The following is a 72,089-nucleotide window of genomic DNA, read 5'->3' as shown; positions in this document are numbered from 1 at the left end:
ATTCATTTTGCTTTATGCAGTATTTGGCCTCAAGCATCTCAGTAAGTGAGAGACTAAGCTGTCATGCCCTGCCAGTCACCCCAGGCTGGTCACATTCTCCTGTGCCCCTGCAAGAGCAATGCATTGACTGGCAAGGGAAAGGCAGGCAATACCAGCACCCTTTGTGCTACAAATGGTGGGAGAAAGCAGCCAAACCACAGCACAAACACTGCTGATTCCCAGCATGGGCACCCACTGATGTGCAGGCAGGCTCTGTGCCACACTATGGGTCAGAGGCAATGCTTCTGAGTGCAGCCAGGGGCCCAAAAATGGCCATCGAGCAGATCCTGAGCATATAGAAAGCATACACAAAACAACCACTGAGAATGATTTTAATTTCCAAGAGTAAATAATTGCCACCCCCACCCAGCCCCAGACAAAATATTTCCAGGCAAATTTCTACTGAAAGAGAATAAAGTCTGACTACTGCAGGCAACTGTCAGAAACTCTAAATAATGAGATTTGGTTATAGGCATTTCTTAATGCAGAACAGCAGTAGCAATGAATATGCTGGGACAATGCACGGGTTTTTGTTCGCTTTCTGTGGAAGAAAATAAATGGAGAATTTCATATAGTCACTGGTTCCAAAGCCAAGAAAAAATAATCACAACCACCCAGCATAACCCATTGCACAAGCAAGTTGTATAACTTCTCCCAAGTGCTTGATTAAATAGCCTCCTAAAAGATGTGCTTTACTTTTGCCATAAACACATAAAGAGATGCTGAATTTACCACATTCCTTGATAAATTATTCCTTTTCTCCCTGCTAAGAAACTGCATCTTTTTTTCAGGATTCATTTTATCTAACTTCAATTTGCAGCCATCTTGTTATGCTTTTCTCAGCAAGACTGAAAAATCCTCAGTAAAGAGCCTCGCTGAAGAACCGTGCTGCATTTTGCTATGCAATACGCATCCTTCCTTCAAGCCATCTCTCAACTTTCCCTTTGATAAGGAGTTCAATCTGTTTGCAGCTTCTCACATCATGACACTTCACGTCCAGCCACTGGATCTTGTTTGCAGCCCCTCTGTGCTTCATAGCCCTTCTAGTCCTGACCTTTAAATAATATTCCTGTCTGCCTTGCATATGCTCTCTCATTTGTGTTGCAAACTTCACAAACCCAGAGCCTCCCAAACACCCTATCAGTATACTGTAACCAGCAAAACTCTCACTGAAACTCACCTGCTAACCACTGAAATGGGATCTCTTGCTGTATTTCTACAATAACAAGAAACTTTTACAGCAATTAAACCACATCAATTTGTTTTAAACTCCGACCTGTGAACATACCATGCCCTGGATCTCCCCTTGAAGTACCATGAGAAATATAGCCCATGACCATAATTACTTATATTCCCTTTCTGTTACTCTTCCCAACCATGACAGCTTCCCACCAGCATGGTGCAAGGGACAGTTTGTCTGCAGAGCTGGACACGTGCTGCCCTCCCTTCCTTACCCATCTCCTCCTACCTTCCACAGCTTCACCTGGCCACGAATATCTAATACCATGCCTCACACTGTAATTTTTCTTCATCCGCTGGTTTTTTTTCACAGTGGAAAGAGAATACAGTTTATGAGTTGGATTCTGTGGGTTTTTCTAAATATCACTAAAGGAAGCCAGTATTTTACCGACTGAAGGAAATTTATAAACAGCCAATTTCTAAATGAAACAGATGGCTTATTAAAAATGAGCAGTCACTTCTCTGGCACACACAAAACCAGTTTTAATTCTTTTTGCATTATAATATTACTGGCTTTGTGTATGTTACAAGAAGAGTAACAGTTCTCATAGACCCATCACGTTAAGCAACAAATTTTAAAAAATCAGATGTATTTGTTACAAATTGCAAAGATCCTATTACCTTCACTTAAATGTGTGCAACAGAACTAAGGAAAACATCGAGCTAGTGCTGCCTTCATGAACAACTGCATTCATTTATTGCCAAACATTTGCAAAATTGTCCCAGACTTGCTAGACAGAAAAATCACCACAATGGACTTCAGAAATGACTGCTGATGCCATGATGCCCCTTTTTCACCTAACTCAGGGTTAGACCGCTCACCCAGGATGTGGGTAATCCAAGTTAGCCAGAGATGTAGAGACTTCTTTTCTTCTTAGAAAGTGAACAAAACCTCATAGCACACGAACAAAAACCTCAGTAATTCAGACTGCCCACAGATGTAGCCTAAACAAATAATCATGTATGAGACAGTCTTAACTGCATAATTACAAAAATGAATAAAGACGTTTTCCTGCTGAGCTGGACAAAAATCTAAAGGACTTTCACTTTTCATCAAAACTTTCCATATAAAGCTTCACACAAGCTTCATATATATATATATGGACATATGTATTACATACATGCTGTAGATGTGTCATTCGAATACAGCTTTAATTTCTAAGAAGTTAGGGAACTGGAACTTGGTTTCCCTCCATTTATCACATCTAATCAGAACACTGCAAACGGCACACCAGTCTGAGTCAAAACCTCACATGCCCAAGATTTTCTAAGACATGAAAACTAATTAAAAGAAGACAAACTTGCGTGTTCCTTATCCCAAGACCGTGGCTGTTCATCTGAATGAAACTGAGTTAAATCCTGAAACTTGTAAGATTTCCTTTTCTTCATCAGTGTACAGTATGGGACAAGCAGCTTTAAATATATTTGTTTGAAACTGAAGAATACTGCTCCCTAAGAATATCAATAAATCTAAAGAATATTAATACATCTATACCTAGGTGAAAGGTATCATAATTCATCATCTGAAATCGCTGTTTGCGTTTTCTTCACAGACACAGAGCAAGCAAACATTGACCTCTAGAACTATTTTCAGCAGAAAAAGGGGGTCATTGCAAAACCTGTATACACACCAGCAAGCTTTTTTGTGGCCAAGGATTTGCACGTTTGTTGATTATCTAGTGTGTAGAGCTTCCAGAAGCTTTAATCAAGCACCCCCCATGACTGAGGAAAAAGTTGTCACCTTAGTCACAAATGTATTTCCGTAATGGATAGCTTCCCCAATCTTCCCAAACGAGCCTACACTCTACTTTTCTAGAACCACGTTGCTAACACTATCGTAAGATATTGGTATATTTAAACTAAGTTTGAGGATTTCAAAAGGCATTCAAAGAAAGTAACCTCATGACTTTCTAGAACTGGGTCTCTGTCTTGATGCTTATGAATAATGAATTTGCAGTAATTTCATTTAGAGAGAAGCATAGAAAGGTCACTTCAAACATGGGAAATTAGGCAATGTGATTCTATCAGAAATCATGTTGAAAGGATTCATTTCTTCAAAAATAAAATAAAAGAGCAACTAGAAATATTAATCTTGTTCCAAAGAAGATTGATAGAAAAGAACACATAAAAGACTCCCCCAGCCTGTAACAGATACACTGCCACATTCAGTCTGAGACTCAATTAGACAAAGACAACACATATATATAGGCTGCATTTTATTTCAGTTGTTGCTTCCCTTCCATAGGATATTACGTGTTGAAAACTGCAGCTGTTCAGTGCCATACTTAAGGAAACAGCACGAGCTCCCACTGCTGCAGGATGTTGTCCAGAATACCTCAAGACACCGTGGCATTATCTCACCATCTTTTCTGGGCATTAGGAGAAGAGTACAGAGAAACAAAGTACCAGCAGTCCTGACACATCATAGACACCGTGATTTGATTTTTGAAGTGCCTTTAGCCAGTGGGATAGCAACTGAGGGCACTTCTGACATCCATGTTTTATCAGATCATCCTCTTTAACCAATAGTAGTTTTAGATGCTGATGTGTGCTGCACATCCTTCAGTAGCTTCCCTTTCCTGTGATAAAAACATGATATTTTCTACCTCATAGCTACTCCCCACCCCAAAAGGTTCATTTGTGCATTGGCCATACCAGATAACATTTATATAACAGTGATTGATATTTTTCAGTCTTAAAATATTAGCAATGTGGCAAGCATCTAATTGCTCTGCTTAGTCTAAAACCAGAAATAATATCCAGTCTGAGCTCAATTAAAAGCCAGACAGTGACAAAACCAAGAGGATTTGTGTGTGTGACGGTGCACTTGATTTACTGCCTCAGATTGCAAGTAGTAAAAAGCAATGTCAGTACTTATTTTCAGGTGACAAAAGATGTAAAGAGGTTATTGTAAGGACTCCAACAAGTTTCTACAGGTCTGATTTGAGAGAAGATAGTAACATTAGGTGTTATAGGGGTGCAGCAGAAACACAAGAGACTAACTGTCCATGGAGAAGCTTCTCTGTAAGCAGCTGAGGGCTTCAACCCTCAAGAGCTGTATACACTCAAAACACAGGTTTTCAAAGCTTTTATCTAGTCCTGAGGCATTCAAGCTGCTAACAAACAGTGAAGTCCCCAAGGCATGTAGTATTTTGCTTCTAGACAAAAAACTATGATCAGCACTGAGCTCATGCTTAATTCCCAGCAGGACTGGCACAGTGAGGTCCCTTGTCTCTCCATGGTTTAGCCCCACAAGGTCATGCACACTTGCAATATGTACCCCAATCAGAGCAGACAGCATACCCTTTGGATCATTTAGGGGGGCTGTCAAGGGAAACATACTCAAATCCCTGATGCTTACACAACCCAATTCTCAGAGCAGAACCCCATCATCCAGCTCTGGGTACTCAGAGGTGAGCCACTGGTAATAAAAATCAATGGCAAAATCTCAGCAGAGTCACATATTTCACACTTGTCTCTTTTATGCTTTCACTAGGCCACTGAAAAACACAGTTAAGTCAGTTGGGGGGGGGTTTCACCTTGTCTAATTTCAGCTGCCTGAAAGTTAAGTTCCTGTTCAAGGGGATATTGTCAATGCAGAGAAACTCTAGCAGGGAGCAATTTATCCCATGGATCTCAGACACCGACCTTAGGATCAGACAGCTCGCTGTCTGGAGATGTCTCTTTCTGTTAGGGATTGAGGTATGTCTGTACTGCAGGACACTGCAATCCTGTAGTCCAGCTCACTCTGTAATGAGCCCAGAGAAGTACTGGGGCTCTTGGGGCTCCCCACCCAGCCCCCGGGCTCAGGTTTTCCTGCAGAAACAGGCAGGGCATGCAGAAGGACAGCAAAAACTCCAATTTTACCCAAAAATGCAGTTGGGTTACAGCTTCATCTGAGGAGGAAGACCATTGAGGGTATTCCAGTACTATACATTAATGACACTTTTAACGCTACTTATGAAACAAATGACACCAGAATAAACCTTCGAAACACACTCTCTCACTGTCTTTTAGATAGAATCCATGCTAATGGGTTTTAATGATGATAACAAATCTGGTGCTTGATTTGAAATAACCATGTTGCAAAGAAATATTCATTGAAATGTCACTTAAAGAGAACTTTACATAAATAAGAAGAAAGCTGGTCATATTTTGTCAATTTTTTTTTCTTCTTTTTTCAACTAGAATTGGCCAAATCAGAGATGAAAAGAAGCTTCTTTCCCATTCTGTTTTACTGTCTTCTGAAAATAAGGTCTTAACTGGTGTTACTTTTCAGAAATGTTATATGAAATTTTGTCAGAACTAGAAGTAAACACATTCTGCCTGCACATACGTACCATTAACATGGTAACATTTAATATTACAGTGTTGAGGTACCTCTACTAGTGCTTTGCTTGCCACAATTAACACTTTAACACTGTGCTACCCCAAATGTTTTGTGGATCCTACACAAAATGATTGGTATTTTGCATGTTACTTCCTTTAGTGAGCATCAAAAAAAGGTGGACTACATGAAGACTGCTCTATTAACTAAGTACACATTCCGAGTTGTTACAGGTTTCTTTTGAATTATCTCAAGTTTCTGCAGGATTTATGAGCTTAGGCATGGAGCTATCTGCATAACATAGGGTAGGTGAGAGAGGAGATGTGAACTATCAAAAAGCATTAATTTCACTTTCAAATGCTTGCTAAATAAAATGCTTCAAAAGGTACTAGAATGGCTACTCTATTAGAAAACAGGAATTTAGCTAATGTGTTTTGGTTTATAAGATAAAACTAATGAATGTCTGACATACAGCAAACAATGAAATATGGGCTGAATACCAGTTATTCTCAGCAAATAAAAAATACTCTCCTAGAACTGTCTTCTGTAATCCCAATTTATCTTAGTAAAGCAAGTCAGGACCTTCAAGTGATAAATGCTCCATCCCTGGCAGTGTTCAAGGCCAGGCTGGACAGAGCCTTGGGTGACATGGTTTAGTGTGAGGCGTCCCTGCCCATGGCAGGGGGATTGGAACTTGGTGATCTTAAGGTCCTTTCCAACCCAAAACATTCTATGATTCTATGGACTCCTAGAGAACAGAAATACTTTTGCAGCCCCCTCATCCAGCCCAGTTCATAGGTACAGTGCTGTCACCGAGCTCTTGATCTCATATCTTCCATGTCTGTACCACCAAAACAATGCCTAGCAATCTTAACAGCTATAGGAGTTTCATACCAGGTTAGCCAAAAGAATAAATGAGCTTGAAGATCTTGGGTTTTCAGTTACTACCAAAGTTTGCTTTTTGAGGGAAAATGGGCAACAGTGGGAAATTCTCTCCCTTATTCCTGCCCTTTTCCTGATTATTTGGGGTCTGATGACACATTTGGACTGCACAGAAAGCTCAACAGTTTATGGCTTTGCTCTTATATCCACTGTCTTTGCTGCACTGGACATCCAGCACACATACACGTACAGTGGTACTGTGCTTAACACATCAACAGATGTAAAACCTTGCTGATAAACCTTGCAATAAACATTGTGTGCATGGCCCATACACACATAGGTTTGGTCAGGAGAAAAAGAGAAGCCCAACTTCTGTGGAGCTGAGCCCCTTAGAAAATACTGACTAAGAAACAATCAGGTAGGAAGGCAATTGGTTTTAGAGCTTAAGGAAAGAAGCAAAATAGGTGCATATGCTTCCATTACAGCTTTAAGAGAACATTCTCTCTTCTGGGGATGCAAATAGAACAGAGCCCTGCAGGCCTGCACCTGGACTGGCCCTGCTATCAGTTCATCTCTTTGAACCTTTGTCTGGCAGATGCTGTATGGAAAAAAATAGGTTTGTACCACCTACCTACAACATGTGCCATCGAGGGTTCACTAGAGCAGTTCTGATTTACCGTGCCTGGTCAGTGAACGGTACACTGAGCCAGGCAAGTCTTTGCAGCCAGGCGCGAAGCAGGACAGACAGGAACCTGGTGAGGCAGATCATTCTCAACAATAGTCTCTAATTCAGAATGAAGTGGCAGAAACAGTACATAATGGATATTATCATCATTATCTCTTGCTACCTCTAATAGGTTTTTATATCATTTTGTTCATTTTTATAGCTTGCTGGCTCAGAACCGACATTCTTCGTAATTCAGTGGAAGAAATGCTTGATTTCAGATCCCCTTGTTCTAGCCATCCACAGAATGGATGAAATGGGGATGTGACTGCTGGGGTAGAACAACTCGTTCTTGCACGATTCAGACTCAGACATTTCTAAAGCATGGTATTTTTATACACAAAGGGATAAAGGAAATTTCCTTTCCCATTTCTTTTGGTCTGGATTTTGTTGTTGGGTTGGGGTGTTTTTCATTTCTTTGTGCTCATGAAAAAAAAATACAGAAAGGAGCAAACTGGGCAAAGTGCAGTGCTCTTGAAGCTGCAAGGAGGGATTCAGCAGTGAAAAAATCTCAGAGGACTACATAAAATGGTTACACAAACCCCTGAACCACGATCTGTAGGATTTTCCCAGATGACAGCTGATAGTCTGCCTCTTCCAAACTGTCTCAGGACACAGAGCAGAATGATACCTCATTATGGAAATATCACAAATTGTCCCTGTGTTTTTATCATCTGAAATTGAAACCTCTTCTGTAGGAAGGCTAACAGCAGGTTAGCAATCCATGTTTTGACAGAAACCCTGCTGTAAATACAAAATAGTTTTAAATCACCACTATCCTGGGGGTGTGTCAGGAGCCTGCACCAGGGCAGCTCTTGGGCAGCAGGTAATGTGTGCTGCTTTCTACTTCTTCTTTCAGCAGCTTATTTTCTTCTCATGTGTTTGCTGCTATAAGCAATGCCCTGCATTTCTGCAGGGATGCACACCCCAAGGAGAGAGCACAGGGAAAGCGAGGAAGTTCCAGTTTGGGGACATAGAAGAGAACAAGGGCCAACGGGCAGTGTAGAGCATGGGTGGGAAAAAGCAGAAGCTCAGGGGCAGAGTGGCAGCTGGACTGGGAGGAACATGACAGTAGAGAGACATGAACAGAGTCCTGGGGAAAGAAAGCCAAGTTTCGAAATATGGTGCAAACACAGGAGTTCAGTGGGAAAATGGGATTGTGCACAAAGCATCTGAGGGGTAGGAGGTGTGAGAAGAAAGAGAAGGAATCTACCACAGGTACAGGAGAAAAGCAGGGATACAGCCACCAGCAGTACACTGCAATGCTGACGGACACCTGCAGCATGGGGATTAGGAGCTTGCAAAATAAAGTAAAATATACATACCGAATGTCATTACTGACAGAGGCAGTTTCAAGTGTCACATCCCCTGCTGTTTCACACCGCTAAGTCTTTATTAACCTACCCACACATTTGCCTTGCATACCCCACTCATACTCTTACCTCTGAGTATTCTGCCCTGTTCTTATCTCATTCAGTATTTATCAAAATGGTGGGTGTTGTGGGAAAGGAACAAGAGCTCACTGGGGAATGCAGGTGAGTTTTCCACCTCAGTTTTTCTCTATTCTTTGCTAGACAATGCATTATTCTCTTAATGTCTTTTCTATTTTTTAAGGTAAGTACAGTTAATTCCTTGCAGTATCTTTTTTCTTATGCTGTTTATTACAGACAGTGTTCTTTGCTAACAGCCTCAGTACTGCTTCCAGCTGGGATGGGCCCATATTGCTTTGTATACCTCCTGTATTGCTCCAGCTCTTCTAGATGAGGTCCAACCAGAAGCAATGCTGGGTGACGTAACAGATGGTAGTCACACATGCCCTGAAAGACTGTACTCACATACACATGTTCAGTTTTGGTAGAAGTTTATATATTATCTCTAAATGTTATTATGCCACTTAGACAAATGCAAAGACTTGTGCTTGAGGAGGAAGATAGTAGGTTTGGGATTAGCCTCATTTACTGTGGGTGTTCTGTCTAATCTTAGACAGGCTGTCAAGAAATCTCTATCCCAACACAGTCAAATGTAACCTTTATCTGTAGGAAGTTCTGTTATGCCAGAGACATAGAAACCTTGAGCACAGTCTTTATCACAAAGCTTTAGCCAACACTATATGCAAACTGGCCCCCAGCTATCAGAGGTCTGAAGCATGAGGTCCAAAGCCTTGGATTTATCCTGGGGATCTGCAGGTTGGTTTGGGGAATAGAAAAGGTACAGGTTGTATGGGTATATGTTGTTTTCCACAACATGCTGGGATGGTCAGTGCCAAGCCTTTCCATGAAGGTTTAGGGGATTGCCACTGCCTGCAGGAAAATGGAGTCACAGGGAATGGGTTGATGTTTCTGAGATGGAGCTAGGGTCCTCAGGATAGCTGGAGATGGTAGAAAGAATTCCATACTGCTATACTGCTGTGCAAGAGTTTGTTTGAAATCTACATATGTGACTGGCAGTCAGGTGCCTATTGTGTAACCTCTTATGTAGTGTTTGAAAATATAAGTTACATAAGGCAGAGTAAAAAAGATTTTATCCTGCAAGGACTCTACAAATAAAAGAGTCTCATAGGGAACACTGACAGGTCCTAGATATAGTCCTCAGGGCTTACACTGTTAAATTCTGTATGTAATACATGCTCACACTCTGCTGTTTTCTAAGGAGAACTGAAACACATACAGGTTTTTATCCCCCTTTGGCAAGTGGTGTTACTCTAATTCTTCCTATATATTTCTCAGAGATAACATCCCACTACACTATGCTGCATTTTGTCTGGATTGCCTGTATGTAAATAAAACCATCAGCACCAAGGAAGAAACAGATATATCAGCCAAATACTGTTTTCAAGTTCTGGAAAAAGTTGTTTTATATAAATAAATATTAATCTGATTATTACTTTAAGATTATTTATTTCATCTCAGATCTGTAAGCTTATGTAAGAGTGTGTTTAAGATCCATTGCTGACGGCTTTTTTTCTGCATGCAACCATGTTTTGCAAAAAGAAATAATGAAAATCTCATCATTGTCCCTATTAAAGTGGATGTTGAAGGTTTGGTTTCATCTGTTGAAACTGTTATTGACATTACCTTAAGGCCACACACCACTGGTAGTTTGCTTATAGATCCCAAAAACACAGCACAAGCACATTTTTAAACTGGTGGCTTCTCACACCACTGGTTTTCTCTTCTAAATGTAGGACTAAATTCTGATGAAAGGGATGTACATGTGCAGTTGCTAGAAAAGAGCTCACACCTGTACAAAGCAATGGACCTGTGCCCATAGATTTCTTCCAGATGCCAGTAAATGCACCAGTCTATGTGTAATTTGCTTATAGAGTTACTACCATACTATTTTTTTCATAAATCAAAATACATATGAATCCTGTCCCTAAATCAATCAGCTATAATTTTCAGCCCCAATAGTGGCACAGTGTAATAGATACAATTTGTTGCCAATCCAATTTCTTGATCACAGTTGACTGTCTTGGACAATGCTGTGAGTAGTAAGAAAACAAAGCATTTCTATTTCATAGTAATGCCATGGTACTTTACTGACAGTGAAGACTGTTGCTGAGAATCCTGATTATAAAACTGACTTCATACAGTTCCATCCTACGGTATGTTTTTTGAGTTATAATTATCTAATCATGCATTCATTCAACAAGAACTTTGTCTTCACATGAAAGATACCATATTATACAGTTTAAAAAAAAATGTGGAACTGCAACCATGTATTTTATATTTTCTTGCAATGCTAGAATAAACACAGCCATGCTAGCTTTTGAGAGGAAGCACAGATTAAAAATGTGTGTTATGAAATGCATTTCATGTGAATAGATGTCAAAATGGCAGACAGTTTCACCCCTTGACTAAGCTAAAGAATTAATTTAACATACTAAAATTAAACTAGATAGATTACAATGGGTAAAATATTAGCAGAGTATCAAATTCAGATCATTATTACCTGCTATCCTACAGAGACTGTCTTGTTTTTCTACTTCAACCCACCATCCATCCTGCTCACTTTTAGAAATCATATAGTTTGAGAAAGCTATACTGGAGTAGCAGATATAGCCTGCACATGCCTTTGGGGGAGCTAGTAATGCAGAGCTGTTAAATCAAGAGAGCAAATCTTAGGAGCAACACTGCGCATTACAACCTCTGCATCACGCAGCCCAGTGCCGTGACTGCAGGGATACTGCAGGGTGAGAGCACACCAAAGGTACAGCCCTGTTTACAAGCTCTTCACAGTACTTGGATAATAAAAATTACTGTTAGATAGAAAGGAAAAAGAAAATATTGTTACCCTGTGCCATATTAGCGACATTTCCACAGCAGTGTTTTTTTTCAAGGATAAGCAGAATGTGATGTGCTTGTTAAAGAAAAGGAGAAAGAGCTAAGACATCTGCACACATACAGCAGGTAGCTTATTTGGGAGTTCTCTACCTGCGCATGGAAAAGACAAACGTAAGTGCTTACAGTAGAAGCCCCATTTTGGAAGCATTTTTCACCAGAAGTATGTCACAATACTATCTCATGGACACTAACCCCACATATGACATGTGAAGAAGCTAGAGAAAACCGTTTGATAAAAGGGAAGCATACTGAGTGTAGCTGTTCCCTTCATGACCCTGAATCCCACTCAATCTATTAGGTAAGGGCACAGATAGTTAAAAAGTAGCATTTACTGGAGCCTCAGGTGCTCAGCTTGCTCAAGGGTGATGCAGGAGAAACTCTCTAGCCAACAGCCATTTATGCCTTTCTCTCGATGTACTTACTGAAATGTTTTTCCCCACTGATTAAGGTAGTTAGGCATGGTTTTCCATGCACCTGCTTTGGGGACTTTCACAGCCCCGTAACCAGTTCAGCTGCACAGGGGAAGGCTACAGGAAACTTGGGTTTCATTGTATAAATTTTTTAAGCATTCATTGAGGTTAGTGGCATCAGACTACATTCTAAGAGAGAATGAGGGCAAACAATGGTTGCTAAAAGATATGAGTATTTAGGAAGAACAGACTTCTTTCTTCTTTACAAAGAGGAAATGACAGAGACAGAAACTGCTTTCTGCTGGGAAAAAATGTACCACATATGCAAAACTGGAAGATGCCTAGGGGAAAAGACAAAGTTGATATCAATGTGAGTGGCATCTTGGGGAAAACCCCAGCTGACAGAAGGAGGCTGCATAGAGGGAAGAGTGCTGGGAACTACTAGACGACTGACTGGCACATATGTGGTTTCTGGTGATTAAAATAAGCCATTTAAAAACAGACCTGCTTGAAAAGCAAAAAAGTAAATTACATTATACTGGATGGAGCAGCTACCAGATGGTCCAGTTACCAGAAGCTAGTAGATTTTGTCTGGGGGGGAGGGTGTTGTTGGTTTTGTGGGGTATTTTAATACACACATGCGCTCACACAAGCAAACGCTCATGGGCCAAACTGGACTGTAAAAGCCATCTGGCACTGCCTGTGTAAGTTTACTACATTGCTAAACCTCATTCTCTGTGACATTATTTATGGTTAGAGGACTAATTCCAGTTTCAGCCAGGCAGCTAGGCTGCAGTCTGGAGCTCGAAAATCAGAGGGCATGGAAAAAAAGCAGTGAGCCATAGGGTGGATTCTCAGCTGTGAAGAGACAATTTCCAAAAGGAAAATGAACTTCACTTTCTCTATTCCTAACATGAGTAATGGGATGGTAAAAAGAAAATTCCCCTCATTCTTTGCTATAAATCGAGACCTATAAAAACCTCCCCACACCCTTTACACACAGCCGAGCTCCACAATCCTTTTCCAACCAGGATTTATTTTTTTACAGTCACCCATTGCTTTTGTCCATCTTCTCCAATTCCTGTCCTTCAGGACTTCATAGCATTTAATAAGTTTCTGTTCTCCATTCACTCATCTTCTTCCAGCCCAATTCCACTTCCCTGCTCTGGCATATTAAGGGAGTTGTGATCATCTCCAGGTGAATCCAAAAAATCATAGAATCATAGAATGGTTGGGGTTGGAAGAGACCTTAATGACCTACCACCATGCACAAATGGCATCTCTCACCACAAAACATTTATAAAATACACTTATATCACTCACTATATGACACCTCCTGTACATCTTTTTCTTAATGTTTAAGGAAGAAGTTTAACAATGTTGGCTTGAAATTAAAGGCTTCAGTAACAACAATAATATCCTAAAGGATCTTATTCTGGTAGTAACTGGGCATTATTTTTATAGAACAATCAAGGCATTCAAAAGAAAGCTGAACTTTCACTGATGAAAGAATCTATCATTGTACTAGAGACAATGTCCTTGCCATGGGGTCTAATCTGGCAAGTGGCTCAATACAGTCAGAATTCAGTTTAGTTTCATTAAATACTCCCTTTGGCTGCAATGCAGAATTGGAGGGGAAAAGGGGGCTGTGTAAAGAAGGAAAAAGAAACAGATCTATGAGTGTGCAACAGCAATCTGTATAGAGCTAATTTTCTAGCATATTAAAAGCTACAGCTGCATCATGCATGTCAGGTAACTCTTCCCTCCCAGCTGAGACTGGGATATGAGGATGCGACAACAGTGCTTCAACACTGTTGCTAGACCAAAGTCCACAATCCAAAATAAGACTTAACACGCGGTACAAACATAGCCCAGAGTAAAAACTTGGCCAATATTTACCTTACAGTCCCTAAAATTCACTGGCAAAGCTTTGAGTTGCGTGAATGCGAACTAGCTCTGATCTACAGAGCATCTTGACAAAGCTTAAAGCACTGCACTTAACATCCAAGCTACTAACATACACCTGTAAGGGCAGAGAGGCCCAGGTTTACTGAATTTATCTATATAGACTTGTCTTTCTGTACTTCAAGAAAATTCAAGTCACTTAAATTGTGGCTGAGGGCATTTACACAGGGATTGAAGGTGGTTCAGTTTGTTTTCAATATTCTGAGATGAAAATTTAGAACTCTGAATTAGAAGGTAATGACATTTAAAATATAACAAGAAAAATACTTGAGAAGGCAATAGTGGAAGTTGCAAGCTCTCTTCTGTAAGGCTGCTAACACTTTGTAACCAATTCAACCCAAAATGTTCCTAGGAGAGTAGCAAGTCAGGGAAAACACGATAAAGAACCAATAACTCATTCTAAAATTAATTCAAGTCACAGATAAAACCCATAAATGCTCTGATCAGAAAAGATGACATCTGCCATGCTTCTTAACTATTTTCCCCACAGAAACACTCATGAAAAGTAAACCAAATAAACTAATGTGAAAGCTAGGATAGTTCACTATGATTTTCATAAACCCTTTTCCTCTCTCCCCCATCTTAAATGCAGATTTTATGCTTGAAAACACTGTTGAGGAGGCTGATCCAAAGGGATTCAGACCAATTCTCTGCAGAGGTCAGAAACAATGGCTCCACCCCACCTCTGCTTATTGGCCATATATTTCAGACTAACTTCTAAATGCAGAAGTATCAGTACTTTCATTATAGTCATTTGATTGATTTTAATCAGGCTGTCAGAGTTTCATTTTACAGTAATAGAAACACTAAGCTTCTGTTATAATTCTGTGGAATTTATAGAGAAAGATCTATCCCCCAAGGACATGTGTATCTCTCCACCAAATGTTAGGGCAGACCTCTGAACTCTACGGGACAACCTGAAAGCTGCAAAGGCTTTACACATACATACCATGCCTTTAGTGGAATTTCACTGATGAAAGATAGCTCTTCAAAACTTCTTGCTATAGGACTAGAGGATGACAAATATATTTCTTTACCTTAATTCCCAAGAAGCTGTGTACAAAAACAGTCATGAGTCAGACCAGAATTTTTCAGCCCTTTCCTAATTGCATTGCAAACAAAAGATAGGCTGAACATCTCACTTCTTCAACATGTAAAAGCCATGCTACTTTAAAACAGTGGCACTGGAAAAATACATCTTGTATCACATTTGGTGCATTTTAATGACTTATGGTTCATCTGAATTCAGATGGCAAATGCATCTTTGCTGATGGTATTGTTGCAGATAGATCACACAAACTAACAGGCATTCCTTCAGATTTAAGTGTTGGACAAAACTAACAACTGGGGTGCACAGCTAGACACGTATCATTGTCAAGCCATACCAAAAGATGAGATCTGTGAGGCTCTCCCCAGGGAGGACGTAATCAGATGTAGCACTGCATGCTCTGTTCCTCTGCTCCTGGAATCCCAGGTTACTCAGTATGTCACCTCCTATTTACAACTAAGCTCTCCCACTAAAAGAAAATACACACATGCAGTTACCCCCACTTTTCTGCAGGGTCCTGCCTTGCCCCCTCTACTTGCAGCGCATTTTCTGGAGAGGGATGAAAGGGTTAACAGAAAAACAGCCTAATCTCTACACACACATTTGTCACCTTCCCCAAAATAGCTGCAGAATTTGAACACAGTATGCCATTTTCTTCCCTGACAGGTTAATCCGTTTATTATTCATCCATTTAATGAAAATACTGTGTCTCTACACTAAGAACAAAACAAAACCTCCACCAACACTGGTTCTCTTTAAATCATATTCATAATCTTCCACAATTTGATCTGTCTTTGAATTCAGCCTTATTTTTTTAACTATAAATTCAAAGCAGGAAACCTGTTTCTTTAGATTTCACATTGTTGCCTCCAGCCATGTTTATGGAATGTTTTCTGGGTTTTGCAAAATTATCAGCATTTCATTACCTGCTTCTGCAACAGCCATGTATCTACTGCGAAAAGGTCACCCAAAAGTTAATGAACCTCATGCTTAGCCAAACTGCTCTGCTCCTGTGGGACAGAAATTTTCATGAAACTCTGCAAGGCTCATCTTGCAAAGTTTCCTGAACATGATCCAAAAAAAGAGTAGTTAGAAAGTCACGGTGCAAATCTATCCTCTTTTCACAGGCAACTGGCTCTATTGAGATCTCTGCAAAAACATGGGGCTCAAGTTCTCAATGGCACCATTTCCAAAGGAAAACTACTGCAGTGTTTTCAACCTCTCACAGAAGTACTGGGGCCATGTAGCTACACAGAGGAAGTTGGGGCTGTTCAGCCTGGAGAAGAGAAGGCTGCATGGAGACCTCATAACAGCCTTCCAGTATCTGAGGGGGGCCTATAGGGACGCTGGGGAGGGACTCTTCATTAGTGATAGGACAACAGGTAAAGGGTTCAAACTTAAACAGGTGAAGTTTAGATTGGATATAAGGATATAACTCCTTCCTGTGAGGGTGGTGAGGCACTGGAATGGGTTGCCCAGGGAGGTTGTGAATGCTCCATCCCTGGCAGTGTTCAAGACCAGGTTGGACGAGGCCTTGGGTGATATGGTTTAGCGTGAGGTGTCCCTGCCCATGGCAGGGGGGTTGGAACTAGATGATCTTCAGGTCCTTTCCAACCCTAACTGTTCTATGATTCTATGATTCTATATTCCCTTCCAGGTTTTAATTCTTCTAAAGAATTTCCTATCTCCACCAGAAGCACCTCTTTTGATGCACTACATACTTTTTTTCTCTCAGACTCATCACATTAGAAGACTGAATCCATTCAGGTGGTATAGCTCTAGATCTTTCTCCCCCTCAGGCCTTTCCTCATGATAACTATGTTGAGCACAGAAGAATTATATATTTCATTTTGAACTACCAAATTTCACCCGAGTCCTCTTACTCCAGTCCTTATTTCCATCTTATATCCTAGCCTTTTTCTGTATGAACAGTGCCTCCTAACTCCAGCCAGCCAGCATGCTCCCCTGTGTTACAAAGGAAGTGCTAACAGAGACATAAAATAGGAAAAGCCCCATGAACAATATTTGATTCTCTCTCTGATACTTCCTTTCCCAGCACTGATGACTGTTGCCATGTTCTCTGCTTTCCAGTTCCCTCAGGCAGCCTCTACTCCAGCAGCTTCCACTTTGGGACCATACCTGAAGTTTGCTTTTACCAAGGAGTGACATCAGAGAAGTCCAGCAGAATCTACTCTACGCAAGCCAGTGTTGTTGTACCCCGCTTTGCCTTTCTTAGGTCTGAACATCAGAAAAAAATCTGTGGCCATTTAATTGCACGTTTAATTGGAGCTCACAATGTCCTGAAACACCTTTGTGGACCCTGACATGGTCTCAAAAGTGACACAAGGCTGTTAGTTAGATTTTGAATCTGATCTACTACTTAGGCAGAATAACTGCATGAACATGCAGGAAAAAGATGACTGGATGGTTATTGTTGTTTTATTTAATTTTTTTAAGGGAATGTTCTTGCGCCAGGGAATACATCCAAAAGGAAAATCTAAAAAAAAAGGGGGGGGGGAAATAAAAGGAAAAAAATGTGTAAAAGACAAGGGCAGTTGTTCTGTGGTTGTTCTGCTTTTGCACTACAGGCAAATCACTCCAACAAGAAGAGGGATATTTTGTCTTTTTATTCTTAGAGGAAATCATTACAGCATTAAATGTCTGTAGGCGAAGTAGAAATAGAACAAGACTTGAATTTAAGGGACGTTAATTCAACTGAATGCAAACTCTGCAAGATTCTGTGGTGTCTGGATCTCATTCACTGATAACCAAGAGGTGCTAGTTCAAATGACCTGTTTTCCACCTACATCAGCCTCTTAGTTCAAACAATGCCATTCCCAATTGAAAGGGACTATGCTGTCTAATGTTGTGAGCTCATAATTAGGAGCTGGGATTTCCCAAATACATAAACCAGATTAACAGCAAGGTAAAAAATTAATAGGACTATATTGTGAGGGGGAGAAACCCAAAGAAGTTTGTAGAAGCTGTAAAAACTTCTGGTAACCACTAGAAAAAGTCTAGGCAACCTCAAACTACTGAAAGGTTAAAGATCTGTGGTATGCCTCATTGGTCTAGAGATGTTAACCTCACCTTATATGTCCCATAAGTGCCCTTTCCAGTTACTGATTATTCTTGGCTCTGAAAAAAAAAGTCTTCATCTTTCGTTTGAGATGTCCTGGTTTCACCCAAGTACAAAACAAGAAAGTAACTTGGGGTTAGAAAACAGTTCCTTCTCTAGCTGCATTACCAAATCCTAATCTCTGCCCTTAAGAAGGCCTCCTCCCTGGGGCTTTCAGCCATGATCACCTTTTCCATGTTTTCCCCAAGAGTACTATGAGATAGTTCTGTGAGATAACAGCTCACAGAGCTACTGAAGGTCAACTGTTGTTCAAAGCACTCCTTGGAAATTAATAGTATGTGCAGAGGTATAACTCTTAGGACCAGGACTTGCAGAAGCACAAAAGGGGTTGACCAGGTTCGAGCCTTAAGGCACTGCAGCAGTCCATGTGCACACCACAACCACTCAGGCTGGAAGGGACCTCCAGAGGGCTCTGGTCCAACCTCCTTATCAGAGCTGGGTCAGCTGTGAGATCAGACTGGATTGCTCAGGAATTTTTCTAGCTGGGTCTTGAAAACCTCTGAGGACAGAGACTGCAGAAACCCTCCAGCCAAAATGTGTATTTTAAAACATCTGTTGTTCAACTGCTGCCTCAGAGCAGCAGTTTTTTCAGGCCTGAATATCCCACTGGTTTTAAGTCAGCAACTGTTCCTACTTATCTGTCTTGACAGAAGTCATCACCATGGCATTGAAGCACCTGGAAAAACTGCCTAAGGGACAATATGGAAATTGCAGGGCAACTCCCAGCACAGCTATGAGGACTCAAGGACAACACAGTGCCCAGTGTGTCTGCAGGCTGCCAGGAGCTAACCGCATGCTCTTATTTCACCCAAAACCTGGGTGACTCCACTCCAGCATGAAACCTCCAGCTGCCTGCCTGCAGTGAAAACAGACGGCGCTTCCCAAGCTGTCAGCAGATGCATAGGTACCATCAGAAGTTACGAGCAGCAGCACAGAAATACACCTGGGCGTAGGTGGAGCAATGAGGCAGGTCATAAACAAAGTAGATGCGGTTCTTAAAAACAGCAGCTCTCTTTGAGAAGTTATGCTTGAAGATGTAATGACCCTCACTTTTTATGTTTTTTCCTGAGACTACACAAACTCCACACAACCATCACTGTGTTTCTTTAAGTGAACAAAAATAATGATTCATACTCTTTTTTTTTTGACCAACAGACATAATGAATCTGTGCAGGTTCATTTGTTCTGGGGGACTGCATACCCTTAGCATAATTATTTAACTTAACTGTAACTTACTTAATTTCCTACTAATCCTCAACAAATTTCCTCAGCACAGATTGTATTGAAATAGCAGATTATAGGTATTAATAGGCCAGAGCAAATGGCAGTTAAACAATGAAACATTTTTTTGCCACTGCCAATAGGCAAGCAACCAACAAGGCATTTTAGCTTGCTTGTGTACCTCAGACAGCAAGGCTAAAATCAAAATACCTGTTGTGAAAATACATATGCCTCTCCCAATTTTAAAGAGAAATTCAAATTTCCCACAAAGCTTAGGCAAAAAAGTCACCATTCATTTTCATATGAAACCATGCACTGCTGTACATTTTGGTATGCAAAAGAGGTCTCAGAATGGAGCAGGTAGGGGGCATGTCAATATTGAAATATACCAAAACATACTGAAACAGCCTTAGATATAACTGCTTTGCAACACTGGCACTTACACAGCAGAGAGCCCAAGGACTTGCTGACTTTGGATATGTTTTTGGTCAATTATTCCACAAGGAAAGGACATTAGATTGCTTAGATCTAATAAGCAAGGCAAACACTTAACAACAGGCATGGAAATACCTGTATTTTTTTTTCTTATTCCATCATCTGTTTGCAAGATTCACTTGAAATATTAGTAAGTGATATTAGGCCCAGATGCTAGAACATGCTAGTTTATGAGGTCTGATTACTGGCGTGTTAAGTAATGTCTATGGCTCATAGTAAAAGATATGATACACACAGCTCCATTTATGTGGTTCAGTTTTGAGTTGTGAGAGTTTCTGAGAGCTGGGGATGGGAAAGGAACAAGCATGACTTGTAAAGCAATAGGCTTTCTAAGTTTTGCTTTTAAAAATACTTTGATGACTAAGTAAGCGTTTAAATGTTAAAAAAGATTTGGAATGAGATCTCACCCAGCTCCCGGTTAGAATACCCGAAGCTAAGCAGAAACAGCTATTTGAGTAAAGAGTTTGTGTTGTGCAAGCAGAACTTTTCAGATCAGACGAAAAGTAGAGATTGCCACCTGCTGACCAAACAGAGGGTAGCAACGAGGACGAGAAAAAGCAGCACTTGCAGTGAAATCCAGGTTCTGCAGAAACTGCGGGAATTCTGCGCTGTTTTCAGCAGAGCCCTCATCCCACCCTTACTCTTAATTTTTCTCGCCAGCCAAACCAAGACGTGTACTCATAAAGCCCCAAAGCTGTCTACTTTATGTGCAGAAGGAAACAGCTTGACAGAACAAGATACATATTCAAGCAGCAGGTCCCTGGTTCTGTTGGCTTCAGCTGATGAGCTCATATTATCATAAAATTATAGAGAATCTAAGCATCATAGAACCATGGAATGGTATGCGGTGGCAGGGACTTTTAAAGATCACCCTACTCCAACCCTCCTGCCATGGACAGGGACATCTTAGACCAGGTTGCTCAAAGCCCCAGCCAACTTGAACTCTTCCAGGGATGGGCGTCGACAAGTTCTCTGAGCAACTGGTTCCAATATCTCACAATCCTCATTGTAAAAAAATTCTTTCTTATGTCTAATCTAAGTCTCACGTCTTTCAGTTTAAAGCCATTGTCCCTTTTCCTGATGCTACAGGCCTTGGCAAAAAGTCTTTCTCTGTCTTTCTTATAAGCCTCCTTTATATATTGAAAGGCTGTACTAAGGTCTCCCCAGAGCCTTCTCTTCCCCAGGCTGGCCCCCAACACTCTCAACCTTTATTCAAAGAAGAGGTGTTCCTCTGACCATTTCCACTGCCCTTCTCTAACAGGTCCATGTCTGTCTTGTACTGGGACCCCAGAGCTTGATGTAGTTCTCCAGGTGGGAGTGGAGGGATAAGGGGAAAATGAAAAGTGAGGGATAAGGGGAAAATCAACTCCCTTGATGCAGTTTTGATGCAGCCCAGGATACTCAGCTGTCTGGGCTTCAAGCGCACATTGCTGGCTCATGTCCAATCTTTCATCTGACAATTGATCAAGCGAGGAGGAACATCTGATCAATAGGATTCCACAGCAGCCTGAGGGCCCCATAGGAGATGACTGGCGGAGACAGGAGACAGCACTGGATCACAGTCAGGGGCATGTTGCTGCTGTCTCCGACAAGTGTGGAGGCTCCTCACCACACCAGAAAGAGGGCTGCAAATGCACCTGGCACTGCTGAAGCACCAGGAAATGCATGGCCTGGAATGCACTGTATTTCCCAATGAATAGAGGACAAGAAGGAGGAGAAGGGCACTGACCCATTTGTACTGTAAGAGATTATGACCCCTCAGGAGCTACCAGAGCATACACATAGAATGGGGACCTTAAAAATGCCTCAGCAACAGAAGAAGCTTCAAACCAGAGCTCACATGTTTTTAAATACCAAACCTCATCACTTTTGGATAAATCTAGAGGAAATCAGACTATATCTGAGCAGTGCCCCTTACTTTACCAGGGAGACCAGGCATCATTTTGTTATGCTATTTCCTTTTCCTACTGACGTGAGAGAATAAATAATAAAGGAAATATTTGTTTTCTTTCTGCAACACAGTAGTCTATTTCAACAAGACATACATTGCAAACACTGCGAGAGACATGTAAAAATATAACCCTCATATATAAATTTAAGCTTTTTCTCTCAGATTTTGGAAATGTATTTTTTCATTCTGGGTTTAATTAAAAGCAAAACATGATCGTTTTTAACAAAACTGAACATCCACCCTGATGTACTCAGAGGTAATTGCAAGAGGACAGAGGACTGAGGCCATATGAGTTCACCTGGCTCCTAGCACACAGCCAAAGGCACACAAAGAAACCTAGAGAACATCAGGAGAGAGATTACTTTTGTACAGCCCCAAATGACCTCCTTGTGTGGACCATTACTATGTCATTAGCACCTAACCTCTGCATTAAGCCATGCTGAAGGAACTCTGCAAAACTCCTAACTGCCCTAAGGAGTCCTTCCCTTTCCCCCACATCTCAGCCATAGGCTCCTATAGTACGACACAGCCCTATGTGCCTGCAGCACAATGCAGTTTTGCGTGGTGCAGACACATACTGTAAACTGGTTCAATAAACTGATCCAGGCTTCTTTTCTGCAGAGAAGACAGAGACAATTTTTCAACCTGGCTCAGTTCAGTGATTTGGCGTACACCAAAGACCCAGTAGCAGTTATGTGCTGGCAGGTAAAACAGTGATGCAAATGTAGGAATGGGCAGTCTGAGCTGGCACAGACTCCTTAAATTCTTTTAAGTCAGCTTCAGTGCTCAAGTCAGAACACCATGGAACCTCAGGATCAAAAAGTTGTGGCTGGTGACCAACAATCTGGAGCAATAGCAGCAGATTTGACCAGCACTTCAATTAGGATGCACTGAGGTAGAGCTTATCAACAAATTCTTTCAGCAGAATGCTTTTAGACTGCATTTAAGGTAAGTTTATATCAGTTACATTAAAATACACATCTCAAATCCAAAGCAAAGTGAACTAAGCATTGTCACGCCATGAACTTCACACATAGGCAGCACCTCTCTTAATACAAGGGAAGACCAAGGAAACTACAGCCCTGTAAGTCCAACCTCAGTTACTGGAAAAGTTACAGAGAAGACTGTATGATGTACTGTTGAGAGGCATTTACTGAATACTGAAGTCATCAGGCACAGTCATCATGGGTTCACAAATCACAAGTCCTGTTTAACACACTTGATAACCACCGGGCCCAGAAACCAGGCCTGGCACCTCCCTGCATAACTCAGGGACATCCACCACAGTGCCTGTTTTCATTGCAGTTACAAGTTTAGGGGAGTCTCTGTCCACTTTATCAAGACAACCCCTGGGAGCTTGCTCCTGCTGGGCCGGCATGTTACTTGGTGTGATGCTCAGGTGCCTACCTGAGCCTTGAGTAGGCAGCAGCCAGCTCTACCAGCAGCATACCATGGCTGGAGAGTTGTGCTGTTGTCAAGATGCTGCTTTTCAGATTCACAGTGAGGCAGAGCCCGCAGGACAACTTCCACCTCAAAGGTCATCAGCTCTGCACACATATCCTGGTGGTCACAGGCTTCTCCACCCATGCCTGTGACCCTGAGGACCTGCTTTCCTCCTCTTAGTTACAAAAGGGACAAGACTCTGACACAGCCTCTGGGAGAAGACCATAACGGAACTATCATCCTGGAAAAAAAAAAACAACAATGGCCATTGTTACAGACCAGAAGAAATAGAATTATATCGTCCCTGTTTGGAAAATCAAGATTTTAGATAAAAAAAGACTAGGTTAGATAGAAGACTAGGTGTTAGATACAGATATAAATGGCAGAAATAGATAGACTTACAATAAATAGACATGTAGAGACCGTTGGTACAGGCCATAGTATATCTGCAGTGTTTAGAATTTGTTACTTTATGTCAAAGTGAGGGAACTACAAGAGGGGGGTTAATGACAAAGCAGAAGGAAATAAATAATTGTAAAGTTTTAATGAGTTTTGCAGTCCTTTAAAAAAGATGAAAGGCCATTGGAGATTTAACAACTAACAAAGGCAAGATAGAAAAGAAAATCAGGTGCATGTTAGCGGAGATAAGAGCAGCATGCAGCCAAATAGCACATACTGAACAAAAATTTCCACTTCATTATATTTAAACCTTGAAGAGAAACTTTGCTCTTTTACACTATCACAATATGAAGCCTAAAAGTAAAATTGTGCTTTGAGGCTTTAAATAGACTGTCTCCCTGGCAAGTTTAATTAGCATGCTTCTGTTTATACAAATGTGTCCATAGGGAGCTGGTTTGAAGAATGGAAGAATAAGCCTAGATAAGTATACAGAATAATTTTAGTATCCATAACTTAAGTTTCTGCCCATGAGCAAAATGATCAAAAAAACCCCATAAATTAGTATTTTTAGATTATCCCAAATCCCTCTTAATTTAATATCTGATTTTCCTAGCTTGCTCATATGCTAGTGCAAATAACCATCTTCAACAGAATCACCATTACACAGAGCAGTATTTCAATAAAAGGAGATTGTGAGAAGGAAGTTCTAACTGCAGCTAAACTGGACCTAAAAATATGGGGGGGGGGGGGGGGGAGAGAGAGAGAGAAAAAAATAAAGGAGAGAGAAAAGAGAGGAAGGGAAGGGAAGGGACGGGAAGGGAAGGGAAGGGAAGGGAAGGGAAGGGAAGGGAAGGGAAGGGAAGGGAAGGGAAGGGAAGGGAAGGGAAGGGAAGGGAAGGGAAGGGAAGGGAAGGGAAGGGAAGGGAAGGGAAGGGGAAGGGGACAGGCAATTGCTCGTTATGTCTCAGTGGAGAGAGAGATTTCAGACTTCTGTTTTCTCACAACAAACATTTAACAGTCTTGGGAAAGGACCTCAGACTTATGGACAGCCAAAGAAATAAATTTCCATCTATACTCGACATGCAGACTGACAAAGCCATAACCACTTTGGATCATTCCCTTTGAAGCCAGCAGTCTTGGAAGGACTGGAATATTGTGTTATCAGTGACAAACACTGCAAAACATTTCACTGCATGCATCACTTGAGGGCAGCAAAGCAGTCTGAGGGCGAAAGAGTATTCCTCGTTTCTCAGGCTAGGCGCCCCAGCTACCAGCCTCTGAACCTGACACACGTGTTTTCAGAAGGGCAAAAACACCCTTGTCCCCCTGAAGCATGCAGAAGCATTTCCTTCCTTCTACAAAAAGCCTGCTGGCACCAGCTGAAAACACTGGTGTTACTGCAATGATGAAGGACAGAGATGGAGAGTGGGTTCGTGCTCAAGAGGCTTTTAGTGCAGAGGAGCACGTAAAGCTTAGGAGCACGTAAAGCTTAGGCTGCGGAGAACAGCAAGTAGAGAGCAACTGGCATGCAGTTTGTATTTTCATTCTCTAAGCCTTTCATTGTTTTTTTAAACCTGCCTTTTTTGAAGTTTGAGCTGCTAAGACATTTTGGAGAAGTCTGAGCAGGCAGGTACTTTGGGCTCAGGTTTCCTTCCATTGATCCACTGTCACAACACACAGGAGAGGAGGGCATTGCTCAAAATGTTCCCAGCACCTTACTGATAAAAGTGAAGAATATGCTTTTTAATTCAGTGTATAATGAGAAAGAAATTAGAACTGCCTTTATGTAAAGCATTTCACAGAGACAATTAAAAGAGCCTGTGGTAAATGGAGATAGCTTTAAGATATTTCCAACTACAAAATAAATCTGCTGAAGTGCAATGCTGCACTGTTTAAGAATTACTTTTACAAAACAAGCTGTATGACATTAACAAAGCCAGTCAGGTGATGATCATTAACACACAGCAACAAAGACCACGGGGTAAAACAAAGAAAGGACAGGTTTCTGATTCCTGAGGCAACGTCTGCAGAAGAGGCTGCAGACAAAGCAGTCGTGCCCTCTGTGTTCAGAACGGGCTGCAGACAAGCCGGCTGGATCCAGCGGCTCTGTAACAGTAGTGCTGTGCTTCAGCAGCACGTCGTCCTTTCAGCCAGCATGCTCTAAAATCAGGAGAAAAAGACTCTGTTGTCCTCCTTTACAGCCTAAATAGCTTCTTTTTACTAAGCACAAAAAATGTTCAATGTTTTTTACTAATGCCATTGCTGGAGCAAACACAATGCTTCTCCATTTCAGGATGGGTGCAAACCTTGCTAGGAGCAAATAAAAGGTAAAATCCCCAGCCCATTCAGATTTCTTACTCTCATAGAGAATTTTTTAAAATGCTCTTTTTCCTGCTGTAGGATCAAACTTGGGATGCATGAATGTTTGGGGTTAGCATTAGTAATAGTATTAATACTTTTCCCTGATTGTCCTTCAGATAAACCAGTGACACAGAAAACCTTGCATTTCTCACACTCCCCAGCATTAGTGCACCGGTCTGGGACTGTTTTCCCTTGTCTGACTCCTACATCAACTCCTACTCAGAAAGCAGCTGGTCTCTGGATATATTCAGAGCAGGCTATCTCCATGTGCAATACATCATAGTGGATCTAGGCTTCTTGGCTGGTTTTTGGGGTTTTTTTTCTTCCTGCAGGAAACAAGTCTGTCAGTCTTTCTCCAGCCCCCACCCTATAACTTGAAATGCTTGGACAACTTTAATGAAACCTAGTGGAAAAGCGTGAATCTTAAAGACATTAAATTCTTATCATTTTTTGCAAATCAACAGGTGAGGAAGAAAGACTCTGAGAAAGCATTATTATTTCTGCTGTTTCACTGAAGATCTTTTTTAATTCCATGTTCCACCTTCTTCAGAACAAGTCCCAAGGGCTGCCTTGAAGTGCAATAGTTTGGGGTACTCTTCTGAGTAGGCAAAAAATCTCCAGGCTCCTATTCAGGCATAGCACCTGAATTCACAGTGGGACCAGCCTCAGGTGGCCAATACTCCTCTAGCCCAGACTGATGGACAGCCATTCAAGGATGCCAGGTATGCTCCTGGGGTATCCAGTGGGATTTGCACAGACTGAGAAAACGGGGAACAACGTTGGCTGTACCTGACCCATTGCCTCTACTCACAGCCGCACCCAGCAGGGTGGACAGTTTTACCTATGCCTCCTTAACACCTGCCCTTTCTCTACATGCTCCCGCCTTACCAATGACTTCAGCTAGAGTTGGCCTAATTGCCCAGCACTAAGGGGAACCAAGCACAGAAAGTAGGTCAACAGCAACAAAATGACCCATCTTCTTCCCTCCCTCCACTCCACCTCTCCTGAAAGAATGCTGTCGAAAGGTGACTCACCATTCCTCTTCCTCTGAACATGTGGCACCCCCAACACAAAAGAACAAGTAAAAACCCCAAGTTAATTTTTTTAAAAATTAATTTTCCTAAGCAAGAGATTCCTATGTTACTAGATACAGAAATTCTTATTTTTACTTAAGGATTACAACTGAGGTTGCAAAAATTATGGCATGAGCAATCCTGAGCACCCTATTATTTAGCAGCAAAGTCCTGCTTTGATCCATCTCCCTGCTGACTTCAATGGAACTGTACTAAGTATAAATTAAAGCAAAATTCAGTCCATCACCTCTACTTTAGTCTTCATGCATCCCATTTAAGCAATGCCTCCACCTTGATTTCACCTTGCCGTAGTCAGCAAAGAATGCTGATAGAAATGGTGTCGAGCTTTCATGTAGCTATTCACTTTGCTTTCATGTTTAAACTGTACCATTTTAGCTTACCATTAAGATTACATTTAGGCAAAAGTGAAAGAGCGTAGAAAGAGTGTATAATCTCTTGTGCTCTCTCTGGAGAGAAAGCCTCCATTAGGATTTTTCTGTCTCCCTGTACACAAATAGCAAAAACATGTATTTTCCAGTGAAAAACAATGAGCAAAGTAAAAAGTGTATTAAAGAGAGCACAGTCACTCATTCTAACATTTTTCATCTGAATGGAGACATAAAGCGTTATTTCTTCAGGAGGCAGGAACCTACAAAAACAAAAAAAAAATATGCTGAGATCATCAGTCATGTTAGTGGGAATTAGATGTCCAGTCCCTCAGATACCAGTCACAATCCCAACCATATTGCATCAATTAGCCATTGATTGCTTGTGAAGAGGTAAGAAAGCTTTAGTGCTTCTCTCACTTCCCTCATTATCATGGAAAAGTGCAGCACAAAGAGCCGTACCACAAGTCCCTCACAGCCATGGCCACATGGATGGGCTTTCCTCTTACGGGCAAGTCAAGGTTCCATTTGCCCTTGAAGATTCCTTTCTGGTTTCAGGGAAAAAAAAAATCAAATAAGTCTGTGTATTAAAGTTATCTGTGACAGTAATTTTCTTTTGTTCTCAAATGCCATCTGCTGAGCAGGCTCTACTCATCTTCTCACAAAACTTGGGGATCGAAGAACTAATGCCTTGGCCTTGCCAGAGACATAAAATAAGACAAAAGAAAAAAGAGGCACAGCTGTACCTTCTTTCAAAATAATGCACTTTAAAAACATCATGCGCAAACTGGGTGTCACACAAGTTCTGAAACTGGAAAAATAATCCTAACCTTTCAGATCAAGTTACACTCAGAAGTGTAACTTTAAACTCTTTTACATATTAAAGCTAGATAAAAAAGACAAGTCTACTTCCCTGCATATCAATGAAAACTTACTAAAATATACAGTTTGTTGAAATGAGACTTACAAGACTTTACAAGTGGTTTTCAAACTTTAACCAGACAGTCTGGTTAAATACAACCAGCAAATACAACCAGTAGTACTAGCTGCTGAACATGAAAACCCTAGCATTTTTAAAAAGCACTTCAGTCTATTTATTTGACTAGTCACTTTGAAGAGCCACCACGTGCTTTCACGATTGAACTAAGGCATCACTGACAGCAATCCCATTGCTCAGCTCCAGTGCAAGAATCAGGATCTCACAGCAGGCTTAGTTTTGCTCAAGGAATCTCTTTAGAAGTGCCAAATAAAAAGAATATACATATCTTTATACAGGCTTGAACAAATAAAAACACTGCTAAACATGGAAAGAAGCATGGCTGTAAAGCCAGGAAGAGCACCTCAAGCATGCTTTATTAAACAACACAGAGTTTACCCAAATGTCCCTTATTTACCTGAAAAAAAAGACATTAAGATCATATTACCCAGACTTGGAAGTCCAAGAGAATTTCACCCACCGTGACTATCGCCATGTAAGAATACGGACATCATTCTGATCATATCACAGCTGAAGATATAGTCCATATCTTGACTATATTTTAGTCTCACAACTAGAGCATTTCATGCCACACCTCAGCTGAAGCCACATTTGCTGTTATTAATGAAGCATAAAACCTCAGCAATGTTGTCACCATTTCTCTGCTGTTTCAAAATGAGGTGAACTAGATTGTGACCTGTGGTGTTGCTCCTAGGCAGAATAATTTTACCTTTTTCGGAAAAAAAGTCCTGTATCAGCAAGCATCACAAAATCTGAGACTTTATTTAACCAGAGATGATCATAAAATACACTGTTTATGCACAAGGAGAAGCAAATGTGAAATATGCACGAGGAGATGCACATTTATACGACAAATCAATTCATCACCAACAGTTCTGGGTTTTATTGTACTATGATAAAAAAAAAGTATAAGCTACACACCAGAAGAAAATAAACCTCAAAGAACGGAGCAACAGCAGTAACACAGATGGTGCAAGGCACAGACATGTTACCACATATGTAGAGCAAGAAGAGAGCAATTCATCCGGGACAGATCTCTAGCTGGTTTTGGGTAGTGTCCTGGGTTCAGCAGTAGCAGTCATGTTTCTCCTTCTTGGTAGCTGGTGCAGTGCAGTGTTTTGACTTTCGGCCTGGGAGAACAGAGCTGATAGCGATGTTTAGGTTTGGCCAAAGACTTTGTGAGCCTCATGCTCTGCCAGGGAGGAGGGGAAGCCGGGAGGAAGCAGAGACAGGACACCTGACCCAAACTGACCAAAGAGGTATTCCATACCACAGCACGTCATGCCCAGGATGTAACTGGGAGTTAGCCAGAAGGGCTGGGGGACTGCAGGGTTGGAGGAGGTATGAGTCAGAGCTTGGTCGGGCTGGGGGGCCGAGTTATCGGTCGGCTGGTGTTGAGGTGTTGTATTCTCTTCCCTTGTTATTTCCTTTATCATTGTTATTATTCGTGGTAGCAGTAGTGATTTGTGTTATACCTTAGTTTCTAAACTGTTCTTATCTCAACCCGTGGGAGTTGCATTCTTTTCGATTCTCCTCTCCGTCCCTCTGGGAGTAGGGGGAGAGAAAAAAGGGGGGAAGTGAGTGAATGAGCCCTCTGCCTGGTTTTAAACCACAACAGTTCTTTTTTGGCGCCCAACGTGGGGCACGAGGGGTTGAGATAACGACAGATCTGACCGGATTAATAGTCACTTGTCACAATGCTGATTTATTGGCTCTCAGAGTTGCTCCTCTTGATCTCACAGTTTCAGTATATCGTATCTTACTTAGAGCCGGTATTTGCTGTGTTAGTGTTTATCAAGTGTGGGGCTTGGGCTAAGGTTCTTGTCTCACTGTGCTTTATGGCAATGGCTTGTAATACGGGCGGGCTCCAGCAGCAGGGCGGGACGGACGTGGCCGTGGACTTGTACCTGGCCGTCCGGCTGCTCTTCACCGTCCTGGCCCTCGCCCTCGCCTCCATCTTCGTGAGGCCGCGGGGAGCAGAGGGAGAGCGGCCCCGGGAGCCGGCGGCTGCTAAAGCGGCCCGGGAGAGCGGCCCCGGGGACCAAGCGGCGGCGGGAGCGGGGCTGGAGGCCGCGGGGGGACGGCTGAAGGGGCAGGAGGTCGGGGCGGTAGAGGAGAAGGAAGGGGCTGCCGAGCAGCGGGAGAAGGCGGCGGAGGAGCCGAGCCCCGCGGCCGAGCCGAGCCCCGCGGCCGAGCCGAGCCCCGCGGAGGAGCCGAGCCCCACGACGGCCGAGAGCATTTCCCGGCAGCCGCCCGCCGAGCCCCAGGAGGATGCAGGAGACCACGCAGCATTTCCCAGCAAGGCAGAGGAGGAAGAGCTGGACACAGGAAAAGAGAAGCTGGCGGTGGAAGAGCCGGCAAGCACAGCAGCTACACCAGCCCCAGTGACAAGTACAGCAGCTACACCAGCCCCAGTGACAAGTACAGCAGCATCAACTGAGAGTTCTGAAGGTTTTCAATGGCCTTTGGGTATCCTTGGGACCTGCCTGCTGATTGTCATGGGGATCAGCATGTTGGCACACATACAGAGTGTGTTCTACCCACAACCATTTTGTCTGATCTCAAAAGTTAAGCAGAGTCAGGTTTGGGTCTTGTCTGGGGTTAGATGACGATGCAGGGGGACCAAGAGATTTTCCCCAAGTCTGGACAGTCATGAGTGGCAGGGTGTGTGGGACAGTATGGGCAAGTATCTAGTCCACTGGGCCCCTCCAGTGCTTTGGAAGCATTGGAGATGGAAGGCAGCTGTATGGAGTCCCCAGCAACAAGCTGCAGAAACTGCTGAAGGGGACAGTGAATTATTTTAAGCCTGGTGGGCCCATGGCACTTCAGGCCATCAGAGCAGAGATGCAACACAGAGATGGACTCATGATTGAGGGGTGGACTTAGCAATGGACACTATTGCCCAGATTATTCACGAGTGTGAATACTGCACACAGTCTCTCCTGCTCTGACTGTTACAAGAGATGGAGCCTGCCATCATGGACCAGATGGACTCAGCAGCTTTATAGGGACTGGTCCATACACTAAGATAAGAGTATATTGAAAATGTGGGATCTAAGCATGATGTGAATGGTATGGAATAAGGGGTGGATAATGTCCTGGGTTCAGCAGTAGCAGTCATGTTTCTCCTTCTTGGTAGCTGGTGCAGTGTTTTGACTTTCAGCCTGGGAACAGAGCTGATAGCGATGTTTAGGTTTGGCCAAAGACTTTGTGAGCCTCATACTCTGCCAGGGAGGAGGGGAAGCCGGGAGGAAGCAGAGACAGGACACCTGACCCAAGCTGACCAAAGAGGTATTCCATATCACAGCACGTCATGCCCAGGATGTAACTGGGAGTTAGCCAGAAGGGCTGGGGGACTGCAGGGCTGGAGGAGGTATCGGGCAGAGCTTGGTCGGGCTGGGGGGCCGAGTTATCGGCCAGCTGGTGGTGAGGTAATGTATTCTCTTCCCTTGTTATTTCCTTTATCATTGTTATTATTCGTGGTAGCAGTAGTGATTTGTGTTATACCTTAGTTACTAAACTGTTCTTATCTCAACCCGTGGGAGTTGCATTCTTTTCGATTCTCCTCTCCGTCCCTCTGGGAGTAGGGGGAGGGAAAGAAAGGGGGAAGTGAGTGAATGAGCCCTCTGCCTGGTTTTAAACCATGACAGGTAGCTATAGTATTTTTACTATCCAAGAACCTGCTCTGGCATTTCAGTCATTCCTGGTGAAAAGCCTTTATTTTCTTAGAAGACTGAAATTTCGTTTAAACAGCCCTCCTTTCTGTGTACCCTCATTTGTAAAAGACTACAGGGATTTAAGAGGAACGTTACCCTTGTAAGCTTAATGCTGCCAGCAACACTTACTTTATCTTTAGAGTGTAGAACTTTGCAACAGAGTTCACTGCTGAGGAAGGGCATCTCTTATCACAACCAAACCTGTTCAGATTGGTACTTCACTCCTAAGCAAAGTGAAGAATTTTTACTTTCTTTTTGCTTTCTTAATCTATCTTAATTCAAATTCATGTTTTGCTTATTTTCAGGAGACTTCCAGTCTCCTTCACAGCATCATCCCATAGGGCAATGTACAGTTAGGCCAAGATAACAAAAAAGCCATTTTCAGCCAGCATTTAGGATATTTTATTTGATCAGTATCTAATGAGCCTTCAACACTCAGTAAGTTGCATGAAACATGGGATGGTACATAATTCAGAGCACAGAACAATCTTGTACATTCACCTGTTGAATCAGAATATGGACTATTTGTTGCAATAGTTTCAGACCACTAGGCATAAATCTCTGATTGCCCTTAAATTCCCAAGCCTCATTCCTGCTCTCTAGTATGTATCCTTCACAGTACCAAAGGCCACAGATATTCCAGATGGTCCACGGCACCCTGTGTATGGTAAAGTCTGAAGTTTTCGTTCACTATTACAGTAAGTCACAATGTCTACAAATAGTAGGGAACTACCTGTAAGCTTTACACTTCTAACCTGCTTTTAAGTCTAAAGAAACAATCCTGAGGGTCTTGCCTTTACAATCAAGGTGATTTTTAAAGATTATTGCAGAGGGAAATTCCTAACATTTGTAGCTTGATTTGTATACAAAATTTGTATAGCCAACCCACTATTACTGCCAAGTCCCTTTTTTTTTTTGCTGTAAGTCAGTCACCCTTTCTAAGTACATTCTCGTACATCCTTTCATCCTTACCCAGGATAAGATTGGAGCTCAGCCACCAAGGCAGGAAGAGGTTGGAGAGCTAAACCACACATAAGGAGGATGGTCTCTCAGCTACTGCCCCAAGTAAAAGGAGATTAACTTCTCTATTTCCAGATTTTGTTTATTCCCTCTGGAATCCTGTTTTTAACAGGTCAGCCTGGGAATTACCACCGAATTCAAAGACTGTGGAACCACAGGACACTCAGAGAAGTGACAAAAGCGGTTAGAGCCGCTGACAGGACTTCAGGGAAGCATATTGAATAGCTGTGACCAAAACAAGAAGGTAAGTGAAAGGTGTATGAAGTAAGTAGCAAACAGCCTGCAAATATCTTAGAAACTCAGCATTCTGTGGGAACGCACAGAAATCTAAAGGAAACGTGCTTAAACTCATGTATTTCGAGTATCACCTCCCAGCTCCCTCACCTCATGGCCCGGAAAGACTGAGGACGTAAGACACAGGTTGCCGTATAAAGATCACAGCCTCCTGTTACTCTTGGGGCCAGCTGAAGGGCAGCAGCGGCCCCTGAGGCAGAAAAAGACGCGTCCGGCGGGGAACTGCCCGTCAACGGCCGCTAACGGACCCCGGCTGCTCGGCTTGAACACCTCAACCCTCGGCAGCTCTCCCACTCCTTCAGCGCTTCGCAGGCCCCGTCCCCGGCGGCAGGCCCCGCCCCGCGCCTCAGGGAGGAAGCGCTCGGTGCTGCCCCCACCATGATGGCGACCAGCGCAGGAAGGGGCGGGCCGCGGGGTGGAGCCGCGAGGGCACCGCCGGGGAGCGCGGCAGCGGCGCGGCGCCGGGTGCTGGTGGGAGCGGGCGCGGGAGGCCCTGCGCTGTTTATCCGCGGCCGCGCGGCGCGGGGGGCTGCCAGCGAGGCAGGCGAGAGCTGAGGGCTACTACGGCAACCAGCCCGCCCCCCCTCCCCACACCGCACCCCCCCCCGCGCCGCCCGATCGGGGACCGCTCTGGAGCGGGCCGCGGGCGGCTCCGCCCCCTCCGTCCCCTTAAAGGGCCCGCGGCTTTTGCGCACGGCCTCCGCCAGTCCTCGCTTGGCGCCGATGGCGCCGCTCCCGGCGGCCCTGTTTCCCTTCCCGTCGCGCGCCGCTTCCTCCCTCCGTTCCCTTTCGCTTCCGGGGTCAGCGCCGCCGCGGCCGCTGCTCGGTAACAAGCCCCGTCCTGGGGTCTGGCCGGGAACGCCGGCAGCCGCGCCCCGCGCAGGCCGCGCCGCTTCGCTGTCTCCATGGCCAGCAACCCCCAGCCGCAGCCCCCGCCGCCGCCGCCCCCACCGCCGCCCCCTCAGCAGCCGCCGCCGCCGCCAGGGGCTGGGGCCGCCGTCGGGGCTGGCACGGCCGAACCCGAGCTGGTCTCCATGATCGTCAACCACCTCAAGAGTCAGGGGCTCTTCGACCAGTTCCGTCGCGACTGCCTGGCCGATGTGGACACGAAGGTGCGGGCGGGCGGGCCCGGCGGCCGGCGCCCCGGGAAGGAGGATGTCCCGGCTCCCCGCCGGTGACCCTCCCCGGGTTCCGGCACGTCGAAGGCAGGTCGGGCCTCTCCAAGAGCAGTGGGGCCTGGCCCAGGGAAGGCGGCGGGCTGCGGGGCAGCGCGCTCTGTGCTCAGGGGTGCGGAGGGAGCGCCCGGGCCCGCGCGGGCCTCCGTCACGGCCCGTGGCCCCGGGACTCTTTCCAACGGCTCTGGGAGCAAAGCTGGAGCCACTGTGCTCGGAAGGGAGTGCGGGCTCGTTGGTGGTACAGGCACGGCGGGTTTTGTGGAGTGATATCAGTGATACGCGCTTGTGCAACACGCCGCGATCGCCGCGAGGGAGCGGGAGTGGCTGCGCCTTCAGTGTGTTGAGGGGGTCCTACGGTGCTACTTTCTCTTCAAGCCCGGCCTCCGGGAGGGTAACTGCTTATCCACACACGCCTGTCCAACCTCTCTGTTGTTGCTTTCTAGCCAGCCTACCAGAATTTGAGACAGCGTGTTGACAACTTTGTTTCCAATCATTTGGCGACTCATACCTGGAGTCCTCATCTCAACAAGAACCAGCTGAGAAATAGCATTAGGCAGCAGGTTCTCAAGTAAGTGATGGTTTGAGAGTTTTCTGAATGTTCTCGTGTACCAGAGTAGGTGATGGAGGTTCTAGGTCATGTGTAAAGTGTCTGCTTTCTTCAAAGGAACTTCTTAAGTAGCTTTTCTTTTTGTCATGTTTAAAATGTGGTATTATTTCAGTCAGCAGCTCACCATCAGCATTAGTCAGAATTAGACTGCAGATACTACTTTGGCTTGTTTCAAACCTGGGATGTGACACCCTAGCTAAAGTCTGTCTTTACTGTTGCTTTGAGCTAAGGAAGATTAAAGCATTTGATAAACTAAACTCTGCAGGGTACAAAGCTAAATTCACAGAATAAAAGAAAAGGATGCAGATTTAGTTAGGAGGTTTTTCAGGACTGCTGTTATGTCAAAATGATGTCAAACACTTGTCTGATGTTATGTCATTTCATGGGGGTTCCTATAGTTTTTAATTTCAGAACTTAGAGTGATAAAAAGTATTAGGAAATTTCTTCTAAGTAGCATGAGTTCACTAAATTGGGTTAAACAAGGGATGTGGGAACAAACTTACTCTGCTGTGCTCTAGTGGAACCACTGATAACTTGTACTGAGGAGCTGTTTTGTCTGGGGAAAGGTAGCGGTTGTTGTTTGGAATTTATTTAGTTGTTTTTAAAGAAGCAATGAGGAGAAGAGGCAATACATGCCCCACAAAGGATTACAGGGGTCTAAAGAGAACCATAGAAAGCTTTCAATTGCCATTTATTTGATTTCACTGAAGATTAAGGGGGTTCTCTAAAGCTGCAGAATTCTAAGGTGTCACCTGTCTTGAAAGTTGATTAGTTGTCCCTCATGCCTTCTATAATTCATCTGTTTTATGCTATGGGATTGATAACATCAGTTTTTTTCTTTTTTTTGACAACTCTCCCTTTTACAGTTAGATAAAATTTGTAGCTATAACCAGTAATGATATAACAGACTGTTTGTTGTGTTAATTTCATGGGGCTGATTAGCATTGTTTCTCTTGGATTTCTTTTTTTCTTGGTTCATGAGGTGTAGAGAGAGCTGTTGAAATTCAGGCAGCTGACTAAATATATAGTTGCAGTGATGCTCAGAAAATGCTAATGCTTCATTGGAGGCTCTTAAGAGTGTTTACATCACATGCAAATGAGCTTTTTCATTAAGATGTTTTTGAAAAGTAATTTTTCATATTAAGTATTCATGTAACTTTGTTCCAGGTCTGGAATGTTGGAATCTGGAATTGACAGAATTATTTCTCAGGTTGTGGACCCAAAGATCAACCACACATTCAGACCTCAGGTGGAAAAAGCTGTCCATGAATTTTTAGCCACATTAAATCACAGAGAGGAGGCAGGCCCCAGTACATCTCCGAGTGAGGAGAAAACAGATGCTTCTATTACATTACAAGGTATTCTGCAATTTCTGAGCAGTCTAACAAAAGTTTGGTTTTTGAAAGAGCAGAAACAATAGGTTTTCTGCTAGCACAAAATTGTTGGCATCAGTATTAACAAGGTGAGTTCCAGGCAGCATACTATAAGTACTTGACTCTTATTGTATATATAAAGATAGAAGAGAAGAGAGATGTCACCATGTTGCAGCCATGTCTGTCACTTCTGCTTAACATTACAAGGGATCAGTTTAACATAGGGAAAGAAGTTGGCCTTTAAGTATTATAGGATCAGATAAGACATGGATTTAAGAGAAGTATGATTGGGTTTTTTTATGCATTGGTAGATGGAAAAAAATAACCCATTAGACACTTACCTGTCTTAATGCAGTAGTTATGTGCAGTAAAATTTGAATGACTAAGGTCCACTCAGAAGCCCAAGTTCTGCTGTAAATCAGCCAGTCTTTAGTTTGTTTATAAATGCAGCACTTTTGCTGTATGGTTTTCATTTATGTTGCCTGATATTGACTTCTAAACACTCCTATGGGTAATTGTCCATTCTTTTCCTTCCTAACAGACTCCACAGCAGTCCATCTATTTGTAACCAGACCCTTTATTTAAATCCCAGCCCTTTTCCTGTGAGGCCCACTTCCTTTAAAATAAGTGGGTTAACAAGGCAGCTGCAGCTCTTAGTGCTAGTCCATTTAACCCTTTCCTATCTATCTTCAGAGCTGTTCCTAAGAGGATGGGAAAGTGAGAAGGTATTTGTGATAGTCCTGTTGTTATAGAATCGGTATGCTGCTGATGAGTCCATTTTCCATGTTGTTTATGGAGATACCAGAGGTATAACATAGAGACTCTCTGCAGTATTCTGTATGGTGGTTCTCTGGAATCGTCATCCTACTTGGGATGATGATAAAACTGAACAGGGCTTGTGTTCAGAACAGCTTTGCCATTGACAACCCCTGCTTTCTTTGGCTGATCTTAGGAACAGCGGCATGTCACAGAGCAAAATAAATCTCTGGTAATCAGATAATTGCTCCAGGAATGCAGCTTCTTGTTTGGTTTGGTGGGTTTTTTGCCTTATTTTAAACCAAAATTTCTAAGTGCAGAATTAGTCAAACCTTTTAGAAAATTTTACTTTTTTAAAATTTTTTTCTTCCTTTCACTTGCTTAACATTCTATCTGACCAGAATTACAATGGAGAAGGTGAACTAAAAATATTTTCTTTTCAAGGTGTCTCTGCTACAACTCCTAGCGGCAATGTAGCTAGTGATGCAATGTCCATTTTGGAAACAATAACTTCTCTTAACCAAGAAGCAAGCGCTGCCAGGGCTTCATCAGAGAACTTAAATCCCAAAAGCAATGACAAAGTTTCAAAAAGACTCTCATTTCAGCAGAGTGTGGATGGTGGCACTGACAGAGAGAGAAATGCAGAGGACATGACAGACAGAGAGAAAGCAGTTTGTGACCTTTCTGTAGAAGGGACTGAAACATTTGCAAAGTGTGAAGATTTAAATGACCTTCCCTGCCAAAGTGAAGAAATAAAGAATTCCACAAAGGATACTAATAATTTGACTTTTACAAGTAAAGATACAAGTAAAGAAATTCAACAGGAAAGTGAAGATCAAAAGAGTAAATTGTTAGATAAATGTGACAAGAAACCAGACAGCAGTGAAAAAGTTGAAAGGAGAAAAGAAAAGAAGGAAAAGCTCGACAAGAAGTCTGACCATTTAAAGAAAAATGAAGATACTACAAAGTCAAAAGAAGAAAAGCAAGCAAGAGATTCAGAACCAGCAAAGCAGTTAGTTCCAGAAAAAAATAGCAATAAACATAAAACAAGTGAAAGCAGTAAAGAAACTAAGGAAGGTATGGTGTGGGCAATACTGTTCCTTAAAATGGGGGGAAAGGTGGAGGGTTAAGTGTATTCAGGATTTGAATTGGAAATATATTTGGAATGTAGGTTCTCTGCTACTTTTGGCAAATTTGTCTAGCTAGCCACAGGTGTGTCTTGATTCATCTGCTTCAACTGAGGTACCCATGTTAGGAATCAGATGAGTTTTGGTTCCTCAAGTGTACTATTGGTCATTTGCCTTACTCTGGCAAGTTCTCTCAATGCCTCCAGTCTGCATTTAAAGTTTTGAGTTGTAACCTCAGGTTTGGTTTTTGTTTTGAGTAAGCATTACTAAGCTAACACACGTTTCATTAAGGTGTTCCTTTTTTTTTTTTCTCCTGTTTCTTGTTCTGAAGATGACTTTGTTTTCAGTGGCAGAAGTTTCTCGGATACAGTGTGCTGCATTACAGCCTTTTCTTTCTATTTTTTCCTTTGCAAGAAAATACATCAGTGGATTCAGATATGGATGTGCTCAGTGACATCACCGTCAGCTCTGTCCACACCAGTGACCTTTCTTCCTTTGAAGAGGAGAGCGAAGAGGAGATTGTAATTTCTGACAGCACTGAAGAGGGGGAGATCACATCAGAGGGTAAAATGTTTAGATTGTTAAGTGGCAGGAAAGAATGCGCAGTGCTTTTATTGAGTGTATCATACCATAAATTTGGGGATTTGCAGCATCTTTTATTGTGTTTATTTATGACAAAAGAATTTGAGTGTGGAATGGATAGTATTTGTGCAGTTATGAAGGATAAGTAGCTGACATACTTCTTGGATTCTTTTTTTAAAATGGCTTGCTATATTCTAAACATCGTAAATCTTACTTGTACTAGAATATTTCATAGGCAGCAAAAACATTTTTAATGGTGATGGGTATATCACTCTGTTGGGGGTTTTTTGTTGTTTTGTTTTTTTCTCCCATCCTTTCTGCCATGAATTTGGTATAACATTGGAATACTTTGGGCCCCCAACGTAGTGGTTGTAGCTGACTTTGCACGTCAGGTCAGGTTTAGAAGTTTAGGGTTGCAGGAATTTCCAGATTCTATGTGGCTACAGTGGAAAGAACTGGAATGGATCTAGCTTTAAGAGTTTGGAAACACAAAATCTTTTCACTGACTGAGTTCCCTTTTTGTGTTCTCCTTGTGTAGAACAGACCTTAGACTTTGATTTCTACAAATATGTGGCTTTTGCAGTTAATAAGACTTTCCACTTCATAGTACAAAGTGCCTTAGTACCTGAATTGATTGTCTCTAGTATGATGTGACCTTGTCTTTTTTGCCCTAAGAATATTATTTAGAAGCATTTAATTACTCACGTATTCCTGGCTTTGGTTTGAAACATGTCAGATTGTGTTCAGTTGTAACTAAATATTCGTCAAGTGAAAACAGGCCTGAAATATGTTTCAGGGATACAAATAGTTCGCACAGTGTGGAACAGAAGTGATTTTGCTCCATTTCTAATCATTCTGATGAAATTGAAGTAGATTTATTTTTACTTGAATAATACTTATGTGAGTGTAAACATGGTTTTGTGTATATATTTCAGTAAGCCTGTCTACTTTGTACTTACTGAAATATTGGACAGTTTTTTTGATGTAGGGAAGAAGCTTTATTTAAACATAGCAGAGTAAATTCTGACTTCTTATGTGATGTTAATTACTAAATACTGTATGTAGAAAGTGTGATTATGAGCAAGAGGATAGGCCTAGTCGTTGTATCCCAGTTTATTCTGGGTTTTGTATCTTGCAATTTTTTTGCTGAATGGTGTGCACAAACATATGAATATACCCATCAAGTTTTCATAATCTAGTGCTAGTTTGATGTTGAGGGGGTTATTTTTTTAACTGTTTACGTTTTTAGAATAAGTAATTGTTAATATTTTTTTAGTAGCTTTACCTCCTCAAAAGTTATGTCGAAACCACTAATTTGTCACTGTATCTCTACATTTCACTAACCTTTCTTCAGATGAAGAGGAGAAAAGCAGTCAAGGTAAGACAAAGCCTCACACTAATGAGCTGAGTGATGGGAAAGCCAAGCCTGTTCGTCACGCTTACGTTCGCAAGCCTTTCTTGTACTCCAAGTACTTCAGTGATTCTGATGATGAACGAACTGTAGAACAACGCCGTCAGTCCATTGTAAGTGTGGATTTTGTTAACTGCTCCTTGCATTCTGGCTCCTTGAACTTTCCAGCACAGAAATTCCACTTCTTATGTGGTGGTGGTGTGTGAGGGGGAGTCTTTTGCTTTTTCTCACTACATTTTTAAGTTGTTTTTTTCCCCCCCTTGTGTTACAACTGCCTTTCTTTCAGACTTTGACCATTACTGCCGGATATAGTTTGAAGTCTTCTGGTGGTGAAAGCAGTGACACTCTATTCAGTCTTTTTTCCCCTACTCTAAGATGAGCAGGTTTTGGGTGTTGAAAGAGGATTTACTAATTACATGCAGTGTCTTCACAGAATCATGCTAATAAGTAGATTCTTATCTGAGTGATTTAGTGGGGAGAATAAGAGCAGTTGCACATGCGAGAAAACAGTTCTTCAGTAGATTTAATGTATATCATGGCAATTCTGGGTGGAAAAAGACAGCCCCATGCAGCCTGTCTTCAATGGGGTTTTGTGTAGTTCGGGTTTGTTGACTGCTGCAGGCTATTTCATCACACCATCTCTTTACAAATGTAGTTCTTGCTGTCCAAGAAATCAGTAGTTTGTGGCACATCTGCAGCCATTGAGAATGGAAAGAAAGGTTTAAGCATATTCACTGTGTTCTGTGGAAGAAGGACCAGCATACAGGAGAGGGAGCAGCAGTTATTTTAGATCTTTATCTTTTGACTAGATGTATGTTTTTATAGTTAGATGCATTTTATATATATAGTAAATGTATACTATATATTATATATATTATGTATGAATAAAAAATAAGAGATATTCTTAGAGAAGGCCTCATAGCCTTGGTCTGCAGTGTTAAGCAGCAGTTGGACTCTGGAACTCAGCTAACTTCTCAGAAGTAGTAGAGAATTCCATTAACTTTCATATGATGATTTCTAAGGACTTTTTTTTTTTTTTTTTTCATTTCTCCCAAGCTACAGTATTCTGGGTTTTGTGGGTTTTAGACTTACATTTGTAGTTGAAGAATACTCTTTGACCTAATGCTAAATTAATTGTTTTCCTTGTTTTATATCTCCAGGCCAAAGAAAAAGAAGAGAGACTCTTAAGACGACAAATTAACAGGGAGAGACTTGAAGAAAAACGTAAACAGAAGGCTGCAGAAAAAACAAAATCCCTAAAAATTGGAAATCAAAATGCTAAAGGTGTGAGAAGTATAACATTAGCCTCTGCTGCCCTGCTTTCCCTCACTCTTTCTGGAAAAAAAACAAATCAACTTGAAATCTTGGTAATAGGTCTCTAGTCATTTCCCTTAAAACTACAGCATCTCAATAGCGATGCAACAGGAAAAGTGCATAGTGTGAATTATTAATACAAATTTCATATCTTCACTTTTCCATATATATCCATATACCATTTCATGTATCATTACATTGCTTAATTGAAGTGAATACCTGTATACACTAATATTTTCTGCTACACATAATGACTTTCTGTACTGCTTTCAGTTGCATTTAAACAGTAATACAATAGCATGTGTATTTCACCATTTGCTTATTATTTTAGGAAAGAGTGGCTTGAACTTAGAAGAACCTTCATCAAGAAGTCTTGAGTCAAAAGCTACTGGTACCAGCATTAAGGATGTGCTTAAGGAACAGAAATTTTTAGAAAAAAAAGTAGCCTTGAGCAGAAAAAGAAAGAGAGATTCAAGGTATTCCTGTGTTTGCTCAAAAGGAATGAAGTTTTTCAATATTAATTTTTGCAGATTGAAAATGTTCTCTTCAACTTTGCAGTTAGCCTTACCCATTGTAACATTTTCCTCTTACAATATTCACATAATTGTTTTACTAGTAAGTATGAAATTCAGGCAGAAATTCAAGTTATAGCTGCTTTAAATATATTGCAGTTCAGATTGTGGTAGCAGACTTTACACAGCTTTTTGCAGACAGAATGGTAATAAAGGCACGAGAATGGAGAGCTTTTAGATATTTGTGCATCTAATATTTAAGTTATTCAATGCACAAATTAAAGGCTTGGTTATTAAAGACTTGGTCTTTAAATTGATGTTTTACATAGGTATGTGCACGTGTCCATATCTGTCTACATACAGGTATGTATGGGGCAAGATATCTTACCCATTTTACAGGGACAACTGTAGTACTAATATTGTTATACTAATATTCTCTGCTTTAAAGCCCCGATGTCCAGAGGACATGGTACACATAATTTTCTAAGAGAAAAAAGCTTGGGCAAATTGGCTAGACAGAATTCATGTGATGATGCTCTATTTCAGGATTTTTTGTGTGCAATTCTCTCTCCTTCAGCTGTAAAAGTAGAAGGTCTACAAACTAATGTTAGGCTGATACTGATTTTTCTTTTTTTATTTGTCCAAATACCTCTTTCAGGCGTGCTGAAGATGGCTGCAGAAAGAAATACGAGCTATCTGAAGAAGATACTAAAGAAACGCAAAAGACAAATGAGGTGTGTGTCTCTCAAAGCTTATGATCTTCCTTTTTAATTGTAATAGTACTTGTTCATAATTCAGTACTAAATTGCATTTGATCGTATGTATTCTTTTCCTCCCAGTTCTTTCAGTTGTTAGTGATCTGACATTGCTGTAATAATGTCTTCTGAATTCCAGTAGCTGCTAGAATACACAATCTATGAATTCAGTTCTGATATATGTTGTAGTAGAACATGAGCTATAGTTAAGCCCTATTCTGTGAAGCATGCTGGGTTTTTAAAACAACCAAGTGTGTCCTATGTACAAAGACTCAAGGAGCGTGATCTATTTAAACTCCTCACTGAGAAGTTAAGGAAAAACTGAATGTAGTCCAAACACTAAAGGAAAGAGAATTCTTATGGCAAGAATTTTTACCAACAACATTATTAACAAAAAAAAAAGCGATAATTGGAAATTCATATGGAAGTCTTGATTTGTCTTTTGTGGATTTGAGGGTGTTGTTCGGTTTGGTTTGGGGATGGGGAGTTGTGGTGTTGAATTTTTAAGAGACAGCATGGCAGCTGTTTCTAGTAATGTATGCAGAACTCAAAATTGTGACTGTCCATTTAAAAATCCATTTAAATAATTTTAGAAAAATCACATTATAAAGAAAAGATACTCAGGTTCAAATGGACTGCTTAACATTAACTTCTGTTTCTTTGGTTTGTCCCACAATAGCAGATAGCTGAAGTGAAAATGGCAAGTTTCATTTTCTTGCTGACCATATTTTAGGTGAATTTTTATTAAAATGTATTCTCTAGTGTATTGTTTTTTAAGAGAGCTTGCCCTTAACAATTCTGTTTGGTCACGTAATGAAGGAACTGTGTAACATTTGTTTATATAAAAACTTCTCTTTTGTAGGCTTGTGAAAAAAATTCTTCAAAAGAATTAAAGCATAATCATGGGAAAAGTGAAATCACTAAACAGCTTAGAAGACTTTCAGAATTGGTGCATTCAACTGAAGAAAGTAAAAGTGATTCTAAAGCAGAAAAAGAACATAAAAGAAAAACCTCCACTTCTTTTCAGGCTGAAGGAGCCCAGCAGGACAGTGAAAAGGATTCCAAAAGACAAGGGGATAGAGCAGAAGTCAATACTGAAGAACTACAGAAGCAGAAATCCATATTTAAAAATGAAAAACATCCGAAAAAAGATAGTGACATAGAAATTCAGCATATGAGAAATGCTGCCAAAAAAGAAGCCAAGTCTTACAGAGATAAAAATGACAAGGAAAGAGCTTCTTTAGAAGATAAACTTTCTTTAAAGCACAAATATAAAGGAGATAGTGTTCACAGATCAAGTGAAGATATTGAAATCCATTCATTTGAGAAAAGTTTGAAAGGAGAGGATGGTGGTCAGAAACATAATCAACAAATAAAGGTTGCCTCAGATGACAAATCTGAAAGAAAAAGTAAACACCGAAGTGAACGGAAAGTATCAGTAACAGGAAAAGAGGGAAAAAATGCTTCTGAGTCAAAAGCTGAAGAATTGCTGCGTAAGGAAAATAAAAAGGACAAACATGTCTCAACAGAAAAATCAAGAGCAGAATACAAGTCTAAAAGGTCCCTGAGTGATTCTAGGCCGCAAAAGGATTCCCTAAGTGCCTCAAAGCAACTTGCTTCTGCATCACACAGAAGGAGCGAAAGCTACTCAGAAGATAAACATGAAATAGAATCAACTAACTCTGATTGTAACTTGAAAAAAGATGATGGTGTTCATAAAGATAGACGAAGGTCTAAGAGCTTAGTGGAAGACAAGATTTTGTTAAAGTCTAAGTCAAAGAGTCATAGTAAACAGTTCAAAGCATCTGAAACAGAATTACAGGAAAATTTAACCAAGCAAGAGACTGGTCAGAAGTTAGACAAAGATAAGACAATGGAAGAGAATTATTCAGATAAGCAACACAAATTCAAGAATGAAGACAAAGTTTTTGAAGAGAGTAGTGTTGAGTTTGAGCTTGTGAGTGTCACACAGTCAAATCAGGGATCACAAAAAGACTTCAGTCACAGGGTTAAGTTACATTCCGGAGAAAAAGGATTTATGAAAGAGAAATATAGAGGTGATAAAGATTTAAGCAATTCCAAACTAGAAAGAAGGTTCTCTGCTGAAGGTCACAAAAACAGAGTCGTAAAGCACAGCAACAAGGAAATAAAGAAGAAGGAAGAGAGTATCAAATTGGAAGATAAGGGTACTAAAGAAACGGATAGTGGTCATGAAAAAGTATTGAGCATCACAGTAGCAATGGAAAAGAAACAAAGTAAGATGATACCCAGTGAAAATAGAAAAAGCAGCATATCAAACCAAGATTTACTTGGAGAGGAAAAGCAACCAGCAAGCACAACTGAAAGTAGCCATGCTCCAGCCCCTGAAAAGTCACGTATGAATAGTGATGACTTGCATTCTGGTCATGAGGAAGAGCTGATGGAACTTGATTTGAAACAAACAAAAGAACACGAAGCATCTAATATTGAAGGAAAAGACATTAAAAACTCATTCCAAGCCACAGATGCCGAGACTGCAACCAAAGAAAAAATACATCTCTCCCTTTCAAATAAGAAATTAAATCACAGCTTGGCAGATCCTAAAGCTTGTGAATTGCAGTTTCTGCCTGCAAATGAAAAAAATCTTAAACAAGAAGATATCCCTAATGAACAAGTTGGTGCCTTAGACACTTTTTCCAAGCAAGCTTCCATGGATCAAGGACCCAATAAACAAGGGGCTTATAAAACAAGCATTGCATACAAAACAAGTGGTAGAGTCGTACGGAATGTTCCCAGTAAGGATCAAGCTTCAGAAGATAGCAGAAGACCAAAGGATTTAAAAACTGTGTTAAATTCTAATTTAGATGATGTTCCTTTAGCAGTTAATTCTCCCAGAGAAGATGCTGCTGATGCAAAGTCTATGGATATGGATGTCTCAGATTTTAGAGATTCCTTGAGTAGTATGTCTAAAGAATGCTATAATTCAGATGGGACTTTATTTGAAGATACTTTCATTTTGAAGAATGATGCAGCACCAATTGTACACATGGAACAAGATAATGCGTTGCCAAGTTCTGTCATGAAAGATGAAGGTAACCATACCACTATGACAAACAGTATAGAAAAAGATAACAAGGTGCCCCAACCTGATGAACGGGCAATGGAAGACAGTACAGCTGGGCTACCTAGTCAAGAAGATTACAATGCAACAGCAAAGTTAGAAAGCATTCAGGGGAGCGAGTTGAAAATAAAAGAGGAAGACTTAATATCTGACATAACTGAAGATTGTGGAAGTGTACCAGCAAAAGAACTTCTGAAAACAAAAGAAAGAGAGTGCTTTAATATAGATCCTTCCACAAAGGAGGGCAGAAGCGCAATGATGGATAATGTGGAAAAGGAGATGCATGATATTGATGATATGATACAATCTTCCTCTGTCTTAGTGCCCGAAAGAGTTCCTGAGAAAACAGTCAAAGGCTCTCTTGCAGCCAGTGGGCAAGAAGAGAATAGTGTGATTGTCATGGAAGATAAAAATGAAAGCAGCACAGTAGATACCAGCGCAGGAAGTAGTAAACTTAGTCTGTTGTACAGCAGCCTACAAACAAGTCCGGCCACTGTGATAGGAACTAGTACAGAAAAGATCATTGAGAGTACTGTAATGGCCACTAGTACAGGGGAAGAAAGAGCCGAAGGTGCATCACATTCTGAAAAGGACAGTGATGCTACAACCACTTGCTCAGAAGAAGAAAGTGAGGTGACAGTAATCTGCACAAGCATAGAAGCTGATGAAGGTTTCACAACAGGCATATGGGTAAAAAGAAATGAGGGCAGCAGTTTCATCACAGGAGCAGATATTGGTGAGTGTACTGTTGCAGCAGCTGAAGAAGGTGGCAGCAATGTTGTCACCGAAGGATTAGCAGAGAGTGAAAGTTTCCTAACAAGTACAGAAGAAGAAAATCGTGACTGTACCATGGTTGATGCAGAAGAAAGTGGTAAGGATTCAGTCAATGCAAGTGGAGTAGAAATTGAAGACAGTGTGAATAGTGCTGGGGCAGAAGAAAAAGATGATGCTGTAACTAGTGCAGGCTCTGAAGAAAAGCAAAATACCTCAACTTCTGTAGATACAGGCAAATTTGAAAGTTCTGTATCCTGTTTAGGTGAAGTAGAGAGCGATGGAGCTGTAACTAGTGCAGGGACAGAAACAGGTGAAGGGTCGACAAGTGATAATAGTTCAGGTGAATTTAGGGGCAGTGTGAGAGCTAGCCAAGTTAAAGAAAATGAAGGTACTGTGACTTGCACAGGTGCAGAAGAAAGAGGCCACAACTTCGTCATCTGTTCAGTGACTGGTACAGACACCCAAGGAGAAAGCACTGTAACTGGTGCGTGTGTTGCCGTGGTCACAAACAACAGTGCCACAGCTGGAACTAGTAGTGATAAATCTGAGGATACGGTAAATGGTGAAAGTGCAGTGACCAGCACAGGCATAACTCCAGAAGATGATGCTGAAATTTCAGTTGTCTGCACAGGGCTAGAAGACAGCAATGAGGGGTTTGCAGTTTGTTTAGAAGCTGAAAAATGTGAGAGTCTAATGGACAGTACAGGGGCAAAGGAAGAGGCCAATATTGCTACAGTCAGCGTAGGTCTGTGTGATGATGAAGGTTTTGTGACTAGTACAGGCTCAAAAGAAGAGGATGAAGAGGGTGAGGGCATTGTGACCAGTACAGGAAGAGGAAATGAAGAAAATGAGCATGCTTCTACTTGTACAGGAATGGAAAGTGAAAATACACTAATTTGTATAGGTTCAGAAGAAGGTGAAAGTTCCATTATCTGCATCGTTGCTGAGCAAATGGAAGCAGAGTCAGGAGTGGCTGGCACAAATACAGATAAGCTTACTGTTGACAGCCTGATGAGTGCAGAGAAAGAAGCTAATTCTGGCACAAACTGCAAAAATGTTAAAGGGATTGTTGAAAGCAGTGTAACCAGTGCAAGTGCTGCAGATGAGGGTGCCTTGACTGCACATACAGGAAAGAATGGAGGTACCTTGATGCCCTTAGACGCTGAGGAATGTGAGGGTCCCATGACTAGTGCTGTGGTAGTGCAAGAGAAGAGTCACTCTGGTGCCAAAGACAAACATGAGAATGCCATGACTTCCTTTGACAGCAGAGAACTTGATACCTCTATAAGTAGTGGAGTTCCAAAAGAAGATGAGACTTCTCTTACTCCTGCTGATAGAGAAGAAAAAGTAAAAGTTGATGTCATCTCTACCAGTACAGTAGAAGAAAGTGATGCTCCCCTACATTCAGCCATGGATGATGAGGAAGGTCTACTTGCTGTTGCAAGAACCAATGAAAGTGGGGAAAGCTCTTTGATCTTAGTAGACACTGAAGACACAGAGGTGCCTATGCCCAGTACAGCTTCAGAGTTTAAAGAGTGTGTGCATACTCTAAGCAGTAAGCAGGAGAAGGATGAGTGCACTATGATTTCCACCAGTATTGTGGAAGAATTTGAGGCTCCTATGTCAAGTGCAGCTGTTGAATATGATGATCAGCTCCCCTCCATGAAAACAGAAGAAACAAGTGAGAATGCTGCAGTTTCTATAGATACGGAAATATATGAGGTTCCCATGCCCAGTGAATCCAGCGGAGGAGGAGATGATGATGATGATGAAAGACACCCAACTGCTAGCGGTAAGGAAGAAAAAGATGAGTGTGCAATGATTTCCACAAGTGTTGTGGAAGAACACGTAATCCTAATGTCAGGTGAGGTCACAGAAGAGGCAGTTCAACATGTGTCAGACACAGAATCAAAAAATGAAACAGTAATGATCTCTACAAGTACAGCAGAGTGTTTCGAAGCTCCTATGTCTAGTGTATCTATACAAGATGGAAACAAACTCACTGCTTCGGAAACAGAGGGAAGGTATGAAGCTGCTATGATCACTACAAGCATGACAGAAGAATGTGAGATAGTCCTGATCAGTGCAGCACCACAAGCTGAAAGTCAGCTCATTGTAGCAGAAAGAGATGAAGATGCCTTTATCTCTCCAAATGCATCAGAGGAATGTAAGATTGTGGAGACCACTGCAACTGTAGATGAACAGTTTGGACTAGCCACTTTCAATGCCGATGCAAAGAGCAAAGGTTCTGTGATTTTTGTGGGAGAATGTGGAGCTCCTGTGCTGAGGGTTGCCACTGACAATGAAGATCAACAAGCTGCTTCAAGTGTAGGAGATAAGGAGGAGGGTGCAGTGATCACTCTAAGCACAATGGAAGAATGTGATAGTCTCTTCACCTTTACAGTCATAGAAGAAAGTCAACTTGCTGATGAGAATACAGAAGTAAAAGACAAAAGTGAAGGAATTTTTAATACTGCTAACCAGATTGAACACATCCTATCAACTACAGGCCCAGAAAAAAGCAGCAATTCTTTGCTTGTGGTTGGTAGAGAGAAAGAAACCGATGAGGGTGGTGAGAGGGGAGAATCAGCAACATCTCAGCCTTTAGTAGATGATGAAATCACAGAAACAGAAGAAAACTCAGTGAACCTCATGAGTGTAGATGAAGCCCTTTGCGTTGAGATTAGTACAGAGACTGCTGTGAGTCCAAGTCCTTCCTCAGAGGCAGGTGAGGATGATGAGCAAGCTGAAGATGTTTTGCATGAGGATGTTGCATCAGAACTCTCTTGTACTACTTCAGAAGCAGAGGGAGAGAGTGGAACGCTAAGGAATGTAAATTACAAATTTAATTCTATTTTAGAAAGTGACTTTTCTGAAATAAGGACTCCCCTGCCTAGGGCGCAAGCTCTTTCATTAGTTTCTGCAAATGAAGTGACTGTAAATACCAACCATGGTGAAGTGACAACAGAAGCAGAACTGGGGGGGGGAAATGACTTCCCTTTGTTGCATGTAGAAGAGCTATACAGCAGTGATGACAAAACGAACTTGATTAAAATAGATGATATTGGAATTGAAGTTACTATTCAAAAAAGTAACACAACCCTTAATTCAGGTGAGGATTTCTTCTTCCCTTTTTTAACTCTTCAGTTTACAAGCTGTCATAAATAGATGCGTTGTGTTGTTATTATAGTTAAAATAACTTACAGTGTTCAAATACAGTGGATTTCTTTTTTGGTTGCAAAATAACTGTTAATATTATATTTGAGATTTGGTAACAAATATTTAAGCATGTGCTTCTGGGAGTATAGAAGTGACTGAACACAATTATCTGGGGTATGCTGGAAATACAGAGTACAAAAAAGCCATTAAAATTAGCTCATTTTAAAACAATGTATGTGGAGTGGTTTGCAAGGGGTAGTTACTGTGGAGCTACAGATGGGTTTTGCTATTAATGAGTTTTGAAATTCAAAAAAGCTCTTATAGGAAAGAGGATGTGTTTCATTTAGACATACTTTCAGCATTTTTAAAAAGCAACTTCTTAATAATTTTGAAGGTTAGGAATAGCCATCCTTAATCCTAACTGCAGATTTTCACTGAATTATTATTTAATGGTCATATTCAGATCCACTCCCGTATGCTGAATTTTGTGTTGTGAATGTACTTGAAATGGTCCTCCTTTGTGTTACAAAGGAATCAGTCATGCTAAATAAACTAGTATTTTTAAGCAATGACAGGTGTTTATTTTAAATACAAAACTTACGATAGTTATGATGAAATTTATGATAGTATATGACATTAAGGATATCCTGTTTTATTTCCAGATATATTTTTCTGGTAGATACTATTTGAAATGAATTTGCGTGGTTGCTAGTTCCTAACATACTGTGTAGTGAACATCCTGCTGTTTTCGGCCTTTCTCCTCTTTGATCCTCCAAAGTAGTTCAAGCACCAAGTTTATGAAGATTGATATATTCTCTAGATGCCAAACTGAAGTGAAGATTGACTTCATTATAAATTTGGAGTAATTAAACTGTAGAAAAATAGTAAATAAATGTGATCCTTTTTCTTTATACAGAAGGATATGGAATGATGCTCATCAAGGACTACTTTTAAAACCTTTTCTTTCTTATGTCTTGTCTTTTGCTGTTGATTAAAAAAAATATAATGTGAATTAGGTCTAGTTTCTCAAAAATTGACTCCATTCTCTAGTTTTATTGATCTTTGGGGTGAAGAAGATCACTCTGCAGATTTTGAGGATCTTGGGAATTTGTCAGGGAAAGATGCCAGTCTAGTAAACTTGAAAAATGTTATTCAGTATTTATACAGGAGACAAACATGAGCCACGAAAATGTAAACTGCTACACTAAGATACTTCTGTCTTAGTGCTTTGCTCAATCCTTGTTGTCCATTGATGTAGCCTCTTTTAAGTGCCAGTGGTAATGGTAGTCTTATTCTGTGGACCACAGTTTAATCACTTCATGTGCATCATAGATTAATTATCATGTTATAGCAATTTCTTTTTGTTTAGGAAAAGCTGTATAAACAAGCTTCTGGAATAGGTGTCCAAAAAGGCTGTAGAAGTCACATGAAGATGATGTCTGCATGGCCTGTTTTTCAGATGCTATAAGCATACTGTTCTTCCCATGGGTGAAATAGATGGGGGGTTAAGATTTTCTCAGATTACATTGTCACTAACAGGATCTAATGAGCTTTCAGTCTCTGTAGAAATCGGGTAACTTCAGTGGATATGGTTCTAGAGCTTATGGATTTGGATCTAATTGTCAGTACTAAGGATAACATTTTTCCTTAACTCTGCATTTGTTAATATAGAGGTGATTTGCTGTTTGGAATTTGCTATGAAAATCTGCTGGTGGGGTTTTTTTGCTTTGTTTTTTTGAAAGAAAGGCAAGGGGAAAAAAAAGCCAAAGTCAGAATTCATAAATAAGCTGCAGTAAATCCTGAAAGAGCCTATATTGCCAATCCTTTTGTAATTAAGGGGAACATAGAAGTACTTGAGTTCTTGCAGATGCCAAGTTAAGTTTTTTTTTGAGCTGCTTTGCTACAGACAGACTTGCCATTGTTTCTGTTGCCTACAGGAAAGGATTAAATTCATGTGCTGTGTTCATAAGGTGGGACTGAGAAACAGCATCCTACTGTAGATGAGATAAATACAGCATAATATAATTAATAATTTTAACATATTTGTATTTCATTAGGCAATAATGCAGCTTTACCAAAGTTGGCAGAAGAACTAGAATTTGAAAGTAACTTGAGAACTGACGAGGTATTTATATTTTGAAAATTTTGACTATACTGTTTGTTATATAACTATACATCTTGCTAGGGTTTCTTACTATATCTTTTGATTTTTGTGCAGCAAAAATGGCATTTGAACTTCAAAACTTTGGAAGAGTCACTTTTCAGATTATTCAGCTGTGCTTTTCTAAGCAGCTGGCATTTAAATTGTGGGCTGTCTGTGTTATTCTGTGGTAGAGCCAATTCTTTCACTCAGCCATGCTCCTTCTGTGACCATGACATCCAAGTTTGCTTTTTTTAGAATTGGTCATGCTGTATGCATGTTGCTTGTGATAGTACTTGTAAAATAGTCATACATGCATTAGTTCTTTCACTTAGCAATTGTTAGTTTAGTTCTTTGAAGTAGTAAACATGCACTGCTGTTCATTTCCTTGTATCATTTCCTTGCCAGTCTTCAGGTGCACCCATTCTCTGTGTTGAGGAACACTTGTTCCTGTTCTCTACTGTTATCAGATAACTCTTAGCCTGTTATCTGCTGTAACAGAGGAGTAGGGCATCCTGGATAATCCAGGGTACTAGGGCTCATAACCAGCTATAGTTTGTGTAAGAGCAAAGATGAGCTTGTCTGTGTGTGTCTGTGCTGTGATCTCTGATAGCCAGGATTCTGGATGGGTTAATTCTTCATTCGGATGCAGGACTGGATCCGTGTATTCATATCTTGCCAGACTCTGATAATCAGTATTTTGATGGTGAACATGGGTCAGAGACTCCCAAGCATCTCTGAAAGGGTGGGTCTGCACAGAGCTCCTGGCTGCAGCTCCAGGACAGACCAGCTGAGTAGTTCTAAACCATGGTTTTGATGCCTGGGATGCACTTCAAGAAAATCCAAGTTTGGTGGGATGTATTGATTTGAGTTCCACCTGCAAAAAGCTGTACTGTTTACCAGCATAAGATGGTCCTAGAGTCAGTATAGGCATGTTCATGTGGCACTGTAGCTGAGTATACAGTGTCCAGATTTGACCCAAGTACACTTACTCCGTACAGCACTGTCTATGCATTAGTAACATATAGCTGATCTGCAACTTTAATTAAAAAAATAGAAAAAAAAAACCACCAGAAAACCCCAAAGCACATGAATTTTAAGAATTCATAGTACCTTGTTATACATTGCAGCTACATATTTTTCTGTATATGTGAACATTTCTCAAATACTGCTCAGAGTAGGCTTCCTGAGATTTCACCTGAGACCTCATTTTTTAAGCTGATGCCTGGTACCAGAGTTAACTCTAAGGTCAAGGTTGGGCACTGTACTGTTCACAGTAATTTAACTTAGCCCAGCTATTGTTCCTTATTAATAATTTTACTGCTCTTTTAATAAAGCTTTTTAAGACTATTATAAATCATGATGAGACAATGTTCATCATGACATGAGAGGATAATAAGGCATACTTATTTTGGATGTCAGCAATATTTTTGTTTCTTTTGATTTTGTGTTTAGCCACAACAGCCTGAAAGTCCAAGAAGTGAAGAGGAATATGCGGATCTTCATACTAAAGAGTTTCAAAAAGGTGATTTTTATCTTGATAGCAGCTTACTTTTCATAGCCACTTAACTATTACTTATGATGAGAGGGTTGTAGATTTTATATATGAGTGTAGATGGACTGAAACACAGCCTGCAGAAATCTTAAAGTATTTCTGGGAGCTCATGTGTCTTTGCATTTGTTTTGTAGGAGGGAAGGGTCAGCCTTTTCTTCCAATATGATATGCTGAAAGAAAGGTAGAAAGCATTTAGGATTTTTAAAAGTAGACTGCTAAGGTTCTATTTAAAATCAGTAAATATAGAAGAACAGTAAAATCAGTAAATATAGAAGAACATCTGCCCAGGAAAGGTACAGAAACTTCCCGAAGGAATGGCTTTCTTCTTTATAACCTTAGAACATCCTGAGTTTGGGTGTTGTAACAGGCCCTATGAGAGTATAACAAGAGTAAGTGCTGTCGGACTAAAGCCACAGAGACTTTAGGGAAAGTATTTTACTTTCTGGCTCTCCAGAAAATTGAAATATTTCTGACCATCCACTGAAATTGAAGAACACATTTAAGTAGGTAATCAGCTACTAGTCAACTTGGATCTGTGCTAAGTAATTCCTTTTCCATGTATGAAATTAGTCTTTGATAAGACAAAAAAAGAAAATTCTCCATTTTCCCCAAACCACATATTTTAAATTGTGTTGCAATCATTTGGCTTTCCTATTAAAGCAGAAACAAACCCCCCTGCTTTGTTCCCATCTTGATGGATTTTGTGCTCCAGATGCATGACAAAGTTGTTTACAACTGTACCAGATGAGAGTTAATCCTCAGTTAATGGAGTAACAAGCAAAACTAAAGCAAATTCCAGGAGGTACCAGAGATACTGCTGCATATAGAGTCCAAAGAGGTTGAAGATGCATTTCCTCTTATGGAAAGTTGCAGCTGAAATGCTATGAAAGGACACAGTGTTAAGATCCTTCTAAATTTTTAGGTGTGCATACGAGAATAACCATTTATCAACTAGAAAACAAAAATAGGGTGAGATATGAGCATTGGTATAAAACTGAATTCCTTTTTATTCTTGGGGTAGGTCAAATTCACATACCTGGTTTAATGGTGGTGGGTATTCATGTAAGTGATAAGAGACATGCTCTGCTCACAAGAAAGAAAATGTAAACCCTGAGAATCGGTTAGAAGAACATGGTTTTCAGGACAGCAGAGCCAAAACTTGAACTAGTTTTTCTGTACTGTGAGATTTCTTTGAAGTGCCTGAAAACTGCATCACTCCACATCACTCAGTCACCCAGACAGACAGTACTTAAACTTTAAAATGTGCAGATTGATCTAGCTGTGATAATCTTGTTCAATGTAAAATGTTTAACAAAAAAATCCATTTGTTGTGTAAATCATGTTGGATATGGCATGCACTGAAGAATAATGCTTTGTAGCTCTTGGTACAGAGCTTTTTCTTTTTCTCCCCCACCACGCAATAATCTCTCTTTATATGTATATACATGCATATATACATATAGCTCAACGTACGTAAAAGGAAGTTGTTTAAAAGACAAATGTGTGTCCTGTCATGAGTATGAACAGCAGACACAGTAGTTGAGTAGTCCAAGATTCCTTGGAATGTAAACAAATCATTGCTGTTTGAGTGGGTAGGATCTAGCTCTTCATTTGACACTGCTTTAAAAATTGAAAGATGTTGTGCAACTGAACAGTATAGCTGGGGAAAAACTGTTGCTAAAATGTGTAGATTTAAGAAATGAGATACAAATTTTATATAAAATCTTATGTAGAGTGGTTTTCTTGAAAGGCTTATGTTCTTACTGTAGCTGAAAAGTGCTTGGAATGTTTTAGCAGCTTTTTTTCATTAAAACATTCATAGCTTTTATGAATCAGATTTTAAGGGGTTTGTAGAGCACTCAGTGGAGCAGCTTCTTTATATTCCTCTTTATGTATTGAAATGTCTTTGAAAGTTGTCACATACTTTCAGCAGTGAAGGGTATTCATCAGCTCCCATAATTCATAATTTTTCCATGTTTTTGGGGTATGGAAGGCAAAGGCTATACTTCATCAGAATTAAAATGCAGTAGGGTCTAGCAATTGAACAATTACCTTGTGTGCACTGTATCACCTACAGGTCTCAGTAGTACAATTACACAAACTTTAGTTGTCTGGGAACATAATATTACGGCATAGATTTCACTGTTTTACTTCATTCCATGATCCAGCATCTAGTGTTGTGATGGATCAAATTCTGATTCATTCAAATGCTAGAACTGTATTTGAAATATCAAAGTTACCATATATTTCACAGATGGCAGCCCCATGATTGCTTGTCTTGTAGCCAGACAGTGATTCTCGGTTATCCTATACTTTAGAAATCCATATTCTTTATTTTTATTTTGGTTTTGTTCAAATATTGTTAATAAGATTGGATACCTTTTACTTCCAACATTGAAAGTAAGTTTTATATAGTTTCAGGTACTCTGGAATCCTTTCAGAGGGGTGAAGTAGAGGATACTATGACACTTCGCTCTTGCTCAGCTTTTCTGATTATATTTGTAATTATTTTTTAATAGATTTGCTGCAGAGGAATGTTGCTTTAGAAAAAGAAACTTTTCATGTAAGTTCTTGGGTTTTAAACTTCCTCTCTAATTCTGTGATTTTTTTTTTTCTTACTTACATTTCCTTCTATTTACATTAAATATTCTCAAAAGGAAAATACTATTTGTGTGTTAAGAGTTTATGTATATGAGACTGTGCAGCTGTGTAGGTTGATGTCTAATTTGCCAGTATATAGATCTTGTATTGTTCCACAGTCTGTGACTATTTCAAGACTGTTACTGATGGAAAAGAGAAGCTTGATTGTCCTCCTTGAGAACAGAGGACAAAAATAGGGATTATTCTTGGGGCTTTTGATAAGGACTATAAATCTGTTATTTTTAAGCAGTCTACTGTGATTTCACAAGAACTTGGAACTTATATGTGTAAAAGGATGACTAGGAAAGTTGCAAACATGAAGTATTTCTCATGGAGCAGAAACAAGACATTTAACACATAGATAACAAGATAATGTGTGCTTTCTTAAATTTGGATAGTAAATTTATTTATTACTGTGTTGTCATGCTGATGGGGCACTGATGCTAGTGAGATACTTCTGTTTCTGCATATCGGAGAGTGTCTTAAATTCAAAAATATTTTGTGTGAATTGATGATAAACTGCTTTTAAAGCACGGTAGGGTGCTTAATTAAAACTCAACTTTTTCTCATTAAAAATATCAATTAGAAATTCTGAAAATAGAATAAGTCAGAAGTTCTTTCATGGTGTTAGCCTACAGTAGTAGCATTGCTTGAGCTCTAGGAATAAATTGCTTTCATAATACTGCTACTTTGATTCTAATGTGTGTTGTGCTTGGAAGTAGTAAGTAGAAAAAACTTTCTCCCTTCTATGTTTAGAAACTTTGTGGGAGAAAAAAGAAGGTAAGGAGTTACCTTTCATCATGTTTTATATGTAGGTGGAAAACTTGGATACCCAGATAACTGAGGAGCATAGATCTAGAGGAATACAATGTAAACCTTCAGGATCAACGGATAAAGAAAAATGTGAGTGATGCAGAACTATACCAGTTTGTGTAAAGCTTTTCTGTTGAAAGCAAAGTTCTGTTGCAATTAGGCCATAAAATGGTATTTTGGAGGAAGGAATGGAACATCGGGGATTCCAAACTCCAAAACAATTGTTCTTCCCAAAACAACTTTAATATTGCAATTAATATATTTGACAAAAAATACCATAAGAAGTTTAACACTGCACGGAAGAGTATTACAGTAGCTTTTTTGCTCTTAAGTGAACCAACTTTTTTATTTAATCATTAAAATCATTACTAATTTTACCATTTTTTAATAAAACACAAGGAATATAAAGCTGAGGAGACCCGATCATCAGAGGAAAATCTACCCCATTCTGGCTGGATGTTTCCGTCTGTTAGATTGGAAAGAACTAAGTTTTAATGTAACATTTTGTCTGCCTGGAAGCCAAAAGTAAGCCGGAAGTCAGTCCACTGAATGGCATAAATATTTTTAACTTAAAGTTAGGTAAAGTTAACTCATTGCTAATGAGACATTTTGTTGACATAATAGTTATGCAGTTGACTATGTAATGCCTATTCAAGCTCTGCTCTCAACTGCTTTTGTCTTTCCAGGATAAGAATAATTTTAAAAAAATAAGGATAATTAATATCTTTTTTTGGTAATAGATTTATTCTAAGAATTTTGATTTCCTTAAGTGAATAATTAGAAGCCATGCTGTATTCATTATAGTGTCCCACATAGCATTAGCTGCTTTCTTTGGGTAAGTTGAAGTTAAGGTTGATGTTTTATTTCTTGATGTGGTACCTGACACATTTCAATTTTGATCTTACATTTAAAAACGAGCAGAAAACCCACCCGTAAAGTACAAGAAACATGGAATTCTTTTTTGTGATTGTTTTGCCTTCACATTTTGGAGAGGGGTTAGCAGAAGTTTCTATTCTTGTAAATAAGATGCTACTTTTCAGAATCATTTGAATCACGGTAATGAGCTGATATAAAAGTGGCATTAAAATCTGACAAATGCAGAAGGCACTTCTCTAACAGTTGAACTGTTGTTTCTTTTTACAGGCAACCAGCTGATTACTCAGGATGTGAGAAAAGACGATGAAGAAAGTCAGTATTCCAGAACAGAACCTGATAACATAAAGGTATTTTCAAGAACATTTTCTTAATGTTCCACAATTGTAATGTAAATAAGATGGAAATTTAAGGCTTATTTCTATAGCAGGTTATTTTGGGAGATATTTTCATTAACTATAAACTACTTTTGCATTGTTTCTTGAATACAAAATAACTGACTATAGAACTAACACACTTTTCAAGGAGGAGACAGTTAAAAAAAAGGCAGGGGTCTGTTGTGCTATGCACAGCAGCTGAGTCCCTTTGAGGTGTGATGGACAGATATGCACGTTATTAAGGAGCTTGGGATCGTGTGGACCATTGCTGGATCCCGGCTGTCCAGTCAGTTCAGCGTCAGTTCAGTCAGTTCAGTAGTCAAACTGACCTGAGATCTGCAAGAGGGCATTGAACTTTACCTGAATTCTGGCTTTGCACTGATCCTTCTAAGTCAAAACAGGCATTCAGGTCAAAGTGGATGTTTCTTTTAAGAGCACACATGGAATATTTCTAACCCACTAATTTTGATGAAGCTTCTCAGCATCAAAATTTTTGAGAGACATTACACAATCTTGATGAATAAAATAATTACTCATGTATTGGGATGTGGTTTGGTTTGCAGGTTTTGGGGTTTGGTTTTTTTTTGTGTAAGTAACTGACAATGACAATTTGTAGTAAGACACTCTTTTCTTTGTTGTTTCAAAATAATCTAGGAAGTTATTTCAGATGATACAGCAGAAGCGTCCAGAGAAATTGATGTAATGCATACACCTCCTAAAAGTACTACGGAAGAAAAAGGTAATGAAACTGGCTGGTTTTGGCAATTTTCTGAACCCATACTGAATGATAATTTCTCTGCATTTGAATGGTTCTGTGAGAAATTAGGAACTTGATCCCAGGAAATACTTGCAGATATTCTCTAGCTGTTGTCTGTTCTAGTACTGCTATCCAATAATGCATTAGTCCCAGTTCCTTTAACAGTGAGAGCAGATCTGATGTTTATTCTATTCTGTCACCACTTCATTATTACTTAAGCATGTGCCTTGGGTAGGAAAGCTAATTGCAGATAAAGTAATGGATAGGGAAATGGCAAAATTCAGGTATGTGACAAGAGCTGTTCCTGACCACAAATAAGATATGCCCTTCCACTTGGGGGGGGGGGGGGGGGGGGGGGGATATATATAGGTATATGTTATATATATATTTTATAATATTATGTATATATGTGTGTGCGTTAATGTATGTGTGTGTGTATATATATACACACACAAATAAATATATTCACCTTCAAAATCAGTCCTGTTTGTTTCTGTAGAGAAAGTAAGCAGGAAAGAGCAAGCAAGTTGTGCTGTTATATTTGACTTATTAATTGCACTAAAATATATAATAAAATGTGGTGTGTCCACGGTGTTAATACTGGCTTCGATATAACTTCAGTCTGCGATGGGCATGTATCAGCTTCCTGTTTTGTGGAATGTGGGAGAAAATTGAATAGTGGACTGTGTTTATCTTACCATTTCATGGCAGGTCATGCTCTTGAGCTTTTGTTTTTGCCTTAAATTAGAAGACCTGTAACTCATCTAGTGTTAGGGAATCGTTCTGGCAGACCAGTGTACTGTTGCTGCAAGGTAAATAGTGTTTATTTCTGGTGGGTGTTTTTAAGGGATTTTGGAATACAGAATGAAATAATGCTTTTAGTGCAGAAGTTGTGGCTTGTACCTCTTTGCATAATAAACCAAAAGCATACAATTTCTCTCTTCTTCTTTTTTTGTATGTATGAAGATGAATTTGTCAGTGAACAGGAAATGTCTGAAAAGGAAAAGCACAATCTGGAATCAAATGAAAATTCTCCAGAGGTGAGTTCTTGTTCACGGTAGCAAACTGAGATAATGCAGGTCCACGCTGAAAATAAATACTTTGCATTTTGTTAACAGCAATATTAAAACTTTGACTAGACCGGCATAGCTGTGAATATTTGTCTTCGGTACTGTAAATTACTGAAGACTCATGAAATTCTGTGTCACAAAGCATAAACTTATAGACTGTAAGATGTCAGTGGCTGATTACCGAAGTAGAATTAAATCCATTCCAACATTTAATAGTACTTATAAATTGTATAGAAAGCAATTCTGTAGAGCTGTCTTGTATAGAAATCATGTTTTCTAAATACCCTGTAGTTAAGATGTGGACAGTTTAGGCACTAGCAAATATGACCTGGCTTTACAAAAATATTATCACTCAACAAACTTCTTCATGTTATCTCTTAAGCCTGTACTTGTGATATTTTACAGTGGTGGCTGTAAACAAATGTCTGAACCCTACAGATAAATTTGTTGCTGACCCCTAGAAATGGACACAGTTCTCATAAGGACGTTGGGTTGTCATTTGGGGTTTGGGTTTTTTTCGCTTCTAATTTGGAAGTGGAAGAAAAGTTAAAGAATAAATTGTTACATTTGTTCCCTCAAAGCTTGGGTTACTAAGATCTGCTGTGGGAGGAGACATCACTAGACTTCAGTAAATGCTGAATGAGGGACTTCATGTTCTTTCCTTGTAAACAAGAGAAAGTCTTGGGATTTTGTGATCCGAACATCTGATCATATTCAGTGCTTAAAGTTATCTTTCAAAGCTTAAACTTGAAAGTAAGGGGCTTTTTTTACTAAAGGCCTTGTTTTTATAGAGAATGTCACTAACCTGTATATTGGGATAGCTAGGATGTTGGCTGTTTAATTGCACTTGCTCAACTCACCTGTTATAAGATGTAGCCTCTGTCATATGCTATTTTGTTAAAGGGTCTCACAAGGTATAAAGTTTGCTGTTCTTGTAAGACTGAAAAGATGTGTTTGTGGGTATATAGAGTAAGCTAGCGGTATTTGTGAGATCAAGTGATAGAGTTGGGGGAAAGGAGGCAGAAGGCACTGTCTTGTCAGGCATGCTTTGTGCCTGAGGCCAGCCATGGAGAATGTGGTATAGCAGAGAGTTGTTTCATTTCTTTTCAGCTCCATCAGTGGATTTCGTAACAGGCAGTGTCTCTTCCTGCCTCATCTATATTTTTCAACTGGCAATCACTACTTCTGCCATTATTCCATTATGAAGTCAGCAGCAGTCTTTGTATTATATTGCTCAAATGCTAAATGACAGTTACAGTAACTAGAATATTTTTGTCCTATACTTTTAATAGGAAAATCAGCCTGTGATAGTGAAACGGAAAAGGGGAAGGCCTCGTAAATACCCTCTTGAAGCTGTACAGCCTGGTGGTAAGTAGTTCGTAATGTCCTTATGTCAGAACAAGGAAAATAATGACATTCAAGTTCTGAATTCATATTTCTTCCCTCAGGTGGGGAGTCAAAAGCTGATATGAGCACTGGGAATGTAAGTGCCTTTATTTTATTTGGGTGCATTTAAACACAGTAATTCAAGAGTCATTTATTTGTTTAACAGTTAACAGTATTTCAGAAGTATCTTATGGAAAACTTGGTAACTGAGTTCAGTCTAAGCAAACAAGGACTATTAATAGTATCTCCTAATATAATTGAACTTTGTAAGTAAAATAGACTATTAAGTTGGAACATAGCAAATAACAGGATCAAATTTAGTACAACATACTTAATACAAATCCAGGTGTTAAAATGGCTTGCAATATACTTGTACACAGGGTGAAATTCTGATTGTCTTTTAATTTGTGCTGAGAGTAATTTTGGCCTGAAGGGAAAGGGTGTGACTTTGTTTCAAAAACGTGACATATTTTCCTATACTGAACCTATCATATAATAGCTCTTAATATCTGTAAAATGAAGTATTGTTTAATGCAGTTTTATTACCTATATTAGCATGTATACAGCTCATTGAAAGGATAGAGATGTGAGTGGTAGTAACTTCAGAGCTCATAAAACATACCTCTTTGTTTTAAAGCTCAGCAGTACTTTTATTTCTTAACCCCTGTTAACTTTTATTTCTTAACCCCTTCACTGCTAAGAAGGTACTCTGTTGGGATTGTTTCTGGAATCCAGTTGGATTACAGCACAGGGTAGTAATGGATTAGCCATATTTGCATTGTATGACTAGTTGATTTATTCTGGTGGAAGGCTTCTCTGTTGGGGATTCCTCTATGTAAGAATCAATGTTACTGCATAGAAAAGAGGTGATTTTAAAAATGAATCTGTAATGGAACTTGAGTGTTCTGTCTGCCTGCCCAGTGACGCATCAGGCATGGCTGTTGGAAGTTTGGGAAGTCACCTAGGCTATAGATAGCAGGAGTTCTCTCTTGTCCCTGCTTGTTCCGTCCCTGCAGCATTTCAGGCAGCCCTTTGAGTCCTGTCCCTTCTGTGGGTCTGGTGGAGCTTTGTTTCACAATTCCTAATCTTTCCTAATCAGTTCTTCCTATCCCTCTTCTCCCCAATATTAATTTAATGAAATGTAATTTGGATTGGTGGGGGGGTTGGGGTTTTTATTTTGTTTTATTCGGAGAAAGGGAGGCTTGTTGGGATTGGTGTTTTGTTTTTTTTAAAGTCCCCCTCAGAAATAGATATACCTTGGCATCCTCAGTACTGGAACAAAATCATCTTGTTCTAGTTAGACTATTTTAAAGCTCTTGTACTTCTCAGTGATGACTGATTGGTGTGTCAGTCAGTTACAGGCTGGCTCCAAGAGGAGCGATATCTGCCCTCCATCTGAGACAGTGGTTCTGTAAGGTGAGATATTATCTTTGTATGACAGTTTCCCCTAGGCTGCTTTGAGAACATGTTGCTACTTCAAAGGAAGTGTAGACATCCCAGTGTAGTTGTTCAGTGATGAAAGCAACTGGATTTTTTGGACTGTCATCATAGGAGGTTATGCAATTATACATGGCTCTTTCTGCATCTGTATAAATGCAATATTCTGGTGATACATAACTCTGCAAATGTATATGTGTCTGTATGTGTCACATAAAGTAACTGCACTAAACTTATTCTTGTATTGCTGATAATTACATTTTCAGAAATGTAGATGATTGAAACTGCTCTGAACTTTGTCTTTTATTGCAGCAGCTATAGTGTCAGTTAGGTTACTGCAGCTGCCATGTTTTCTTTGGTTTATGGGCTGATTTGACCCACTGCAAATTTTGATCATAAATGGAAAAACGCATGCTACTGTTAAGAAACTCAGTGTAAACTTTCTGTATGCTTACTAGAATGATCATGGGTTCTAGATATGCAGATATGTCCTGCTATGAATGGGAACAAGTTTCTGTGTTTATGTAATACAATCCTAGGTTTTTCTGACTTTTCTTTTTTCTTTTTTTTAATTTAAAAAAAAAAACACTAAATTTTTTTGTTTTTAATTTCAGCTGCAGTTTCCTATCTTGGCGAATAGAGTTAAAACACCTCAAACTGGTAAGCAAATGATATCTGCTTTAACAAATAAAATAAATGTGAAAGAAATAGAAAATCATACACATTCTTCATAAGCATCATCTCTGGCAGTCAGTACTATCAGTGTGGAAAAACAAAGCAGTGAAGACTTGTCCCTAATTCCTACTGAGTTTTTAATTGTAAAAATGAGCGGCTTGATAACACTAATTTCAAAGATGCAGCTGCACTGTTAGGTGCTAATTAATGCATTGCAGAATATACTAATAATTATTTTATGTGGATAAGCATATGGCAGAGCTTCAGAGGAAGGTAGGTACCCCATCAGATTGGTTCCCATTTCTGTTTGCTTTCTTTCATACAGCAACTATCAATCACACTTAATACATTAACTGCTTCAAAATTTGGAATTCTGTTCAGTCAGTTGGTTTATCTGTAGATAGGTATCTGAAGAGCTTAGTGATAGTTTGAGGGGATATTTCTTTCCCCTTTCACAACTGCTTTAAGATTTTAGACCATTGCTTAACTTTAGGCAGAAATGTACTTTCAGTGCTTCAAACTGCTATCAAGTGAGATACTTTTCTAGTCCTCTTCCTGTTCAGACATCTGTGATTTGTGAGAGGGCAAACTGTGGTGAATTTTAGGTGGCATAGTCAGTTCTTTGTGTGTATGGAGTCTGAACTGCACTGGTTGAATGTTTAAATGTGTCTGTCTTTATTATGGCCATTCATAAAATAGACTTGAAAATCCATTCAGGAAGCAGACAGACTTGAAAGGCAGGTTAAAAAATGGCTTGTAAACAAATACAAACATTCATGCAACAAATCTGGAAAAAAACAAGTCTTCAAATCTTCTGCAAGTTTCCAAAAGTTCAGGTTTCTGCAGAGAAAATAATCTGGCAGCACTGCACATATGGGCTATTTCCCATTTTCTCAGCATCTGTTAAAATGTCAGCTTTAATCCATATGCTTCAGAATTGTCTCTGGAGAGTTAGCAGTTTGTGTGATGCTTGGTTTCTGTCAACTGCAAAGAGAACAGACAAGAATGTGAGAAAGGTGTAAAAGTGCGTTCTGGTTTGTTTTTTGTTCAAAAGGATGGACACCTGACTGCGTACATAAAGCTTAATTTAGCATGTTAAGTAACATCTAATTTTCCAGGTAAAAGGCTGCTGATGTCACAGCAATTTTAAGAAGAGTGTATAAAGTGGATGAAATGTCTTGTTAAATTTTTCATCATATGTTAGTATTCATGTGAGAAAAGGGGTTGAAAACCCCTGGCAGTGAAAAGAAAACAAAGTGGAATCTCTCTGTGCATTTCACTTATTCTGGTAATTTCTGGATGTTCTGCATAGCCAACCCTTGTTTGCTATGGTGACAGACTTGCATGCAGAGTGGGAAGCAAAGAATTTCTTTTCAGTCAGTACAACTTGTGCAGTTAAGAGACATCTAGCTTCTGAAAGCAGCATCCTCCTATAACACTGACACTGGACTTGAAAATAAAATTGTTTTGCACTAATCAGTGGTTGCTTTTACTACTAAAAGTCAGTAAGATTTTTAGATACTATAGCTTATTATTATTTCTTTATATATTTATCTTTATTTATGTATTATTTATCTTTATTATATTTATCTTGAGGCAAAGGTACTACGTTTTCACAACCTAAAGAAAGAGTTGTGTCTATCAAGAAAGGTGTGTCTTCTAGTTACATATTCTTCAACCAAAAACCTTTTTGCTGCAACTTTGCCAAAACATACTAGAATTTTGTAGTATGTCTTTTGAACACAACGGAAATGTTGGTTATATGTTAGATTTACTTTGTGTAAAATACTTAATACATTTGTCAGTCCTCTTTTGTTGCATTTCTGTATTAAATAGTTAAATATCTGTGTTTTATTTCATTTGCTTTCATGTAAGTTTTTCCCTATGGCCTTAAAAAGGGAACTCCAAAAAGCACGTGTGAAATCAAGAATATCTCTCTGCTCTTTGAGATCTGTTTTTGATCCGTTACATTGATGTTCTTCTATTTATTCTACCAGTCTGATTGGTGATGGGTTTAGAGTTGGTGTCGTCTTGTGTACCTTTCAGAACACAAAAATAGGCAGCAATTTTATGGCAGGGGAAAGAGATATAAAATTTGCTTTCGCTTAAGTTGCTTCTCTCCTTCTATTGCTAAGGATTTTTATCCTTGCAGTGTTGCACATAATTCAGTTTGACAAAGTTCAAAAGCTTTGAAAAATAATCCCTTTGTTATCAGAGTTAGTAAAGGTAGAAGTGGGAGGCATCTACTGTGGAGAGAGATCAGGTTGAAACGTGGATCATAGGGGTTATAAATGCATTTTCACATGCACAGGCCAGTCTTTAAGAAGCACTGAACTGGAAGTAGGAAGTACTTCAGCAGCAAAAGTCATGCTTAATAATTTGCATAGGAGGTATTAAACAGGATTTAAAGATTGTCCTTTTGAGCTACAGCCATCTTGGTGCTTCACTACAGGAGTAGTTAAGTACTAGACACATTGCCTGGAGGTACCATGTTCTTGGAAACTTTTGGACTTGAACAAGATCTTGAGCAGTATGATCAGATCTATTAATTTAGCCATGCTTTGAACAGGAGGTTGGACTAGATGAACTCCAGGACCTCCTTCCAAACTAAAATTTTCTGTGATTAATAACAATCATAGAATGGTTAGGGTTGGAAAGGGCCTTAAGATCATCTAGTTCCAACCCCCCTGCCACGGGCAGGGACACCTCACACTAGGCCATGTTGCCCAAGGCTCTGTTCAGCCTGGCCTTGAACACTGCCAGGGCTGGAGCATTTGCCACTTCTTTGGGCAGCCTATGCCAGTGTCTCACACAAGTTAAAAGGGGTAAGTCACTTTTGCTTTTCCATTAAAACAAAACAGCATATGCCACAAAGCAATAAATGTCAGCCATATAAAGCCTTACTACAAAAAAATAAAACATAAAATTAATCATTGTCCCAGTCTCTGTTATATAGCAAAATACAACAAAGCCATGTTCTAAATTAGATAAAAGCATTAAATGTTCTGTGATGTTTACATGAAGTTTTGTTCTTTCCTTCCTTTTAGGTACAGACATATCTAATAAGAAAGAAACAACAAATGTAAGTGTACTCTTCTTAATTTGTATGTTTATAAGCAGCATGTAGGGAAAAATGTCTGTCTTCTATTTAAATTAAACTGTTCTTGCCTTACGTGCTTCCTTTTATCTTTTCAGGAAGAGGAAGCTGAGAAAGCAGAAATGATTGTGCGTAAAAGGGGAAGAAAGCCCAGGCGTTCTCTGGTTCCATCAGAGGAATCTGGTAAAGGAAAAAAAAGAAACTGTGCTATTCCTAACAGAATGAGAGGATATTACTGTGCCTTTCTGTTTACTAATAGCAACAAGATAAGCTTTACTCAATTTTCCTTTCTTTAGGAAAAAGCATTCAGTTACATCTAGTGTAAATATTATGTAAATATGTGTAAATTGCTGTAATTTCATGTCAGAATTACTACATCCCAGATCTTCTATAAAGCCTCATGAATTTTCTATGAATTCTGGCTATGAGCTGCATAAGTAAACTCTGGTGAATGTGTTAGCAAGGTTAAGTCAAACAAGTGTGAATTAAAAATGCTGAAGCATAAAGGAAATGGAAAAGTACTTATTTAAAGTGGGATTTGTGAATAGAATACCTTTTCTAAACTAAGCATCCATATCCTTTTGGAGGACTTCTGGAAAATTATAGCACATGTGTAAAATTTTACATGGACAGAAACACCGGAGCCTGAAAGAAAACGTCGGAAATTAACATCTTCTGAAGATGAACTTAAAGAGCAGGAGGAAGGAGAGGAAGAAGATGGTGAGGAAGATGATGAAGCACATTCCGGGGCCACAACAAGATCAGCCACAAGATTAGAAGCTCAAAGGTAACTGTCTGTGTGTAGAGACCAAAGTAGCAAGCTTTTTCTGCATTGTTCTCAGTTGTTGTGGGGGTGTTCAGAGGGTTTGTTTGTTGCTTACCTCTTCTTAAGTTGATGAGAGCTTCCCAAGTAATTTTGATTAGATTTCTAGTACCGCTCTTCTAGGTATGAAGAGACAAAAGGGTCGTTGGAAGATGTTAGGTGCTCAGTAGACAGACTTAGATATGTCAGTAGGTAAGAATTGATCCTGTTGTCAGTCTTAATCCTAGTGATGTCTTGAAAGTTGAGCCTGAGGACACTTAGTTCTGATAGGTTAAAAGAGACTTCTGACTTGACTCCAAATCACCATTTCATTTTTGGAGTTGGAACAAGGTGGAAAATATAATTATCCAGGTCCATTTGTTTTTCCAAGTATTATCCAAGTTAAAAACATGAATCTACAGTATTAGAGGATTTAATTTCTAGTAAGTGATCTGAATGCTCCTTGTACTGCAAAAGATCAGTGTGGTAGCAAGAGTTTTGTTTTCAAGAAGCTGTTTTTCATCTCCCTTAGCGTAACTGCCTTTCTTTAGGATATTTGTTGTGGAAGCGTAGATCAGTATCAGCTTTGAGAGGTTCTAATTCATATTTCTGCTTTCCAGAAGAGGACTCCAGGCTTTTTTTTTTATGTTCCCAGTGTACGTTCACCGGACTTACTTCATACCTAATGATATCATAATATATGTTGGCTGTGGGGCTTATTTGAATCACTATCCACAGCATGCTCTTGAATTCATAATTTCAGAGCTAAATCAGAAAGTACTTAAGTAGTCTTCATTTAAATAAAAACTGTGAAGGTTTACTACTGCCAATTAGTAAGCAACAGTTTTGCTTTGGTAAAGGCAAAGGGACTTCCTTTAGTCTCATGTAAAAGTTTAGATATTAGTGTTTTCATTCTGATTGCTTGTGGAAACATCAACCTTTTTATTTATAGATTTGTTTGGATTTTACCTCAGATTTCTAGTACTGTTTTTTTCTAATGAAGCATCTCAAGGTGCTGCAAACAATCTGCATTCTATAAGCAGCATTTGGGAATAATTCTGTGGAAGGGTCTACATCTTAATCTTCAGCATTGCTGGGTTATCAGTTTTTCTGACTTAAGTAACCTGTTTTGCTAACTATGAAGTTGATCTCCAGTAACGAGTTCTTCATACTGCTGAACTGGTGGATGCTGAAGTTAATGAGTTTGTCTTTTACACTCGATAAGCAGGTTCTCTTTGCTGCTGCTGCCGTTGCTGCTTTTGTTTTAAGACTAGCACTTCAAGCTATTTTTTTTAAATACGGATAATTATGTACCAGAATTATTGCAGTTTGCAACTAGGTTTTTTATTTAGTTAAATATTGTCTGTGAAGTAGCCTTTTGATGCTACATTTGTTACAAAAATGCATGTTCAGTGTTGCAGTTTGTCATCTCAAAGCATTGCACATGGTTTGGGCTTTTCTTTTCCCTGTTTCTTTTGGCAACTTTGATCTACTTGTTACAAATACTGTGCAATCTATATTTTCTGCACTTGGAATGCAAAAAGAAATTGACTTAGTAAAAGTATTTTGTTATATATACATTCATCATTCTTTTGTATTACAGAAAGCAGCCCAGCAAGCCAACCACACGTGCAACTTCTAAAAGCAGCAGTCCAAGTTCAGTTTCTCCTAAAACCCGACAGAACCTAGCAGCAAAAAAAAGATCTCCAAGTGACTCAAAAGTGAATAAATCTCCTTTGTTGACACAGTAAGTATTGAAGTTGAATCCTCTTACATTACTTATTTTGGAAGCCACTACATTGATCCTTTCTTTATATGTAATGTACTCCTTCAGAAAGCTGAACAGCAGTATAGTTTTGCTCTGTTCTGTTATTTTGAGATGCATAAAAGCTTTTAAAGGATTTTCTTCTGTTTACGTCTTTTTCTTGCTTTCTTTAACATTCAAAAGACTTAGATTATTTTTTTTCTTCTTTCATCCTCAGAAACCTCTTGGGAGAATCTTAAAATGCTGTTATGCAGCGTTTTAACTTGAGCTGTGATTCTTTCCTGAATGGGAGGAAGAGCAGCTGTAGTTGAGGTTAAAGCAACATATGATGACATGATTCTGGCTTCAGAGGTCTTTCTAAGATCAGCTGATAAAAGACTCTGAGAGTCTTTGTATCAGGTTTTGAAAATATTTCCCTTTCCCTCTTTTCCCCTTTTTAAAGTTGAGATCACAGTGTAAAATCCCAGGGGAGTAATAAGTGTGATGCATGGTTGCTATTCATCTTGTAGTTTACCTGTAAAATGGGTTATATGCCAAATACATTTAGCTGTCATCCACTCTGAAGTGTGACAATGTCTTCAAACTGAACCTCAGGAACATGTGTATCGTGCAGTCACTGATCAACTGTCACAGTTAACCTCATGTTAATTACTTTGCATGGTTATGAATAGCCAAGAGTTTAAGCCACATTTACAACTGATTGCAGCTGAAATGTGGTGGGCTTATATATGGATGCTTAAATAGAGATGTGATGTATGGATGCTTAAGTATATACGTGATATTTGCCCTTTACTCCCCCTTGTGTATGCAAGACTTAAGCCACTATTGCTATTATCTTTGTGAGACAGGGTTACAAGAGAATGTATTTCATTATATTCCATTATAATCCACAAGTCTTTCCAAAAGAAAGTGGAGGAAGGAGGAGAGCTCCTTCTACACCCAGAGCACTCTCCAACATAAAGAATTAGTACCAGTATCTTGCTAAGATACGATGCAGATGTGCAAGGTCTCCCTGTGGTCTCTGCTGGTATATAATGTCTTAGTAGTAAACTTTTAAGTAACATGTACTCGTCATTCATCAGAGGCGGACAGTTAAGTTCTGTCCTCCAAACACCATTTTGCCTAACTACCCTTTCTGTTTTACAGGTCCTACCATTGTTTAAATAATTATTAATATGTTTTCCAGGTTAAAGGCGCAGTCCAACAAGCGTAAAAGGGAAGACAGCCCGACAGTGGTACGGAGAAAAAGCCAGCAGAAAACAGAGGAGACGCCGGTGAAGAAAGCAAAACGATAATTTTTACCAGCTAGTACTGCTCATGGAAGAGTCAAAAAAAAAACATCTGTGCTTCTATTTTTTTTAAAGCAAAGGGATTTGCACGTGCTTGTTTCAAAGCTCTAAGTTAATCAATGCAGTACTTTTAAGTTACATTTTAAACAGCTTTATAAACTATTGTTTATACAGAATATTATGTACATTTATTTCAGATGAAAAATAAGTTTACTTTGTATCTGAATGAAAAACAAAGTAGTTATATATTTTATCACTGACTTGGAAGGTTGGAGTTTCCCAATGTGACATGCTAATGCAGATGCTTCCAACTCATGAGGCACCCCTGGGCCTACTAATACACTTTGTACATAAACTTGTAAAAATAGGTTGTATTTTACTCTGTGTATGAATCTAATCGACGATGAACATTTTATTTATTATATGGAAAGCATTGGTCTGTAAACTTTAGTATATACCTTAGGTTTTTTTAATTATATATTTTACATTCTATGCAGACGTTGGTAGGAAACTTCCCCTCCACTCCCCCAGGCTGTCTAGAACCTGAAGGTCTGTCAAATCTGCTCAGACAGTTGGTAAAGTATTTTTCTCGCATGCATTAAAGTGTAGTTTAGCATAGTGAAAGGGACCGGGCTCCTTTCTGTTCACACTTGTGACAAAGTATAAAATTTAAAATGTAATCTGAACTAGATTATATTTTTACTTGTGAATTTACTACCAACTGCAAGAAATGGAATAGTATTAGGTTAGGTTCATCCAGTCAGCCAACACTACCCTGAAATGAAACAGTTTTATTTTGCAACTAAACACCTGTTCTTTCAGTATTTGTCTTTTTCAACAAAGAGGGACCCATTGAAATCAAATGTCACTTCTTAACTGTAGAGCGTCAGCATTTTATGTTACATTTTATACACAGGTATTAAAAAGAAAAACCTGGTATTATTGCCAGAATCTTTTTTTAATGTATATTAACTCTGGTAAGAGCAAATGTTCAAGTGAAATTGTATATAAAGTTAAACTTTTCTTATGATCAAATGTGTCTCTTGTTATGATGTGATGAGTTGCCAAACAATCTGAGATTATTTTAAGTGTTCTGTTGATATTCTGGTTTATAATTAAAAAGGATTCTAGGGGGTTGGGGGTTTACTTTTTTTTTCTTTTTTTTTCTTTTATTTTACTTATTTTTTGGTGAATTTTTTTTGAACTTGTAAGGCAGATGTTTCCGTCAGATATTCTGCTTGGTTTCTTACTGAGATTTTTATATAAAAACTATAAAATGTTTGCCGAAAAAAACCT

The 72,089-nt window shown here is 39.9% G+C and overlaps 1 protein-coding gene across 13 annotated transcripts; it reads left to right on the top strand.

The window, feature by feature from the left end:
* Positions 1–34,083: 34,083 nt before the first annotated feature.
* Positions 34,084–71,886, top strand: BOD1L1 (biorientation of chromosomes in cell division 1 like 1). 13 transcript variants are annotated; one of them, XM_057426809.1, is made up of 25 exons: positions 34,086–34,584; positions 35,091–35,215; positions 36,422–36,612; positions 37,828–38,460; positions 38,925–39,074; positions 40,447–40,616; positions 41,664–41,787; positions 42,149–42,293; positions 42,988–43,063; positions 43,947–49,686; positions 52,175–52,242; positions 53,713–53,782; positions 56,332–56,375; positions 57,268–57,355; positions 58,409–58,488; positions 59,170–59,254; positions 60,239–60,312; positions 61,635–61,710; positions 61,791–61,825; positions 63,780–63,825; positions 66,888–66,922; positions 67,036–67,120; positions 67,571–67,724; positions 69,343–69,486; positions 70,691–71,886. In XM_057426809.1, exons 1-25 carry the CDS (start codon positions 34,378–34,380, stop codon positions 70,797–70,799), a joined length of 8,754 nt encoding a protein of 2,917 aa, XP_057282792.1. In that variant the 5' UTR covers positions 34,086–34,377; the 3' UTR covers positions 70,800–71,886. The 13 variants fall into 13 exon arrangements, 6 of the variants coding, with proteins under 6 accessions (XP_057282791.1, XP_057282792.1, XP_057282788.1 ...); XM_057426803.1 differs by having other exon boundaries at positions 34,087–34,584; positions 43,947–50,070; XM_057426808.1 differs by lacking the exons at positions 69,343–69,486; positions 70,691–71,886 and having other exon boundaries at positions 34,085–34,584; positions 43,947–50,070; positions 67,525–67,718.
* Positions 71,887–72,089: the final 203 nt, after the last annotated feature.

Source organism: Pezoporus wallicus, unplaced genomic scaffold (assembly GCF_028554395.1).
Source record: "Pezoporus wallicus isolate ANWC-B61680 ecotype Strahan unplaced genomic scaffold, APGP_CSIRO_Pwel_v1 scaffold_13239, whole genome shotgun sequence".
Classification (NCBI taxonomy): domain Eukaryota; kingdom Metazoa; phylum Chordata; class Aves; order Psittaciformes; family Psittacidae; genus Pezoporus; species Pezoporus wallicus.
Note: the sequence above shows the minus strand (reverse complement) of the source record. Positions and strands in the feature narration are given on the sequence as shown.

Bases quoted from the DNA above. Each gene is read 5' to 3' on its own strand.
- BOD1L1 (XM_057426803.1), top strand. From the start codon at position 34,378: ATGGCCAGCAACCCCCAGCCGCAGCCCCCGCCGCCGCCGCCCCCACCG. The intron at 39,075-40,446 runs GTAAAATGTTTA...ACCTTTCTTCAG, and splicing joins GGGGGAGATCACATCAGAGG to ATGAAGAGGAGAAAAGCAGT. The intron at 61,826-63,779 runs GTAAGTGCCTTT...TTTTAATTTCAG, and splicing joins CTGATATGAGCACTGGGAAT to CTGCAGTTTCCTATCTTGGC.